Source organism: Frieseomelitta varia, unplaced genomic scaffold (genome assembly GCF_011392965.1).
Source record: "Frieseomelitta varia isolate USP_RPSP 00005682 unplaced genomic scaffold, Fvar_1.2 scaffold_368, whole genome shotgun sequence".
Taxonomy (NCBI): Eukaryota; Metazoa; Arthropoda; class Insecta; order Hymenoptera; family Apidae; genus Frieseomelitta; species Frieseomelitta varia.
This window is the reverse complement of record NW_025110110.1, coordinates 94-72,182: the sequence shown is the minus strand read 5'-3', so window position 1 is coordinate 72,182 and position 72,089 is coordinate 94. Positions and strand designations below refer to the sequence as shown.

The window sequence follows — 72,089 nt, the reverse complement described above, 5'->3', positions numbered from 1 at the left end:
GAAATTACTGTAGATGCTCTCTATAGATGATGTTTATTACATTATTAAATACGAAGATCAATTTCGATTCTTTCGTTTGTCTTCTTACTTTGCAGTTGATGATGATATAGGAATAATTAAAAATTCCGTATAAATAATTGTAATCGAACAATAGCAAATATACACATATTTAAAAGATACAAATAAAAATATAAAATAACGCAGGAAGGAAAATAATGATAAATAAGCGACATTTGACATTTGACAGTATTAATAATAAAGAATTTCAAGCTCGATTAATTGATACGAAGTAAAAATGTAAAATATAAAATAAATAAGAATGAAAATAGCTGTCTATGCTACTTCTATAATTATACTACTTCTATAGTTATACTACTTGTATAATTATACTACTTCTATAATTATACTATAATATAGTATAAAATAAATAAGAATGAAAATAGCTGTCTATACTACTTCTATAATTATACTACTTCTATAGTTATACTACTTCTATAATTATACTATAATAGTATAAAATAAATAAGAATGAAAATAGCTGTCTATACTACTTCTATAATTATACTACTTCTATAGTTATACTACTTCTATAATTATACTATAATAGTATAAAATAAATAAGAATGAAAATAGCTGTCTATACTACTTCTATAATTATACTACTTCTATAGTTATACTACTTCTATAATTATACTATAATAGTATAAAATAAATAAGAATGAAAATAGCTGTCTATACTTCTATAATTATACTACTTCTATAATTTTTGTCAAAAATTTTATAGAGATGAAACACATAAATAAAAGCTTTTTCTACTTTTCTCTACTTTGGTGGTAATTTCATGCTGTAGCTGTCAGAAATATTATATTTATCTTCCAATATATTTCAAATAATTATACAATAATTTCGTATTAATCTGCTTACAACATTTATAAATTATGTATCTTTGGAAAAATTTTAAAATCCACAATAATGTATCTGACTTTACGTAACGTCTTTCCAATCGTGTTATAAAAAATTCACGAATTTGCTTGAAAATCCACGAAAAAAAAAAAAAAAAATAAGAAGAAGAAGAAGAAGAAGAGAGTAGAGGAAAACACGTGATTACGAGAATGGGCCGGGCAAATCTGTATCAGGCTGGAAAGAAGGGGTGGCATGGCTGCGATTTTGATTAAATCAGCATTAAGGGCAGTTGCGCCGGGTCGCGACAATCACACCAAATGTCGAATCGAACGTTGGGACCCTATGATGCTCGTTGACGAAACGAGTTCGGCGTTCGAGAGGAGGGGGATTGCAACCCGGACAGAGAGAGGTTTAATCACGATCCTGTAGGAGTGGGCCGGGGTCGCAGCGAAACCCCCGTGAACGCTGAAGCAGGTGCTTCACGACGCACCCTCGGCCTCGATTTCCATCTGGAACATGTTGCACTTTGCGCTCGATTGCCGGGTTCCACGATGGGAACTCCAACGACTCGCCATCTCGGACTTGAACGCCTCGCGAGGAATGTTCATTTGCACGGCGCCAGCACGGGGATATGGTTTCTCTCTTTCTTTCTAACGTTGTTGAGGAAAATTTCGACGCGATTGCTTTTAAACCCTTTGCCCACGACTAAACTTTCTCTCTGTGTCATCTACTAGAAATTTATTTACGAAGCATTCATTTCGTATATATTGGAAATAATCGTTGAAATGACGTTGATAGTATAACGCGAAATTTTATTGATTGTATCTTTCTAATATGTAATATAGAACTTAATATACGTTGAACGTAAACTCTTGCGCTGGAATAACGTGCCACGAGAAATTTTTTTAAGTATAATATAATGATAATAATTTATAAGTGTATAAATGATATATAAGTATAATATAATGAGAATAATTTTTTTTATCATTATATTATACTTATATACATACTTATATTATACTTATATATAAGTATAATATAATGATAATAATATTTTTTATCATATAATGATAATAATTTATAAGTATATAATAATAATTTTTTTTTACTTATATATATACTTATATTATATATATATATATATATATATATATATATATATATATATATATATATACTTATATTATACTTATATGTAAGTATAATATAATGATAATAATTTATAAGTATATAATAATAATAATTTTTTTTATTTATATATATCCTTATATTATACTTATATATATATATATATATATATATTTATATATACTTATATTATACATATATATAGATATAATATAATGATAATAATTTATAAGTATATAATAATATATAAGTATAATATAATGATAATAATTTATATATATTATGTATAATTATTATAATATAATAGTAATAATTCAATAAAGTATAATATATTTATTTAAGTATAACCCAGGCAAAACAAATAATAAATTTATTGCTTCTCAATAATTTCACATCCAGCGGCATACCGACGAGCATATAGGTTCAAAATGAAAGCGACGAATTATTTCATACGGCTCGGTCACTCGTTATGGTCCGCAATCCAGTTGCCAGCGCAAGTGGTTAAAGCAATCATCAACGTGCATTGCGGATTTGCTAGAACGAGTATAACACGCAAGAGTCAATGACACGTGGTTTCAATCTCTGGAAAAATAATATTTTAAACTTCTGCAAGAAGCAGCAAAAAGTCTAGTTTATGTGAATGTATATTCCGAATTATATGAACTCACTCAGGGCTGTCTTTCGAAATTTTTTTGTCCCTCTTGTTCGTCGTCGTTATAGCTTTCGCTCTAAGTGTCTGTTCAAACATAACACAACACCAAATTGTATAATTATCAGCAAATTATAAAAAAGAGGAAGCCCGATTAGAAGGGACAGTCGAGTTGCAAAAGGTTAAACGTTGAATTAATCCAACGCTCGTTAATCCCCGTTGCCTCACATTTTCACGCTTTAGATTTCCTTGACACGATATTTTTGTTACGCGAAAATGTTAAAAATACAGAGGCTCGCCTCTCTTCCAACGTGCCGCTGAATAACGCAACGTTTTAAAAACTAGAGAAACGTATTAAAGAGACAAATAATGTGAAACACGTGAAAATCTTATCGCGACACTTTTTTGATATAAAAATATGACAATTTGGCAAACTCGCACGCGTTGCTTTTTTTTCCCCCTCCTCCCTCCGCCTCCCCAGTCGAATGATACTCTCGAATCCATTAATGTAACGTTTATTTTTTTTACGGTAACTTCGCGATAATATACGTGCCATAAAATGTTCGGACAAAAGCAGTGTTCTGCGTTCGTTTTATATTATTCGTTATTTTTTTTTCCGTTCTTTTTTTTTTTTTTATCGCGAATGAAAACACTTTATTTGACGTAAAATGTTGTTTCGCCCGGCCGGGAAACTCGTCTAAAATGTCGCATCGCGATTTCCCCCGTGAAATATGAAAAAAAAAAAAGAAATAAATAATAACGCGTCTTTTAATGTAATTCGTAAACAAGGGATTGCATTTTACGAGGAAATTTTAATTGAAAGCAATAGTGTAATCTCGCGATTGGAGCGAAAGGAAAATCGTTGAAAGCGTTTCCTGCGGCGTGCGTTTCTATGGCATTCTAATTACTGTAACTCTACAGAGAGTGTTTATAAAAAGAAAAATTCTCAGGGCAATATAATACTCATTAAAAAAGAGGAGATGTCTCGATAAGTATGGTGATCCAAGAACCATCAATTTCGGAGTTATGACACGTATACATTTACAGTGTATGCTCAATGTGAAATGATTCACGGGAAAAAGGGGAGAAGTATACTAAGTTTCAGCGTTTCTCAAAAAGACGAAAATTTATTTTTCAATATACATATAATGTCGCCACTTTGTATATTCTCATATATCGAAATAAATATTCGTGTAAAATTTGGAAAATTTTAAATTGCTTCAATTTGCTGAAATTTTAATTCAAAGTTTATTAAAAAAAATAAATCCTGTGTCCTTCGTATATCCCCATTGTTCGTTTCTACATATGGAAGATGGACGCACATTTCCTCGTTTACGAATTACATTAAAATTTCAATGTTTGAACGCGAACGAATTATTTTGATTGAAGCTGAGGAATAAAACCACAAAACAGACTATTACTCTCATTAGAAAACCACAAACTTGAATCTGTTTAAAAACATTGGAATCTTCCACATAAGAGAATCAAATCACTAATTCTAGCTCTCCGCACATGTTAAACAAATGTAACAATATTTTATACTTAAAAGTATTAATTAAACGTTTCTAAATACTTTCGAATACTTGCGTTTTTGACCGAAAACATTTTGTCAGACGTATTATCCATCTATGGTGACACATTATAATATATATAAACTATAAATTATAAAACATATATAAACTATAAAAACACAATACATAAACTATAAAACAACAATAATACAGTAGAACTTCGTTTATGTGAACTTTGAAAGACAGATAACTTAAATTAGGAGTTCGATAGAAAGATTCTCTCTTTTACCAGCGACTTTTTGTTCGCATAATACGCGTTTAGGTTAAATGGAATTCATTTAACTCGACGATTAAAATTAATAAAATGGAGTCTATATTCATTTTTACAGAGTATGATACAATTAAGTTTGCATTTCTTTGGATTGGTTTCAAATACAGGTGGAACAGAATCTATTATTATTATTTCGTTGCAGGTTTAAAGTAAATTAATTTTGATTCTTAAATCCATGGTTTATTGAGATATTTTTGCTCTCTACTTTTATAAAACACCCTGTACAACTCGGTTCTGTGTTATTCTACGCATTTCGAGACGATATTCACAGTCGATATCTCTCTCCATACGTATATTTTGGTCTAAATATCTAGCACTGCAAATATTCATTTTAAAAAGACAGCCATAATCTATAATGGTGTCGTAAAATAATTAATTTACCACTCGAACTTTTGTACATGTAAATCTGAAAAATTTCAACAGACTTCTATGCCATGTCGTATTTTATCAATCGATTAACGTTGATACATAAAGAGATATTATAACTATGAAACTGTGATACAGCCTTTTCCTTTTTTCTTTTTTTTTTTTTTGCAACAAGTACAATTTATGACGTGGATTTTTACAAATGGGACAAGCTTTGCGTGTAAACTAGATATTGGATATATGGCCGGAAAATAATGTTGGAGTCTTATTTATCTTACTTATTTTTGATATAAAACATTTCACTCGAAAATGTATCGACCCTTTTGATTTACAACCATTTCCGGATTTTGGCATATATCTCCTGAATTTATTGCAATTTATTATTATTATTATTCAGGTCCTCATATTATAAATTTTCATTATTAAACAAATTGTTCCTATATAATGTAACATGACATCTATTAATTATAAAAAGTTCTATCGTTAAAGAAATTTTAATTTGATCCTAAATATTTCTTTCGCGATTTTTTCTTTTTTTTTAATCTCGAGATGACTCGAAATTAAATTACTTACGAAAGTAACATTAATTAAACTTGTATTAAATTTTAATAATTTATTCGAAACCTAAGTCAAGGTAACATAAATTAAGCTTGTAATTAAAAATTAATTAAATGATGTCGTTGGATCATTAAGGACCAGAATTGAATAGAGTTATATTTTTCATTCAATTGAATTTTATTACTAATCTCTATTGCGAATAATGTAAAGTAGAAAGTAAAATCAAATAGAAATGATTCTCGTAATATAATTTAATATATATAACACTTTTCTTGTAAAATATATAATAGACAATATTTTTGATACTTTTGATGAGCCAAATATATCGTTTCATAGCCAACACGTTGTCTTCTAATTACTATTACATCGTACTACAATTATCATCTCTTTTCGAAGATACGTGTAAATGTTTATAGTTTTGAAACGCAATTATAAATTATTTTTAGACGAAACTAGAGAGAATAAGATCATATGATGAAATTAAGTTATATGTATCGTGAGAGTTTATGCGAATTTTACACACAATTGAGCAATAAATAAAAATTTAGTCTATTTATCGTTAATAAAATCTGCAAATTTGACAATTTATTTTTCCACTGTAGATTATTAATTTGTCATCATTGTACCAAAGAACAAATGAGAAATAGGTGTCGGTTCATATATCTACTTAGGATGTTTGAGAAAGTTGGTATCAAATTTTGGAAGCGTATACTGTTCATAGAAACAAACAAAATAAAACTGTCTTAATAAAACTGTTATTACTGAGATATTACCTTTACAATTATGTTAATATGTCTCTCGTTTATCTCGATACACTTCTGCCGTGTTAATACAATTAATTTTACATTTCTTTCGACTTGTTCTAGATATCAATGGAATATTTTAATTAGCAGTATTATACATAGAATTTTAATACAGGTTATGCTGTTAGGGCAGATTTGAAATAGATAAAGAAAAATCGATTAGTTCCGAAATTAACAATTCTTTGGCCCCATTTCCTTTATTAAGAATATTTTGCTTGTTTCGACGGATAGAGCGCCAACTTTTCTAAACTAATCTCGTTCAATCACGTAACATTTAACCTTTACAAACACGTGATTTTTAAACTTCTTGTTATTTTATTTGAAAATATAATTAATTATTAAAAATATTATTAATAGATTTTTAAATATTAATTATAAAATTATTAAAATTAAAATTATTAAGATTATTAAGATTATAGAATTATTAAGATTAAAATTATTAAAATTATAAAATTATTAAGATTAAACATTGAAAATATCATTAATAGATTTTCGAATATTAATTATCAAACTATAAAATTATTAAGATTAAATCTTAGAAATATTATTAATGGATTTCTTTCAGTATTATGCGCGAAAACCTACAAAAGAATGAACAAGTATGTTGCTTCTCCAAACCCTTCAGTTTCTCAGTGGTCCTGAACCTATCCGCTGGAAAACAGACAATTGCTGGCCACAGCACTAAATTGACTGAAAGAAGACAGAGAAGGAAAGCTGAACCGATAAACCACGGGAGACCGAAACAGTTTCTCAGGTGTCGAAAGTGTGTACATATCTGGCGCAAGTAGACCAAAGCCAACCCCCTATATGGTTGCGACACGGGGGCTTTCCCTTCTTGGCGGTGCTCTCTCCCTAGTCGTAGCAGGAGCTGGTCGGTCGAGTTGTCGCCTTAATGCGAGGCCGTTTCTCTCTCTCTCTCTCTCTCTCTCTCTCTCTCTCTCGGTGTGCGTCGATGCGTATATATACGCGGCATAGCCGGCCGGAAGACGCGTGCGCTCGGAAACGCGCAGCGTTCCATCCCCTTGGCTCCCTGCTAAAAGCATATCTGTGTCGTCTTGCGAGTACATACGAGAGGGTACAAGCGGCCCGGGGAGGGACTCTCCGCCGGTATATAAAACATTTACTAGTTTAGCAACAAAAGGGTATCGAAAGCGAACGCGTTAAAGAAGATGTATGAGTGCAGGCGCGGGAGGGCTTAAATAGAGGAAAGGGAAAGCCGAAGGTTGCGCGCGGCCGATGCCGAAGTGAATATTCAGAGAATCTGGGATAGAGTCGAGCTGGTAGGTAGGCATTTCTTAGGCCCGCGGACTCGAGATAGGCTAATCGACGATGGCCCTCGCTTGGATATGCGGTTTCGCTTCTTGTTGATATTAGCAAGGGGGTACACGAACTCGTGTCTTTAGTTGTACTGAGTAATATTAAACGTAATGCGTAATATTAATTGTAATTAGCAATATGATGAGAAGTATAAAAAGAATGCAGTTTGAATATAATTGAATATAATTTGAATATAATTGAATATAAAAAGAATATAATTTGAATGTAATTGAATATAAAACGAATATAATTTGAATGTAATTGAATACAAAAAAAAAAAAAATTTGAATGTAATTAAATATAAAAAGAATATAATTTGAATATAATTGAATACAAAAAGAAAATAATTTGAATGTAATTGAATATAAAAAGAAGATAATTTGAATGTAATTGAATACAAAAAAAAAAATTTGAATGTAATTAAATATAAAAAGAATATAATTTGAATATAATTGAATACAAAAAGAATATAATTTGAATGTAATTAAATATGAAAAGAACATAAAAAGAATATAATTTAAATATAATTGAATATAAAAAGAATATAATTTGAATATAATTGAATATAAAAAGAATATAATTGAATACAAAAACAATATAATTTGAATGTAATTAAATATAAAAAGAATATAATTTGAATATAATTGAATACAAAAACAATATAATTTGAATGTAATTAAATATAAAAAGAATATAATTTAAATATAATTGAACATAAAAAGAATATAATTTGAATATAATTAAATATAAAAAGAACATAAAAAGAATATAATTTGAATATAATTAAATATAAAAAGAGTATAATTTGAATATAATTGAATATAAAAAGAATATAATTTGAACATAATTGAATATAAGAATATAATTTGAATATAATCATAATAAGTAATATTAATCATTGATAATATAATGAGAAGTATAAAAAGAATATAATTTTTTTGTTTTAAAAGAATATAACTGTTTTGTTTTTAAACGATAGTTTTTGTTTTAATGAATGAGTATTCTTGCGTTTTTATGAAAAAAATATAGGATTTTCTTGATTTTACATGCATAATATAAGTTTTGTTGTTAAAAAAAAGTATATGACTATTTTTGGAAAATAAATTCACATTACTCTTTCCTATTATAAAACAGATCTTTCTTGACTGTCGAATATTATTCAATTCAGTTTAAATGTGACTAGATTATTATTATTATATTCCATGATCCCTTTGCAACTACATGACGAAATGCTAAATGACGAAAATTCAAAAAAAAATCCCAAGACTTTCTCTAATTCTCATATTCAAAATTACTATAATCGTAACATCGAAAGATCGTTACAGCAAGTTTCAAGGGATTTCAATCTTCAAGGCCACAAGTGGACGCAGTCGCGAAAAAAATTTACAGAATTTTCAAAGTCGTTCGAACTTTTTCCTTCAAAGACAAAAAACATTTCTCCACTCTCCCAAAATATCTTTAAAAAAAAAAAAAAAAAAAACCCAATTTAACAGAGACTCTCCGCTCTCTTCAAAATAAAACCAAGTAGAACATTCTCCTCTACACATCTTTTTCCCATTTTTCCAAACGAAACAGTTTTCAATTGTTATTAAATTTTCCTTCGTCGTTGGCCAAGATCTTTTCAATTCTCTGAGAAACACGCAGGACGTAAAACGTTGGTCCATCTTGGCGTTACGCGCGCGGCACGGATCGAGGCGAATCAATCAACGAAGAGAAATCCCGCACGAGCGGAAGTCAAACAAAGTCCTTGGAGAGGAGAGGTCGCGGCGAAACGAGTCTTCTCCAGCGCCGCGGCCACCACCGCTATCATATTATAAATATTGACCGCGGTTCTCTCCGGTATCCATTGAGAGAGAGAGAGCGTATCCAGCATCCGCCCTTGGATCTCGGTCATAAATATTGATCAGGAATAACGTGCGCTCTCTCCTTACGCGTACATCCCGCGCTCGGTCAATGACGTCCCACGGGGGAACGCGGGGCAACGTGTGTTTGCCGTCGATGATTGCGGTTAATTACAACACTGGCCGTCTGTTTGTATATGTCAACTGCGCGCGTGCAGATCTAACGATGCCCCGTGGGAGGGGTAGGTTCCACGGGACCGCGAGGAACCGCTTCTTCGCTCAGCTGCCTAAAGTTCCACCAACCACGGAGTCAGTCACTCACCGGTCTATCATTATCATTCATTTTTATAATGAATGACGGTTCGATTGGAAGCGAAATAGAATCTGGAGATTGATTTGAAATATCACAGTGCGAAGTCTTGAAGAATTGTTGCCCGCTTTAGCCTGGAAGTCGATTTGTACGACAACATATTGTTTAATTAATTAAATTAAGTTTCAACGTCTCGGTGAAGAGATTGAAATAATGATGCACACACGTCATGATAATTCAACGCTACTTTATAGATTGGTTTATTTATTTACTTGTGCTGTATCGTATACAGACCAACGTGTTATTTTATTCTTATGTACAATATATTCTTGTCAAAGACCATTCTAGACGGATATTATTATAAACTATTATTATTATTTTACTATTATTATTATTATCATACTATTATTATTATTGCTATTATTATTATTATTATTATCATACTATTATTATTATTGCTATTATTATTATTATCATACTATTAGTATTATTGCTATTATTATTATTATTATATTATAATAATATTGTTATTAATCATATATAAAGACGATAATTATTTTATGTAAGGAGTCGATTGCTATTAATTCTAGCGTAACTGGAAAAATATAGCACAATCTTTCCAAAGTGTGGACCAGTATTAACTTCTTGTGCTGGAATGACGTGCTGTGCACGTTGAGAATTTTTTTTTTGTTCCAAAATTGCAATATTTTCTCAGTTTACTTAAGTAATAATATAATAATAATAATAATATATATAATATATATAATATATAATTAATATATAATTTATAATATATATAATTATACATAAATATTATATATTGTATATAATTATACACATATTATAATATAATAGTAATAATTTAATAAAGTATAATATATTTAGTTAAGTATAAGTATATAATATACTTCTAAGTATATTTAAGTATATATAATAGTAATAATTTAATAAAGTATAATATATTTAGTTAAGTATAAGTATATAAATATTTCTACGTATATTTAAGTATAACCAGGCGAACCAAATTCTAAATTTATATGTATATAAGTATATAAGTGTATAAGTATATAAATACTTCTAAGCATATTTAAGTATAACCCAGACGAAACAAATAATAAATTCATTGCTTCTCAATAATTTCTATCCCATTGACATCACAACGAATTCAAACAAGAACGCGACGAATTATTGTATACGGCCTGGTCGCTCGTTATGGTCCGCAATCAGCTGCCAGCGCAACTGGTTAACAGACGAACGTTCCGTGTAATTTTCCACCAGAGCGTACGTCCAGAGTGTTCGTTCCATCCGACAAACGCCCAATTTCCATCAATCGGGACAACATAATTTTCATCGGACGCGATGTCTGATTGATATCGAGCACCCTCCAGCGGAACGAAATCTCTCGGCTGTTTCTACTTAAAGGAGAAAAAAATGGCACCACAGGAAGAAGAAGAACAACAACGACGAGGCACGATGGGAGGAAACACGGAACCGGGACCGAACGACCGACGATCTACCGTCGAAAATCGCAGATGCGCCAATCCATTCATAGCTACATACGTGTTATTTTATTTCATAGGCTCGCGCCCCCATCTAGCCGTCCATGACGTCTATTCGCCGATCTGGCGTGTTGCGCGTAAAGCACAGCGAAAAAGAAGACCGAGCCGAGAGAAAGAGATTCACGCCCATTATTGCGAGACACGACAGAGAAGAAGAGAGAGAGAGAGAGAGAGGAGGATGCGTAGAAAGCGCAATGTGGACACAGTCAAGGTCCACTGACCAGCTGATTGATTATCTCGATGGGGGTTGCTATTTAGGGGGTATCATCGTGAGTGGGATGACAGACGCGCTCTACTGGAGACACCAACCATGAGAGGATGAATTCGACGTGGGATTTCCCCGTCGTGGACACCTGTCGACCAATTTCCAATGGGCTGCAAACCCCGTTTCTGATTCGCGTACACGTTAATCATCGCGCGCTGATTCTACGTTATGTGCACTTGAACCGCGTTTAAATAATAACATCGTTGGATGTTGTTGAATTCGAGGGAAACGCCGTGGAAAACGTCGCAAGTGTCGAAATTGGAAAGCGAGTTTTAAGGGAATTTTTGGCGCAGAAAAATTTTCGCAAAAGCGCCTTTCCTCCAGGAATATGTATATACATGTTGTCTGTGATTTAAAATTAAACTTGCGGGTGAATTTTAAATTATTATTTAATTTTTGGGTAAAATGATGATTCTACTGATTTAATAATTTATGCATTTTCTAGGCTTTGCTCCAGAAATATGCAAAGAAATAATTCTAATAATCAGTTTAAAGTTAAACTAGTTTGGGAGTAAATTGATCGTTTGATTTTTTTTTTTACTAATGGATAAAATGATATTAATTTAATGCGTTTTCAGGCTTTATATATTTTTTATCTTATCTTGGCTTTCATTTCAATTATGCACGCTGTGCACACGATGTTTTTTTATTGCTAAAAAATATTAATAAAGAAATAAAAGTTCCAATAAAATAATGAAATCGTGAAATTATTCTATACAGAGTTTCTACAATGATAGTTCTACATAAATAATATTTAAGTTGGTGGAGATTACAAAAACCAGAGGAAATATAAACTATTAATTTTTTAAAGATGTTCATTATGAAATGAGGTGTGTATCGACCAATTTGTTAGTTCCTCAAATTAGTTCATTCGTTGTTTCAAAATACTCTGTTTCTTAATTAAAACAAAAAATTGTAACAATTAACTGGCGCGATACTGTTAGTTCTGTTTTCATACTACATTTTCATACTTAATAAGCAGAAAATTTTCACATACATCTTATTCTCGCGTATAAGTATCCAGTTCCATAGAATGATAGCTATTATCTTGTGTTACTATATCTTCAAACAGATGGTAGAATTAAGTGCATAATTGTGGCGTAATAATTATAAGCACACCGCGCATTTTTATGCATTTTTACGAAACAGAACGCGAACAGAAATTTGTTCCATCTACCAGACTCCGCCTTGCATATTTTTATATATATTCGCATTCGTTACACGCATCGTGCGTGTTTTTGCACCTTTAAACATCTCTCTTAATCCGCGACAATGCACTGTCAAATACTCTGAAAACGACTGTTACTTGCTACTCTGGCGACGTATGTATTTTGTCATCAAAAGTGTTGAAAATACAGAGCCTCGCCGCAGAATAACGTAACATTTTACCAAAAAAAAAAAAAAAAAATGTATCAAATTGACACAAGAGAACAAACAATGTGAAACGCTATATAAAAATGTAACAATTTGTGAAGTTAATGCGACGTCTATCTTCTTTTCCTTTTTTCTCAACGATAATTTCCGAGTCCTCCGTACAAAGATGTTACAAGGAACGAGAGAAGCTCGAAAACAGATCGCCCGATTATCGATTAAGCGATTGCTCGAGGAAGTGCAGGCCTCTTCGACGTTTAAATCAGGTCACCGGATATGTACTCGAAGGAGTCTCTATAATGGAGATGGAACGACGAAGGACCGGCGATGGTGAAGGAAGGGCGAGGCGAACGCTTCTCTCCGTTAGAAATTAACGCAAGGGTGACAGGCGGGCGCTGGCTTTCCCATTGTCCTCCGACCTACCCCCTTCGAATGGGACGTCTGGTGAAAAAAAAATTCAGATGTGAAATTTTCATTTCCGCTCCGGACCACCGGCTCGGAAGAAATACTTCCTGCCTGGGGAAACTGACTTCTTCTCGAAAGCCGAGAAACTTGCCGATTGAGACCGTTCCATTGTTGGCTTGGCTGCTTCTCTTTCAGGCTGCACCTGATTTCTTTGAGGCCAGGCTGATTCACGAGACGGTGGAGGAGACGGTGATCCTTTTTTTTTTGATCCAAGCTTAAGGACCAAGCAATAATTTATTTCAATTGTTTCTGAAGACTTCGTCGAGTTTTGTTAGAAATTGTGGAATTTCAGTGGGAGATATAACGATGGAGAAATGTTGAATTAATTAACACCGACGTGCAGTCAGAACGAGATTATAATAGAATTTGATTTAATGGAAGAATTTATGTACGTTGGTGAAATTTTAAAATTTCATTAGCATCGAGAGTGAGACACGACTGTCACGGTATCTACTTGATTAAATGTATATCAAAGATTTTAGAGAAATATTAGTAGAAAGCACAAACAGTTAAACATTCTAGAATTATATACTTTGTTAGATGATTAAATACTTTTGTGATATCGGTAAAATGTACATTTAAGTCAAATATGTCGTATTGTTTCTGTAGATTTCAGTGTTAATGAAATTTTAAAATATTTCATAATTCTATATTTTTGGCAATGTGAATTTATATGATCTGAATCTTCGATATTTCAAACGTCAATAGGTAAAATTTTCTATTTAAAATAGAATGAATTTTTGTACTCAAATTGTAAATTGCTTTAATCCTCGATTATACTCAGAAATTTTAAAATGTGTTAATGAAATTTTATATAATATACGTAATATATATTATATAATAATATAATATACGAAATTTTATATAATATACGTAATATATATTATATAATAATATAATATACGAAATTTTATATAATATACGTAATATATATTATATAATAATATAATATACGAAATTTTATATAATATACGTAATATATATTATATAATAATATAATATACGAAATTTTATATAATATACGTAATATATATTATATATATTATATAAAATTATATATATATTAATTATATATATATATTAAATGTTTTATATAATATACGTAATATATTCGTAAAAGTATTCTATATTTGCGACAATGTGAATTTATATGATGTGAATCTTCGATATTCCAAACGTCAATAGGTAAAATTTTCTATTTAAAATAGAATTTTGAACTGTACTCATTCATAAATTGCTTTAATCCTCGATTATACTCAGAAATTTTAAAATGTGTTAATGAAATTTTAAAATGTTTCATATAATATACGTAATATATTCGTAAAAGTATTCTATATTTTTGGCAGTGTGAATTTATATGATCTAAATCTTCGATATTCCAAACGTCAGTAGGTAAAACTTTCCATTTAAAATGGAACAAATTTTTGTTCAGAACTTCGTTTGTATTTTACACTCACAAATATCTGTTTAGAATCGATTTCTATAATCGTCATTCAGAAAAAAAAGCTCTCCTTGTCACGAAAAGTCGCCAACGCAATTTACAAGCGTAAAATATCGCGAAATGGCGAAACGACACCCTCGCTTGAGGACGAAATTAAATTCGTAATAAAGGAAACCACCGAGCCGGAAGAATAGCTCTTGTCGAGCAACGATTCGTGTCCCACGAATCGTTGATGATCGAGCGGAGCGAGCGAACGTTGGAGAGTGAAAAAATTCAGATCCGCGAACCTGTACGCTGTCGTCCTGGTCCACTGACTCGGAAGAAATACTTCCTGAACAGGACGAGGACCGAAAGGAAGGGTGAACGCGCCCTCTTGTTTCTTTTTTAGCTTACCACGGTGTTCATAATGGAAACATCGCATGCGCGAATCGTTCATCGGTGATTAAAAAACGAAGGAAAAAGAAAAAAAAAGAAGTTCGTTAATCTTCCGCGTCTCGGCACTCCGTGCTATTCATACGTCGAATGAAACGTAAATACGAGGGGAAACAGATATCATTTTATGCGCGCAATATGGATGAAATACGTATTTTGGAAAAGAAGATTCTTCTGATGTTCGAATTTAGGTATAGATGTTTGATTTTGCATCACGATCTTATAGGCACATTTTATGAGAAACATTGAGACACAGTTGAAGAGTGTAAGAAGAAAATTTCATTTCCTGGCCCGCGTTTGTTGCCAATTATTTCAGTTTGTTAACTACAACTTACAATCGAAACGTTACCAGTGAATTTCTAGCAAAAATCAGGTAAATCCAGTATATTTTAACCCTCGTGCTTATTACTCATTGTTGAATCTTTGCCTGTACTGCTAAATACAAACAGCTTATCACAATGAACTTGACTAATTTTATTATTATATTTTATTATATTATTATATTATTATATTTTATATATATTATATTATTATATTATTATATTTTATATATATTATATTATTATATTATTATATTTTATATATATTATATTATTTTATTATTATATTTTTATTAAATACAATCACAACAGCTTTTCACAATGAACATGACTAATTTTATTGTTATATTTTATTATATTACTGTATTTTATTATATTATTATATTATTATATTTTATTATATTATTAATTATATTATTATATTTTATTACATTATTATATTATTATATTTTATTATATTATTATATTATTATATTTTTATTAAATACAATCATAACAGCTTATCACAAAGAACTTGACTAATTTTATTATTATATTTTTATTAAATACAATCATAACAGCTTATCACAATGAACTTGACTAATTTTATTATTATATTTTTATTAAATACAATCATAACAGCTTTTCACAATGAACATGACTAATTTTATTGTTATATTTTATTATATTACTGTATTTTATTATATTATTATATTTTATTATATTATTATATTATTATATTTTATTATTATATTTTTATTAAATACAATCATAACAGCTTATCACAATGAACATGACTAATTTTATTATTATCAATCATAATTAACAACATTAGCCCATCATATAATAATATTGTTTATATTATTGTTAATTATAATTAATAATAGCAATCATATTACAATTTCATTAAACATCTGCCAATTGTACCTATTTAATCTCTCAAATGAGAAGATTCGACTTTACTCCAAGTAAATGGCAAAAGATGTTCCGAAAATTGGAAATTTGCGAATGTTGCGTTGCCCCAGCAGGGAAAAGAAATTCCAGCGGACGAATGCCAGTGAAATTTCTCGAGGATATCCATCTCGCGTAACGCGTCGCGACGAGAAACTGACAATTTTCAGTGGGAGAGCGTGGGAGCTGGGAAAGTAAAGGGTGGCCCGTCGATTCCACTTTTTCTCCTTGCCCCGCCGCAGGCCGCTGGTCGAAATCGGATCGGTTTTGCTAACTGCGGAGGATGCTCTTTCCTCGGTACGAGCCGGATACAGGATCCATCGTGCGGTGGAAAGTCTAGGCAGAGAAGGACGAGATCGAAGAGGAAACCCAATCGTTGTTTACCCAGTGCGTCGTTCCCTGCGTAAGCAAAGCACCCATCCGTCCATCCATCCATCCATCCATCCATCCATCCATCCATCCGTCGGACCGGGCAAACACACCACCCACCGACCCCGTTACAACAAGCGCCGTAAAATCCTTCCTTCAGTTTCCAAAGCGTTTCTCCTCTTTGTATTTTCGTTTCCACGCTACGAAACAAGGCTACTTTTATTTCTGTTGAAGCTGATCTCGCGATCGTGCGTGCTTAAGATGTGAAATTGCACGACCTCTGCAATGTTAATTGTTGGTAAACGCGAATTGTCCTGCGAATGAACGTTAATCCTCTTTTGGGAGGATTTTCTGGACTGGTTCAGTTTTTAAACGCTCTTCGTTCGCAGTCATTGGGAACGGACTTGTATACTTTTGTACAATTTTTTCTCAAGTGAGCGCTATTAAATTATTTTAACGACAAATGTATATTTATAAATGGTAAAGATATAAGAAGGACATTAGAAAAAGACAAAGTAACTTATTCTAAAAAATAATACTAATAATATCTTATTCTAATAAATATCTCTAGAAAATAATAACTCTAAAAAGTAATTCATAATATCTCTAAAAAATAATAATACTAATAGTAATAATAATTCTTATTCTAATCTTACTCTTACTCTACGCTCTGCTCTATATACATTTATTTTGTATTGTGAGCGCTACTAAATTATTCTAACAACAAATGCATGTTTATAAATAGTAAAGATATAAAAAGGACATTAGGAAAAGACAAAGTAACTTACTCTAATAGAATAATAACAATAATAATAATATCTTATTCTAATAAATATGTCTAGAAAATAATAACTCTAAAAAATAATAACAGTAATAATAATAATTCTTATTCTAATCTTACTCTTACTCTACGCTCTGTTCTATACACATTTATTTTGTATTACAAGGTACAAAATTAAGATGGAGATAAAATACAAATATTCAGAATTATCTTAATCCTTTATGTAACACTATATCTATAAAAGTAATACTTGAAATAGCTTTGCTAAACATGTATAAAATAATAACTCTAAAAAATAATTCATAATATCTCTAAAAAAATAATAACAGTAATAATAATTCTTATTCTAATCTTACTCTTACTCTACGCTCTACTCTATATACATTTATTTTGTATTACAAGATACAAAATTAAGTTAGAGAAAAAAAAAAGACAAATATTCAGAATTATCTTAATCCTTTATGTAACACTATATCTATAAAAGTAATACTTGAAATAGTTTTGCTAAACATATATTCAAATTACATATGTCAGTGTAACAAATATAAACGTTATTCCTGCAAGAAGGCGTTTTATGTAATAAAAAAATGATCAACTATTTCAGTTACCACAGGCAATATCTTCTCTACATTCTTCTTTTACACAGATTTAATCTCACGTTAACCTCTTGTTAAACTACTTAGATTATGTGTGCATAAGCTGAAATATACTTTAACCAACGAAATCATAAAAATCTATACTCATTTCAACTTAATGTCTCAGTGAATGACCTGACAACAGTTTTCACTAATACTACACAGCTGAATATAGCAATTATACTCTGCTCTGTACTAGAAATCATGAGAACGATTGGCTGCACGAGGTTCCACAATTTCTCGAATTTCCAGGTTCCCCAAATTCCCTCGACCAAAATGACCGACCGTCCCCCTCCATTACAAAATATGTATTCCTCGTCCGGCCTCCTTCAGCAATCTCTTATCCCAACGTAGACTCGTGAAATCACCCAAGCTCCCGCTGCGAAACGAGGCAAAAGGAGAGAGAGAGAGAGAGAGAGAAAGAGAGAGAGAGAGAGAGAGATCCGTTATCTGCCCATTCCACGCTGTTTGTCCCATTGAGCAACGTGTTCCACGGAGCTCCGAATGAAAAGAGGAGAGAAACAAATATCGTGGAACAGAGAAGAAAAGGCGAAAAAAAAACGAAAAAAAAAAAAGAAAAAAAGGGGGGGCGAAGAAGAAGAAGGAGAGAAAGCGAGAGGTGATAGAGAGGGAGCGAGGCAGAGAGAATCCCGCTGACAGGGGCGCGACTCCTGATTGCTGTCGCATTGTGCATCGCCTTGTCCCGCAACGAGGACGACGCATTGTCGCGCACCAGCGTTGAATACGTCTGGCAAGACTCCCGATGACGTGGGAGGAACCGAAACACAGAGAAGAACGACCGGGTGCAGGGGCCAGAAATTAAACCCCTGAGACAATGGGTCAAGCGTCCATAGAAACGGAAACACCAAACACGCCCTCTGGCTTTATTTCTTTCGCGGGACGTGGAACAGAGAGAACGGAGGCGAATCAATCGATCCTTCCTCTTTCACGTTCGCCGCGCGAACGCTTTGCGAAACGTTCAAAGCGAAAGCTCGATGAATTACTCGCGTATCTGAAAGCTGATTTCTCTCTCTTTTTTCTTTTTTTATCTTTGGTCCCGAGTGTGCGTGTGCCATGTACATTTTGGTATCGAAGGTCTACTATCGAAGCATCGGGCGTATAATTTCGATTGGCTAGCCGTACGGATGGTCGAGACGAAATCTGATGGATAATATCCGTGTGAGTTTCAAATTTTTAGCTTCGGACAGATTCGTCAACGAGGAACAAACGTGTTCAGGATGTTTTAACCTTTTGCGCTGGAATCACGTGCTATGTTGAGAATTTCTTTGTTCCAAAATTGCAATATTTTCTCAGTTTATTCAAGTATAATATAATAATTTATATATATATATATATAAATTATTATATATAACTATTATAATATAATAGTAATAATTTATATATATATAAATTATTATATATAACTATTATAATATAATAGTAATAATATATATATAAATTATTATATATAATTATTATCATATAACAGTAATAATTTAATAAAGTATAATATATTTATTTAAGTATATATAAGTATATTATTATTATTATTTATATAATATATTACTATATATTAAGTATAGTATAGTTTAAGTATATTAAGTATAATATATTTATTTAAGTATATATAAGTATATTATTTTTATTATTTATATAATATATTAGTATATATTAAGTATAGTATAATTATAAGTATAATATATTTATTTAAGTATATATAAGTATATTATTATTATTATTTATATAGTATATTATTATTATTATTTATATAGTATATTATTATTATTATTATTATTATTATTATTATTATTTATATAAGTACATAAATATTTCTAAGTATAACCCAGGCGAAACAAATAATAAATTTATTACTTCTCAACAATTTCTATCCAGTGACATACCGACGAGTTCAAAGAGAAAGCGACGAATTATTATATACAGTTCGGTCACTCGTTACGGTCCGCAATCAGTTGCCAGCGCGGGTGGTTAAAACTAAAATGAGTCTCTAACCGGGTATCGTTGAGCATTAAGGAATTATAACAACCTCGGGTCAAATTACATTACCTTGAAACTTTATATTAACTTGCGATTACTTAGTTAACATTGAGCTCAGTAATGTATGAAAAAGTGAAATTAAATTTCGGTAATCTGATATAATCGATCGATGCCGTTATTATATAATTCAATGGTTTTAATTATTAACGCACTAGAGAATCGTACAGATAGTCAGAGACGCTTGAAATAATTAATTTTCTCATCAGAGATGCGAATTACAACATAGTACACCGAATGAACGTATCAAAAGGTAAATGTTCAAAGATGAATGTATTCTCAATTTGTTACAGGCTGCTCGTTCAATGTTAAATTTCCCGGCTTTTCTGTAATTTCAGTAGGCACTCGAAGGTTTAACCTCTTGCGCTGGAATGACGTGCCACGCACGTCGAGAACACTTTTTGTCCCAAATTTTGTAATATTTTCATCTAGTTTCAAGTGTATTTCAGTGGAACGAAATAGGCAAAAACAAATGATAAATAAATTCACTACTTCTCAATAAATTTCTAACACCAGCGATATCATAAACGACGAGTTTCAAAAAGAAAGCGACGAATTATTGTATACGGTTTGGTCACTCGTTATGGTCCGCAATCCAGTTGCCAGCGGAACGTGGTCATCGCGTAACAATTCGATTCATCGTTGCATCTTGTGTGCTTTCTGCGCGAATGAAATCACACGATTTAATGAAACTCTCTTCTCCATTCACCGGGGAGGGAATTAAAATTTTACCGTGCGCCCCGTCAAACGTCGTTTTAGACGCCATCGATCGCCGGAACCGCTTTGGTCTCTCACGAGCGTGCGATCGAACGACAAAGTGGTCATCCCTGATAACCGGTGGCAACGAAGCGGAACCGTCTTTAAGGAAACCGTGCCGGCCTCTTCGGCAATCGAATTACCGACAGGGTCGGTCAGCCCCGCCGCGGTAAACTTGTAAAACAATAAAAGCTTCCGGTGACCCAGCGAACCGGTACATCGAGTTAGCCAACTCCAACTTTTCACCGGAAACCGCCGCAAACTCGAACCGTGTAGCAACCGAGGATGTCCAAGCCCCGGATGGCTTTTTCCTGCCTCTTGTCGACGAAAATCAAAGGCAACTAAAAGTCACCGGAGTGATTGTCGCGATTGTCTGAACCAAGCGTTGAATTCCAACTGAGCGTTTGATGCTTGATAGTACACGCGCGCAAATGAGACTGATAAGGCGAACCGAAATAGTTATGTTGAGTTTTAAGAATACTTGAACTTGCGATTGATCGCTTTTGCGTCTTGTTTACTATTTCTTATCGTTTAATAAGTAAATATAGGATATGGTCTGTTATTTGAACTTCTTTGATCCGGAGAAACGAAGTTTTGCTGTGTATAAAAGTGTGTTTTATCAGTACGATTGCGATTAATTCAAACGTTAATTTAAACGAAGATTTTTCTGGATTAACATTTTGCTTGTATATGTATATAATTTAAATGCGTATGCAATTTTATTCAATATATAGTTTTACACTTCTACAATTTAAATTGGTAATGTCAAAGAATGAATATTTCTCGTTTATAACTTGCATATAATTATTTTTATATATTACATGTGTATTTTTATACATTTATTATTATCTAATTCAATTAAATATTCAATTTTTATAGTGGTAAATGATAATTTCGCAAGAGCAGGCCTATTAATTATATCTGACGTGTAAAAGAAATTATATAAGAAAATTATATTATATATATATTATAAGAATTATATTTGTACTAAAAAAGAAAGATTAGGTTCTGCTAATTTAAACTAAAAGTTCAATTTTAAAATTAATACATTGAAATTTACTTGAAAGAAACTGTATTTGATAAATTGTATAAAAATTGTAACTTCCTGAAATTTATTTTGAAACAGAATATTTATTTAGCTGCTCAATAATTGCGTAATAATTTTTAGAGATTTGCGTAATCGTTAGAACAAAAATCGATATTGAATTAAATTTCTTAAATTGCCGTTTTCTTCCACATATTTGATTTCTTTTGATTTCTCTTTGGAGAGAAAGTTACTAATATTCAAATGTTACGAATAATATGAATGAAATTAGTTATTTTTCAAAGACCTAACTCTACCATATCATTATAATTGAATTGAATTTCACAACAAGTATGCTTAACTTGTGCATGTCTGCGTTATGTTAGCTTTCTTTTTATTTACAAAAGCTATTTATTTACAAAACTATTTTATTTACAAAATATATGAAAGATCGTAAAATGGTATCGAACATTATCATAATATCCAGTTTGTGTCACACAGACTCAAAAAAAAGAAAAAACTTAACAGATTAAACGACAAGAATGATATATAAATCCTTCTGCTTCCCTCATTTTCTATGAAACTTCGATCGTTTAACAAATTATTGTACACGGTGTTCAAAACTTTAGCCAACTTCCCTGCAAACTACATCCACATCATTAACCATCATTATAACGATATTCATTATATCTATCGATCCTCGCTAATCCATCACTAGTCACATGAATATCTTTGATTTTCCATTATTTTCAGCACACTCTATTTAATATTCCTTCATCCTAAAACACGTGTCCCCGTAAGTCGCTGAATCGGTTAATCATGCGACAGGTCAAACTATCGATTGTCAATAAAAAATTATATCCTATATCAATTTCTATTGCGATCGTTATAAAGGAGAAATCTTCGATCTTCAACTTTGTGATGATTTAAACCGCGAAAAGATCAAACCCAGTTTTCGTTTCTTTCATCAAATGATAGTATTAATTTTATATGGGCAAATAGGTATCGCAATTTCGTGTCACGTAGTTAGGATTTTATTTAGTTGTTTTTGACGTTTCAATGGATCGTTCAGACGATTTATTGGAGGAAGAGGAGTATACTTGAAACTTTTAATAAAGACACAAGTAATTATAAATGAATTATTTGTAAAACATGTTCTTCGATACGATGCAAACTAGAATAAATAAGAGTTTCAATCTGACAAACAATCTTCTCTTTTCGAGTAGACATCTACGTAACTTTCTGAGCCGCCTTAACATGCATATACGGTAAAATAATATAGAATAATAGAAATGGAATAATATAGAATATATAACATAGAATAATAGAATATATAATAGATATATAGAATAATAGAAATATAATATAATAATATAGAATATTATTTAATTTAATATTAAAATAAATTAATAATGAATATGGATTATTTAACTTTTAAATTATATAATATAGAATAATAGAAATATAATATAATAACATAGAATATTATTTAATTTAATATTAAAATAAATTAATAATAAATATGGATTATTTAACTTTTAAATTATATAATATAGAATAGTAGAAATATAATATAATAATATAGAATATTATTTAATTTAATATTAAAATAAATTAATAATGAATATGAATTATTTAACTTTATTAATTATATAATATAGAATAATAGAAATATAATATAATAACATAGAATATTATTTAATTTAATATTAAAATAAATTAATAATAAATATGGATTATTTAACTTTTAAATTATATAATATAGAATAGTAGAAATATAATATAATAATATGGAATATTATTTAATTTAATATTAAAATAAATTAATAATGAATATGAATTATTTAACTTTATTAATTATATAATATAGAATAATAGAAATATAATATAATAATATAGAATATTATTTAATTTAATATTAAAATAAATTAATAATCAATATGAATTATTTAACTTTATTAATTATATAATATAGAATAATAGAAATATAATATAATAATACAGAATATTATTTAATTTAATATTAAAATAAATTAATAATGAATATGGATTATTTAATTTTATTAATTATATAATATAGAATAATAGAAATATAATATAATAATATAGAATATTATTTAATTTAATATTAAAATAAATGAANAACTTTATTAATTATATAATATAGAATAGTAGAAATATAATATAATAACATAGAATATTATTTAATTTAATATTAAAATAAATTAATAATAAATAAATAATAATAAATAAATATGGATTATTTAACTTTTAAATTATATAATATAGAATAGTAGAAATATAATATAATAACATAGAATATTATTTAATTTAATATTAAAATAAATTAATAATAAATATAGATTATTCAACTTTATTAATTATATAATGTAGGATAGTAGAAATATAATACAATAATATATGATAATATAGAATTTTTTTATAAGAGAAATGTGTCAAATTGACATAGGTAACGCTAAAACGGTTGAGCAAAACTAACAAAGAAAATTTGCCAAAATTTGAATGACTACTCGAGATGCCGCGAGAACGCGCTCTCGCCACACCGTGCATTTCAGATCGGAATAAAACGGGAGGAAATAATGAAAATAACGGCGCGTCGCCGGACACCGGCGGAAAGGGATGAAGCCGCGCGCGAGGGACAGAGGCGCTGGAAAGTAGCGGAAAGAAGAGGCGAGGGAGGGAGGAAGGGTGGCGGTGGGCGTTCTCACGATTATACCGAGCAACCCTTTGCTGCGTGAACACGCCGCGCTGGTCGTCGCGAGGCGAGGGCATGCGTGCAGGCCTGCTATATCCATTACGCTTATTACAACCCCGACCGCCGCCACTATCCTTTAACCATCCGCTCCCTCGTACCACCGCCCACCCTTTTACGTGGATGAACATCGATCGACACCCGACCTGGAACAGTCCCCGGCCGCCAGGTAACCAAATTGCCCCCATTCTACGGCATTCTCTCTCTTCAGGAACGAGCCTGTCCGAGTCGCTTCTTCTTCGTCCTCGATTTTTCTTTCCGCCCTCCCTCGTCATTACGACCCGCTACGCCAACACTCCCTCCTCGCCACCCTCGCTCGTTACTCCTTCTTCGACGTACATACAGTCCGTTTCGAGCAACGCGAAACGATTACGCGAAACGCTGTTCACCGGTCGCGATCGATTCTGGCCTGGATTGATAATTGCTTTTTCCTTTTTTTCTTTTTTTTTTTTGCTATTGAGAGAGAGAGAGAGAGAGAGAGAGAGAGATATCTTTCTCTTTTTGTATTTTTATGGATGCGGAGCATCGAATGACTCTGATGATTTTGGTAAGATGGAGAAGTTATAATTTTTGACAATATAAATATAATTTTAAATGTATCTCATACACTTAATTGTATTGTAATTTTTGACAATATAAATATAATTTTAAATGTATTCGATACATTTGTATGTATCATGATTTCTGGGATCCACTATGAGAGAAGTGGACAATGAGAAAAATTGGGGTGTGACCGTTTTTTTGTATTTCTGGAGTCATTTGAACAGAATTGAGTATTCAACATATTGGATATCAGTATTAAAGGACGTATCATGTAATAAGGCTAACAGATTCGATTTACATTTGAAATTTTTGAAAAATCGCCAAGTTCCTTGATACGACAACTGCAAAGCTGCATACAGACCGAGAATAAACACTTGATGAAGAGTATCTTTTATGAAGATAAGCAGTTGTGGGTTGTTGGAACTTTGGAACAAGGTTATAAATCGTACGGATTTTTTTTTTTTTTAGTGTCTTCTTTCGATTCCCGAAGCAAATCTCAAATATTATGATACACCTAGTATACGTTGAAAGTTTATCACTAGACTTTTAACATTTTATCACTAGATATTTATGCTTTTCAGGGAAATATAGAATTTTAGTTCGAACACAGATAATATGCAAAAATAAATAAAACATCCAAAATACTCGTTATAATTACGCTGCGAATTCTTGTGTGTCCACTGAAAATCTAAAGATATCAAAATATGCAATTACATTTGTTCCGAAATATCTTATCGAAATGTATATATATATTACGTTCTCGAAGAAATGTCACAAATCCAAAAATAAATAACTCATACACGAATAAATAATCCAATGTCTCTTTCTCTCCAGATATACGACAAAGTTAAAACAATAATACGAACATTAAATTATCACGAACGCTCTGAGATACAAAATATAACGTTCTGAATATTAATGAGTGCTAAAAGTGTCTACAGATTACACGGTAATTTCAATCACTCAAGGGCGAATATCTCTCTTAATCACTCGAATTAATTCGTGTTCAATTTTATGTAAATTGTTTTCTATTGCGAGTTAACCCGATCTTGATTGACTTTGTACGAAATCGATTATATTTACACCTTTCTTTCTCGTTTTTCCGACCAAAGTCGAACTTCAATTTATTGTTTTGTCTTAAATTAAGAAATCTTCTATTAAGAACTAGGAAAATTCTTATCGTGACGTGTATTGTATTGTCGGACAAAAAGTTTGCAGTTAATTAGTAATTCTAATATTTAAAACACTAAAGTCTTCAAATATTATATATAATATGCTATATAATATATACCATGTAATAGACTATAATATAAAATTGCATTTATCATACATGACGAAATAAAATTCAACTCTATTTTTATGTTTCTGATTACCTTCGAATATTTACATTTGATCGAAGACTTTTTGCTACGGGTAGTATTCTCTTGCTAGACCAATGATTAAAATTATTAAATTATATTAAATACATTAATTATATAATTATATAATTATATTAAATATAATTTACACAATTGTTAATAATTTTAATAAAAAAATTTACATAAATAAACAATTTATATTAAATTATATTAAAATATATTAATTATACAATTATATTAAATATAATTTACACAATTGTAAATAATTTTAATAAAAAAATTTACATAAATAAACAATTTATATTAAATTTATATTAAAATATATCAATTGTACAATTATATTAAATATAATTTACACAATTGTAAATAATTTTAATCAAAAAATTTACATAAATAAACAATTTATATTAAATTTATATTAAAATATATCAATTGTACAATTATATTAAATATAATTTACACAATTGTAAATAATTTTAATCAAAAAATTTACATAAATAAACAATTTATATTAAATTTATATTAAAATATATCAATTGTACAATTATATTAAATATAATTTACACAATTGTAAATAATTTTAATAAAAAAATTTACATAAATAAACAATTTATATTAAATTATATTAAAATATATCAATTATATAATTATATTAAATATAATTTACACAATTGTTAATAATTTTAATAAAAAAATTTTAATAATTTTAATAATTTTAAAAAAATTATATTAAAATATATTAATTATACAATTATATTAAATATAATTTACACAATTGTAAATAATTTTAATAAAAAAAAATTTACATAAATAAACAATTTATATTAAATTTATATTAAAATATATCAATTATACAATTATATTAAATATAATTTACACACAATTGTAAATAATTTCAATAAAAAAATTTATACAAATACATGATTTATATTAAATTTATATTAGAAAAACAGATTCCGTGCAGAGTTTGTTTGCTTCTTTAAAATTGCGTGCCCCTAAAGATTAAGGGTTAACCAACGTAGAATCTCTCGAACCCTCTTGCGCGCGCTCGTTCCTCCAACTACCGAGGAAAGAAGCGTCTTCCTCGGTAGCGACAAAAGCATCATTGCTGCACGTGGTCGGTGTGCGCGAAACGCGGTTCCACAATTTACAGGGTAAAAGCGAGCGAGAGTGATATATATCGTACGGTCCCGCTAAGTGGAGGCTGACGCTCTCTCTCTCTCTCTCTCTCTTTCTCTTTTTCCCTCGCCTGTCTGTTTTTCTCTTCTTCTTTTTCCGCCACTCGGAGAGAGACACAGGCGAATGAAGGAAACGCGAGGACGCGACTCGACGAAAGGAAAAAGAGGCGTCGAGGGGGAGGAAGTCGCTTGGACGTAGCAGCTGTATTAAGTGCGTCTATAGATTACGCTCGGGGGAAAAAAAACGGAGATCCCCGAAAGGCGCGCTAAAACGCTCGGGAAAAAAGATTACCCTATGCACTCCATACGTCATTCGTGCACGGCCCGTTTTCGATGAACACGCGTGTGCGCCCCTTACCCCTTTTTTTTTTTTTTTTTTTTTTTTTTTTTTTTACGTTCGCCACGTTCAACAAACACTACACACTTGCGATATTGCAAGTTTGGCATTTGGTTATTTTGTCAGTGTCCTACGAACGAAAGCAAGACTTGGAGGTCCATAAATTTTTCGCTGAAGAAACGATCTGCGCGTTGAATGAAGCGCAGCGATGAAAGTGTATTTTGCAAGACATATGAAATTAAAAATGTTTGAATGTAACTATAAAAATTTTTTCTTATATTGAAAATATAATGCTTTAAACAAACTACATATTTAGAAATAAAGATATTTTTATATTGTAAACTTCAACTTTTTTATTTCAATAAATTAGAATTTTATTCAATAATTTTATTAACAATAAAATGCCTCTTTTTGACTTTAATTTAATTACATATGAAGTAATAAATACATTTAATTTCGACTTTAATCATTATAATGATTCTTATTTAAATTAATATATTCAATACAGATATCCTATTGTTTATTCTAACATTAATATTATAATCTAGATAATATTATAAATATAAATAATAAAATTATATTAATTATAATAATATTATAAAATATAAATAATAAAATTATATTAATTATACAATAAAAATTTTAATATTTTAAATAAAAAATTATTGGAATTAATAAAGTAATTTCAATATCAAACATTAAAAATAATAATCTAATTTTTAAAAAAAGGCATAGAAAATGATAATGTAAATTTTGAAATTGGATTAAATCTGCATTCAAATGGAATTTTTTTTTCTAAACTAATTTTTTTATTATTGACAAAAATTTATTTAAATTAAAAATAATTATTGAAATTATTATAACAAATGTAATAAATAATAAATAAATAATTATTATATATATTATAATTAAATAAATTTTTAAATTGGAAATTAAATGTAATATATATCATATATTCATTTTGTACATATATATCTCGTATTGTACGAATGAGATTGATGCTTTGTCTTGCAATCTCCTTTTTGATCCTACTGTAATTGTAACGTTATTTTATAATGGATGTCAAATACTGGAACGTTATTTGCAATTTGTACTTAATATTCAATTGAAAGAAATTAAATTTAATATTTCGAATTGAAGCTTCATAGGGTAGTAATTTGCTGTTTTCTTTCAGACCAAAACTGTAACTTCGTGTAACTATATTTTCAGATAAGATTAAAAAATTAGATATTTTAACACAAGGTTAAATGATTAGAAAGATGGACAAATGGGTAAAGGGTAACTATGCTGATGCTTCCTTTATTTCTTATTTATTTTATTATTTGAACAATCCTTGACACGAAGTACGAAAAATCAAGGTTCTCCTTGGGGAAAGTATCTCTACTTCTAAGATCGAGGAATACTAGATGAATCGATGAAACAGGGAATTAAAAAACTAAGAAAACTAGGAAAACGGACGAATCGGGATGTATTGTGGCAAAGAGTGGCTACGTTGGAAACTGAATTTGATTCTCACCAAAGACAAAGATGCTCGCTTTATTTATTTCTGTCCTTGCAGTGCGAAAAATCAAGGTTCTTTTCGGAAGAGTATTTTTACTCCCAGGATCGATAAAAGAGGAAAGGAAACACCAGGTTATTGAAGAACAAACGACAAAGCTTCCTCGTCGAAATTTATTAGCTTCAGTTTTTCTTTTTCGTCCCTACCTCTAGCGAAACGTACAAAGCGTATGTTCGATTTTCGTTTCCTCGATCGATCCTCGACCAAAACTACGTAACCGCGTTGACTACTCTCTCAGGACGAACAGCTCTGGAAATCGTGGACGATCGATCGCGAAACTTTCGAACGTGTGCGCCGCATCATGCGGCAAAGTACACATTCCTGCATTACGTACAATCGAAGACTTGTTTTTCCCCCTTTTTTTTTTCTTTCTTTTTTTTCTTTTCTCGTTAAGTTTGTATGTCGCAGCATAGATTTACAAAGATTGAAAAGTCGCTTACAGGAGAGAGTATTACGCAGGACGATCGAGCTAAGTTACATCTAAAAAATAAACAGATCACTCTGATTAGAGTAACTTCCCCTTAAACGTTAGCTCCTTCGAGATGATAAAATAATGTTCGCTTTATTCTTTCTTTTTTTCTTTTTTTTTTTTTTTTTCGTTTAATTCAATTTACTAGAGCAACGTGCGACATCTATGACGAATAATCATCGGTATTTCCGACTGAAAACGATTGAATTTGTTATACAAACAAATGATTTCTATCACTCTGCATTGTATAATTTATAATAGTAGGTACGCGCCTCACGGAAGTATCCGAACATTTATCGTAGAACAATGCATTGTATTTTATGTACACATTTTGAAATTTTATCGACACCGTGGTGAGAGACAGATCGTTACAATTATATTGGTAAAATTTGAAAGTTACATGATATTTATCGCAATTGTGTATTTAGTGAAAAAAGAGACGACACGTAATGTTGACTGATTTAGAGTTTTTAATCATGTTATTAGGTTTAATAGTGATTTTTATAGCTTTTAAATGGTTTCATATACGAAGTTTAGTACTGTTGATTAGTTTCTGGTCGTATGGAAGTTAGCATGGTGCACAAATGTAGTCGCTGCACAGTTTGAATAGTATAATACGTGCTGAAGGCAAATATCGATATTTATTTATATTTAATGGATTGCGACTTAAGCTTAATTACTTTTGCGACTTTTGCGGAATACATATCAAATGTCTTGTAATTTAGCTTTAATATAGTTTTTATATATAAACTATATATATATATATATTATATATGCTTCTAGATTTATTTCAAACTCGACTAGTAATGGTGTTAGATCGTGATGGTGTCAATGAAATGACAACGTGTTTCATATGATGCGTGTAATGTATTTACGTAAAGTTTCTAATAATTAATAATGAATAATTAGTTAATTAATTATTTAACCCTTTAACTGCGTATAACGTCAATAGACGTCAAAGCGAAATTTGCATAAAACGCAGGTAACATCAATAAGCGATTTCAATGGCTTGGTCACTTTGTAGGCAAGTGTAATATACTGAAACCACGTAGAAATATAAATTTAATATTAAATTAATTTATCGACTAGTTTCTTTTTTTTTCTTTTTTTGGTATTTTGTAATTTCTTAAAATATACTCGTAATTAAAAGGTTAAATACTTTTGTGATGTATACGAAATATAGAATTTCTTGTAATGTCAACAATTTTAACATAGTACATATCTGTCTCTAAAAATGGTTGTCCAAATGCTTTTGTGATGTATATGAAATAGATTAAATGTCTTTGAAATTTCACAATTTCAAACTTGATACGATCATGATAGTGTCATTGCAATGTTAATGAAATTTCAAAAAGCTTTATACAACGCCCAACAACAAAAAATGTTCCACGAGTGTTCGAATACCGTATGTGAGCAACTGTATGTACACAAGAACGACGAATATTGACGAATATTTGTCATACAAATATATACAAGTATGTATGTACGATCGAAAAGACAAACAGAAAAAAAAAAAATACTACAAAGTATATTTGTTAATTTTATTGTCAATAGCGTGCGAGATAAATTGCGCGAAGCATCCGTAACAATTTTCAGTCGCAAATAACGTGTTCATTCCTTTCTGAAACAAAACGGCGACCAAAAAATGATCCTATCCCTAACTTCTCAAGCTTGTACAATTTATTGCGAGATTTATTATTCGTACGTCGAACTCGTATAAAACTTTTGTCGTTTTCCGTGCGATTCGAGCTCTCACGTCTGACACTACGCAAACCTAATCTAACCCTCCTCTTGTAACAACTTACCTACTTACACTGATTCATTTAAATGAATTAGAACAGATCTTCGTGACAGAAATTAAATTAAATGTTATTCAAAATTAAAATTAAAATGAAACGTCGCCTTTTGTCTATCTTAATCGACGTGGTAAATTAACAGAGTTAACAAAAAAAAAAAAGAAAAGAAAATAAATAGAGGGAATAATATGTGTTTTCACATTTTCTCCCCATGGTTTAGCTGTCGAACGACAAAATTTTTACAGAATGATTATATTATAGCGTGTTAATCTACGCGGTTCTTGCTCTCTTTAATACAATGTTAAATATTCGCTAAATATATGTATACAATATTTTTATATATATATTTATTTTTTTTTTAATACTTGAATGTTAATTGCATTGGCAGGACATTGCACAAGTGCGTTCGCTATGTCCACGAAAACACGTACCTTTTTATAAGTACTCACTCTGGTCCTCCTTCCGTTAATAAATAATAAAGAATTATGTTGCTGCACGATAAATCCGATGAACGTTTTAATGCCAACTCATTCAGCGTTACAACATCATACACTCGGCGTTAAGTGATATTATTTATGAATGACGACTCTTGGCTGTCGAGTTTCGCTCTGTCGTTTTTGAGACATTTCATCTCGCTTGTTCCACGAAGTACGAAGGTGAAATTGCATCGACAACTTTTACTTTGTAACAGATATTTTTGTACGAATATTGAATAATTTTAGAGATTTTTGCGTGAATATTTAATAACTTGCCTATTACCAGTTTATGGATTTTCCTGCATTTTCGTACTTTTACGAGTGTTGAAGAAATTGAAGAAATGGACCTTAAATGGCAATTTGTTTCACAAATTAAATACTAAATATTGTACTTTGGACAGTTTATATATTTTCAAATGTCATACGAGTTGTGTGTCTGGCAGTTTGAAATCCCCTGTAACTACACAAAAATCCACAATCTGGTGATTAAAACTGGTGTCAAAAGTTTGCTTCGTATTTTTCCAAAGTTTCTCGTAATTGTTATTAGAAATAAAATAATATGCAAAATAAATAAACGAAAGATAAACGAAAACAGAAAGTCGTGTAACACTGAATGCGTCGATCATACATATTTTAATTGAAAGATATCTCTGATTTCTTGTAAATAAACTGTTGTTAATTTACCCTAATTAAATACTTGCTCACCTTAATTAAACACTGCTGCTCAGAACTTTGGAGCATCCTGAATATAATCAATTATAATTGAACTTTTAAAAACTATGAAACGTGCTTCCAAATTTCGAGCGACAGTTTATTAGACGCAATTGCAAAATGTTCAATTCTCTGTTGAAGAATTATTACAAATTCCTTGGAGAAACAATTCTCAATTGAGTGAGTGATTTGCAAGAGAATTGTTTTAATAGAAAATCGAGTATCTTCATCGTGTAACAAACAAAATCTTCACGAAGTAGGAAAAAGGACGCGCGTATTAACCCATCAAGGACCAACGTTTCGTCAACATAAAATTTCAATTATACTTGTACCATCAAATTTAAAATTATATTTACATTGTCAAAATCTAATTGAGAAGAAATTTCGGAATTTCGTTTAACCCTGGAGAGATGAATCGTTGCGTAAAAAAAGACCAAGACTAAATTTGTAAGTTTATTTATCGGACTGCGGATTTTGAATGCGAATTCATATTTTCTTTTTGCGAATATAATTTAAAGAGATGATATCTCGATAGACGATTGTTTTGTTTATTAAATCGTTACAACGAGTAGCTATATTTTGTTGCTTATTTATTTGTTTTTATATATTATATAGTTTACGTATTTTACATAATATATAAATTACGGTTTTACGTATTTTACATAATTTTACATAACTGTATGTAATGCACTTTTGCAACTTCGTATAACTGCACGAAAGTTCGCAGGCTGTTTATCATATTTTTGGTCGGAGGATATCTTTTGAAAAATATCGATACTTGTATATTATCTGTATATTAGGGAATATTAAATTCGTATGTATTCATTAACATATAAGCGACAATAAATGGAATTTTTCGGAACGAGAAAAGTAACGTATTTTCCATATTTTTCGTTTAGAAAAATGTATCTCTCACTCAGTATTTTCTCGTCGACGTGTCTTGGATCTAAATTCTATGATTTTCTGAAAATTCGAAAGAATTTATAATTATTGCCCGGTCCTCAATGGGTTAAGCAGAGAAATTTCTGCACTTTTACACTGTAAACTGCGTCAAAATAATTTTTAACATTACAACTTCAGTGTCCATTTCTTCTAACTAGTGTCGTTGAACCATTCTGAATATAATAACTCGTAACTGCAATTTTATAAGGTTCCGGCGCGAAATCGATATTGAATACAACACGAGTGTGTCCTTTTTATACGGTTCAACAGCCAAGATTCTTGTAAACCTCGAGACGAAGAAAAATTAAAAAATTACAGAATTAAAAACTCAATCCTAGTCTGAATCCAATCGGAACGTAAATTTATTATAGTCGTTCCGTGGACCATTTTTTCGCTGTATTTTTGACGCATCTTTCACAAAATAAAACCAGCAGAAACTCGCACTGTCTCGGTACGGTTCACGTGGCCTCAGGCACACACGCACAGAAATATTACAATACGTTATAATAATCTATATCCTAAATAGTCGATCAACTCGATCGCTGCACGACGGCTAAAAACGTTTCGAAAGGCCCGTTCAAAAGACACGTTCGTTCGCACGAATTTTATTGGCACGCGTGAAAACGAGAGAGAGAAATGAGAAATACGCTAACGTACAAATATACCATAATTGTACCATCGTAAAGGTTTTATAAAGCTTGCGAGTCGCCGAGCGGGAGACTAGATTCAAAAACGGGCAAGTCCGGTTCTCTATTTTCGCCATTTTGGCCATTTCGTTTTCATTCTTTGCCAGTTTCTCGAAGCTCTGGCAATCAATGCTGTGTTTGACACGTGAAAATTCACGGACCAGTGTAATTAGGCACGTGGAAATAAAAGTGCTTTCGACATTTGAAAGTGAAAATGTTTCGAGCTGAAACTTCAACTCAACTCCGGCTCAAAAATTTAAGATACTCGAGGTAACTGCAAGGTAACTGATAGATAAGCATTTTATTTATAACGTTTATAAGGTAAATGAAATGGTGAAATTCTTGAAATGATGAAAATTCGAATAACATTTCGTTTCAACAGATTTGGTAAATTTTTACTGCAAAACGATTTCATAATTATTAGATGCAATTGACACCCTTTAGTCGATCATTTTTTTGGTCCAGTTTTAATCGAATTTTTAATATAAAATAATATAATAATTATGAATAATATAAATAATAATATATATTATAAGAATATAATAATTATTAATAAAATAGCGATCATGCTGTGTTAGCTTTAAGCTTTAAACAGACGTTTAGAGTAAATTTTGAATGATTATACACGCACGTGATAAAAGTTGTAATTCCAGTTAGGCGAAAAATGTGACTTTTGTAAAATTGAGTTATTGTAAAATTAATTTAGTCGAGAAAAGTATATAGTACATATACTGAAGCAATTGATACTAATTGTTTCTAGTTTTTTATCTAATCATGATTAATCAAATGCTCTGAAACTAATCTTTAATTTTATTAGAGGCCTTTAATTATAGTTTATCAATAAGAACATTGTGTTTAAATGATTTGGCTATTTTTACTTCTTTTGCTTTTTAGAAATAATCAATATATAAATATTTGGTTGTAACTTCTATTTCCATAATAAAATATAAATAGTGTTTTAATATATAATGTTATAACACGATACACTATGAAATTGTTATAAATATATAAAATATAATACACATAGTGAAGTGTCGTGAAGCGATAAATTCTACAATAATTGTTTATAAAATTTGCCATTTATGATAATAATGTAAAGCAATATAAGTTTCGCAGAAAAATGTTTGCTCGTGATATTATCTTTATGAACTGAAATTTCAATTAATTATGCTCCAAGATCAAAATTATAATTACGATATTCCCGTTCTGTACAAGTACAAGAGGAAGTTTCTAACATATCACCGAAATTTTAATTAACCGCACTTCAAAATCAAAGTTACAACTATAATACTTTTAGAGAAACGTACGAGAAACGTTCATTCTATCAAAAAAGTCCCAAAACTTTCGAGCTGGAGTGTAGCAATAGCATACGAAATCGAATTTCGATTGCCTGACCATCGAGTATTTTCCCAGGGAATCGAAACAAGCACAGCGAATTCGTATTTCATCGAATGCACTTGCCCGATTATTGTTATAAGCGAAACGGACTTGTCGAGTTTTGTATCTTCGGCGAATCAATAGCGAGAGATTACACGGTGAAACAACGATCAGAAGTAATCTGTCGCTTCAACAGATAATTCTAATTCGCGACTGTACACTTAACGTTAATTACGTTTACCAAGTAAGTGGTAATGTCAACGAAGCATGCGTGAAAATTGTCCCCTTACGTGCGTCCATCACAAGGTTCGAAAGAGAATCGAAGGGTTTTTTTTTTCTTTTTTTTTTTTCTACGAAAACAAACTGATTTTTCCCCCGCTACATTTAACGAGATATTTTCTATATAAAGCTAGAAATTGATCGATTAATTTTTTTTCCAGTAACTTCCACGTAAAATACAATTAATACGTTGTGGAAGATCAAAGATGTAAACGAAACTAAAAGGGTTCCTCGACAAGAGAGTCCTAGATATAAATTTCTAAAACAATGTTACATTTTTTTTCTTTATTAGCGTAATTTTATCGAAGATCAATTACTTATTATTTTAATTATTATCTTATCATACTGTATCGAAGTTTTTATCACCTCGCAGCGGTTGTTTTGACAATTTTTTTTCTTTTTTACAAAAATAGAGAATTTTTGGAAACGTTGGCAAACAAGGCAACTTTCTCTTAATACTTTCAAAATTCTTGTGCCTTCGTAAAGTGTAACACCTTGTCACACGTAATTAGACGCTACTTTCGGTGTTCTCTATTTTTTTTTTTTTTTTCTTCCTCGTGAAAATTACGTTCTACAAAAACAAATGTTTGAATATCTTTCAAGAATTCCTACCAAATTCGCACAAACTTTTAAAATTCGTAGCAACGATCAAAATTCAATTTTTTGTATCTGTTTTTCTCTTGATAATATAGAAAGCAATCGAATGATATAAAACAAAAACAAAAAATTCATTCTTTTTATGTTATATTTATATATTTTATATATTTCAACGAATGTAATACAGCGATATAAACTAATACTGGTACTATCAGTATCTATCAATAAAATGCTTTAAATATTTATCCGAATTGTCGTTGAATCTTATCGTACATATTTTAGAGATAATTCGTGCTCAAGAAGCAACTGAAATAAATATCTCAGGACCAACAACTGAAAACCCATAGAAGGAAAGAAAACAATATAAATAAACGTCGTGTGATATTTTCATAGCGAACTCACGCTGAGAGAAACGTAATCAATAAATTAAACAGAAAAGAATTTATACAAAATGTGATTCCATTGTAAATAATATTCTTGAAAAGAATCCTAAGACTAGAAAAAAGTCATCCTCGAATGACTAGAAGGTCGAAATAATTCTAAAAACGAAAGAAAAAGAAAACAATTTATTAAATTATTCACTGATATAAAGCTCGTGGTAACTCGTGGTAATTACGTAGAGAAAAATTAATTAATTAATTACAACTCGTACGCGGCGTAGAAAAATATCCTCGAACGCGTTTCCATTGGTATTTACATTTCATTTAATTTCGTAGAAAAATGGGAAGCTCGTCAATCGTTCGTGTTGGAAGTGCTGCTAGAAATTATCGGCGAGTTTTCATAAAATAATAGAGGGGAGCGTTAAATGCAACGATAGTGTTTCAGAGAACGATGATCTCTTCCTTTCGTCTCTTAAAATCTTGTAACTTGCGCTACATACCACGTTGTAAATTTTTGACGAGGATATGTAGAGACAAGGAACTATCACAGACGCGAGCGCAGGGTCCGAAGAAACGTTTAGAAGTGATTTCAACGCGTGGCGTAATGCACCAACTCGGTAACAGGCACATACAGTGAAGGGTATAACTGTAATCAACAATTATAGATTTCATTAAATTGTTCCTCATTGTCATTGATAAATACATATTGTTTTGCACGTTGACATAAAGTTTTTCTTGCTTGTGCAACAAACACTTGCCCCCATATAAATTGAAATTTTGTTTCATATAAAGTTGTTGTATATACATCGAATGTAAATATTATAAAAGTATGGAAAATATGGTAAATATAGTATTTATAATACTTACATTCATGTGTATAAGTACATACATGAATGTAAGTATTATAAAAGTATGGAAAATATCAAAAAAATATTAATAAATAGTAAGTATTATTGTTTTTAAATAATAGTCGAAATCTGTCCTCTTTCTATGTAATTACAATAATTGTAATAATTACAAGTAATTGTAATAAAATTATCAGTAGCTCAAACACGTCAATGTTTTCGAATATTTCCGTTTGCACGAAAATCAGAATAAGAAATGCGTAAAATTCACTTAACGTCTTGCCAACATTATATTTTATACTTTATGGAATTTCAAGAAATTGAAGTGTTTGTAATATTATGATATAAATCATTGTTTGGATTACATTAATGGGATAATGTACATCAAAATTAATAAGAAAGTTTTTATATAAAACCTGTAGTTGCTAATTATGCTCTTCACTGTTATGTTTTCTTTTTTTTGTATAAAATTTTGCGTTTATATAAACGTTATATATGTAATTATACTTTATATATATATATATATTCTGTGATATCATAGCTTTATGACCTTAACACGTTAACTATCACGATAGTTACTAGTGGAAATAATATTAAATCTAAATATACCCATTTATAAATATTTTGAGACATAAAATATTTAGATCAAAACATTTTAAATCCAAAAATATTTCAGAACGATTAATCATACACGTTCTAAAAAATATATAAAGTATAAAGCGTCTTATTGGGAAATAAATATCAAATTGCCAAAAAACACGGAAATGTTTTTAAATTCAAGAAACTGCGCGCCAAATTCCGAAAACTAATCAAACACAGCAAAAGACGTATCGTGGAATACATACACCTTAACCGTAACCAAGCAAACCCCAACGGACGAAGTATGGAAAAAAGAACATCGACGGCAAAACATACAATTCAACAATCCAATTCCTCGACCTGGGTGACAATAAATACGCAACCAAACCAAAAGATATAGCAGAAGACCTTCCAAAAAAATTCCAACACCATCCACGACCCAACATTCGCCACGAATATCCCACACACTGCAACAATACCTAACAATAACACACAAACAGACCAACATACCACCACGGAACCCGCGATAAACACACCAGTATCCTGAAAAGAACTCACGTCCACGCTACAATTGAAAAACTCATCCCCTGGACCAGACAACATACCTTTTAAAAATGTACAACTGCATATGGACCCAACAAGCATTCCCAGACGCGTGGAGAAAAATGATCGTAATAAGTGATTCCTAAACCAAACAAAGACAAACACATACCGGAAAATTACAGACCAATAGCCCTAACCAACTGCCTATGCAAAATCTTAGAGAAAATCGTCAACAAACGATTCAGATGTCATCTAGAATCCAATAATATGCTCACACCCAACCAGTATGGCTTTGGACAATATCGATCAACCACAGACATCTTAATAAACATAGAAACAAGCGTAAGCGAAGCGTTCCTAAACAACGAATACCTGACTAAAGTTTGCCTAGACATTGAAAAGGCATACGATACGATACAAAGAACCAAAATCATAAACATCCTGATCTCGTTGGGAATAAAAGAAAATATGTTAGCCTTCATTGAAAACTTTCTAAAAAACAGACACATCCAGGTTAGAATCAACGGACACCTCTCCAATCCAACCATAATACAAAACGGAGTGGACCACAAGGATTGGCAATCAGCGCCACTCTATTTCTAATAGGCATTAATGATATAATCAGAAGTATAAAACCTTCGGTTCAAGGAAACCTGTTCGCAGACGACCTCACATGCAGTGGAAAAAACATTAATACGACAATCGAGCTACTACAAACAAGCCTGAACGAACTAATAATATGGTCAAAAACTTCAGGACTCAGCTTTCCCCACAAAACTAAATTTAGAGCCTTTTCCAAAAAAACGAAAATTGCACCAAAATATACCGAAATTATATATGGAAAATGTCGAGATAAACAGAGGCAATAACATAAAACTACTCGGACTTACTTTTGACCAAAAACTGACCCACTTAAAAGCTCTCAAACAGGCATGTTCTCAACGAATCAACATAAAAGCCCTACAGCTGGGGAGCAGATCAAGAAATTCTTATAAAGACCTACCAAGCACTAATAAGAAGCATTGGACTATGGATCAATAGTATACAGCCAAACCTAACATAATCAAAATAATCGAACCCATCCAAAACACAGCACTCAGACTAGCCACAGGAAGCTACTGCACAAGTCCAATAGCCGGCATACTATTTGAACCCAAAGAAATGCCCCTCGAACAAAAAAGAAAACTACTCAGTTTAAGATATACGCAATAAAAATAGCATCAACACCACATAACCCAGCATACAACAATGCTTTTGCCGACAGATTAACAAACCAACAGAACAGAAATTCAAGATTCCCGGCACCATTGTGCACAAGACTAAGAGGATATCCCAATACAAGAGAAATTACTTCAACACCAATTATCGAACGCAACCACAAAAAAATAGCCCCATGGACATTAAAAACACCAAAAACAAACATCGACCTGGCTAGTCACAAAAAAAAAAAAAAAATGAAAAAAGCAACATAGAACACAAACAGGATTTCCAGAAATTAAACAACACTTATAAGAATTACCACAAGATCTACACAGACGCTTCCAAAACCAAACACGGAATCGGATTCGCAATTGTCATAGAAGACACTACTAAAAAACAACGGCTCTCCAACCACACATTCATCCTGACTGCTGAAACATACGCTATTATACTAGAAGCACGACACATCCAAGAAAACAAATACCAATCAGCGCAGTAATCTACACAGACTCCTTGACTTTGATAAACGCGATATCAAACACCAATACTACCAAAAAGCATAAAGTCATACAAATGGTTCAGGAAACATACACCGAACTTACCAACGACCATAAACAAATAATAATCACCTGGATCTCGTCACATCGAGGAATTGAAGGAAACGACACCTTAGCCAAAGAAGTAACAACAGACCGAACAAAAGAAGCCAACATCCCAATCCCACACCAAGACCTACTAGCTTCCACGACCGAAGAATGAGAAGAATGGAACAGAATTTGAATTGCGACAAATAGAACCAAAATACACAATACAGCACACCATTTCTACCAAAAAATACCAAACAATAATATAAGCAGAAAAGAAAGGATAGTTATGACTAGACTTCGAATCGGACACTCCAACATCACACACGAATACCTCCTAACTAAAACAGAATCACCTTTCTGCAACACCTGCTACATGAATGCAGAAAATACCGAAACCTAAAAAGTAAATACGGATTAAACCAAAACACCGCTCTAACCTGCCAGAAAAAAAAAACAAAAAAAAAACGTTATCAATTACCTAAAGGAGACCCAACTGCTAGACCAGATATAAAGAGAAAATTCCAGCACGTCGCTAAAGACCTCGCAGTCGACTCTAAACCCCCATATAAAAAAAAAAAGTATTAAATTCTATTCAACCAAAGTTCCATTAACGTTGAAAAATCATATGACATAGTTTGTTATAACTTTTTACTGTTTTAAATTTTTTCAATTCCATGATGAGTTACAAAATTTCCAGGTATGTAAATGTTCCTAAAACACTATATTAACTTTAAATTAATAATTATGTTAAATTAATTATTATTTGAAGATCAATGTAATCCTCTGCTGTCTCGTTACATTTCCAACGCTGTAAAAACAAAAAATTTATTTCTTTTTATGAATTTGATAGAAATTAAATATAAATCCCAAGTATTTAAGTAAAATTGAAAGTTCATTTAAGCGATAAAATAATATAAAGTAAAATTCCAGTGACATATTGATATCTTGAATAACCAAAGCCCACCAAAAAGTATATGGACAATGTAACTTAACTTGTTCTAATACATTTAAATATGTGAATCTTATTTCATTTCCTACATTGGAATTTTTTAAAATTGTTCTTTCTCAAAATATTTAAAAAAACCACAATTTCCCACGTACATGTATTTTCTATAAGTACATGTATAAAATGAGAGAGATACTTGAAGATTGAATCGCTTGAACAAAAATCAAAAACTAGGATTGCAACTAAGTTAAACTAAGATGAATAACAGAAAAAGAAATTTTAAATAACATAAATAATTAAATACATACTGTATATACTATAAACTGAAAATTGCACTTTCGTTGTAATATAATATTTAACAAAAAAAATTAATTGTTCATTAAACAAAACATATACGTATGTAAATCTCGGGTGATGGTCAACGTGTTGAGGAAAACTCGAGATAATCGTTAGCAGCACTATTAATTTAATAATGTCTCAAAGAGGAAAAACTTGCATTCTCTGCAGCTATTGTTTCCTGTAAAAAAAAAAAACCCTTCGATTGTTAAAAGTGACGAATTCTAGGCAAAAATTGTTGCCCCCCCCCCCCCTAGTTTCTTCTTCGTCAATTAGATCTAACTTCTTAGGATTGTTCAATGGATGTGTTCGATATAAATAGGTGGACGTCGAGTGCCAGCCTCGAGACAGGTGAAACAACCTTTTCAACGATGGACGTACCAAGCAACAATTTTCTCGAAACTGTTCGTCGAACTTTCGCGCAATAGAAATAATGGTCCTGCAGTTAACTACGTCCGTGAAGTGTTTGTCGCGTGCAAACACAGAGAAACTTAAAAGAGATACACGTATAAACGGACTAATCGTATCCTAACTGGGGACGATTACGGACCGACCGAGTCCTTCAGCAAACGAACCAATGGATTTAGCTTACCGTCGTCGGAATTTCTGTACTCCTCCAGCAACTGTGAAACATAGAACATCGTGTTGACTTGCTTGAATTTTCTTTCCCTATCCTGTTTTTTTTTTTTTTTTCTTTTTTGAACGTTAGCGATAGAAGGTACGAACATGCTGCTAGGTATATTTACCACTCGTTATGTATAGATTGATGTATTACTTTATTCTTTTTATTGCAATCGTTCTTACTATTTTTTGCTTATATAGATATAAGTATTATTTTTTACTAAAGATCTTTTTGTAGGCATTCGATTGTAGCGAACGATTTTCGATGAGTTTTTGAAAAATCATCGTAGAACTCAAAGGAGATAGATTTTTCCTTGGACTGTTTTATAAAAGGTTAAGGTGAAGCATTCGAATGAAATAACGAAGAATTTTGTTTACGTGAAAAAATTTTACTGAATTTTAGGAGAGATGGAAATAAATATTTTGGTAATTATTTAGAATAGGGTGTACTATCGTCGATTTCGATGATGTTCAAATATATGCTGTCAATGTTACAATTCTGAATAACCTTTTTCTGTAGAGCAATTTGTGTAAAACAACTTGTGTTCTGTATCTTGTAAATAATAATAAAACGTAAATTGTATTCGGTGTATTTTGTATATCATCACGTATAATCTGGTATACAAGTATACCATTACATATAATTTATATACATGGTAAAAATATATAGTAGAAAGTTTAAAATATAGATGACATGAGATGATCCAGAATTTTATAAAGAGAGTGAGATATTATGTTATATAAATAAATAGAACTAATGAATTTTAAATTTTCTTTTTTTCATACTGCATATATTCAATAATATGTGTTTTGATTAATTTAAATTAGATTTAAGTTTTTCAATGGCAACATCTAAATTTATTAAATTTATTTTTTTATTGTTTACTAAATTTATCTAAATTTACTAAATTTATTTTTATATTAATCTAAATTTCTAAATTTATTTTTATATTATTTTACATTAATTACGTTATATTAATTGATTCATCGACAATTATTTCTCACTAGTGTTGCCGATCACATAACAGACCGATATTAATCTAAAATTCAGAGATTCTTCTTTATTTATGTTAAAAATAATTGAAGTGCTCATATAACGATGTAATATAATTTTAATCTAAATTTAACTAAAGTTCTTTTTGTAAATATCTCAAAAACTACGAGTTATATCTGGATTGCCGATTTTTACAAATTTATAGAGAATTTGAAGATCACAGAAACAACACATAGGATGCAGGTAATGTGGAAAGATATACAAAATATCTAAAGTGTCTAACATAACATACAATTAATAAGATACAACTAATAGAAATAAATTTCTATTTAGATTCTTTATATTCATAAAAGTTTGTCTTTTAATGATAGTCTAGACAAGAATTACTTAAAACGTTGACCTTGACAATTCATCATGGACGAAATGGACGAAATGTACTCTAAATAATTACCAAATCGCGAGAAAATTAAACTCGTCGAAAAAAAAGAGTGACAAGAAACAGAATTGTTTATAAAATGATCGACTTACCTGGTAAGATAATTCGCAAGACAGAATCGCTGTAGCCTCTGGATTTTGATGCGTGGCTGCCAAGAGCGTCGGGAAAATATACGACATTAGCCCTGGAGCCCCATAAAACGGAAACGGAAGAGTACATAGTTGCTGAAGAACGCTCGGTCCTGCCCCAGCCGATTGAAGTACCAACTGGAACAAACATTAAAATGGAACATTAAAATCAACTAACTACAATCCCTCGAATTGAGAATCACTCGCGACTTTTTTCACATTTTACAAGTTTTCAGTAAAATTGACAGATATGAAATAATGAATTTTGTTAAATTTAAATTTTGTTAAATAATTATAAAGTACTGCGCACGTATACACATTACTGTGTTTCTTTCTTTTTGTCTCAGAGCTGTTTTTCTATCGCTTGCAGAATTAGAATGTAAAATCGTAAAATTTCTGGAGAGACAATTTTCTTGAAGTAAATTTTGACAGGAGAAAAATTAAAATTTGGCGTATGTTTTACATACTAAATTTTTGTAATTTTCTGAATTTCCGAATTAGGAATCATTTCTTGTTAGTACTATAGTAAATACTTAATGAATCTATATATATAAGTCTAATAATATAATATATTACTATATATTATTATATTGTAATATGTAAGTATTTTATATATATATAAATACAAGTCTAGTAACATGATTTATTAATATGCACAATATTCTAATATTTAATAAATTTGTAATTCAATTCAACAATTCTTCAATTTTACCAAAAAAAAAAAAAAAAAAGAAAATGTAAAACATTGAAAATTATGAGGAACATTAAATTAAATTAAATGTGTTTTATATATATATTTTTTATTTTTTTTTGGTAAAACTGAAGAATTGTTGAATTGAATTACAAATTTATTAAATATTAGAATATTGTACATATTAATAATTCATGTTACTAGACTTGTGTATATATATATATATAAAATATAAAACATATAAAAATGTAAAACATTGAAAATTATGAGAATTCACATTAAATTAAATGTGAATACTGGAGCAATAAATTTTTCCATGCTAAACAGATCATTTCTAATTTCAAGTAATACAAAGTTCAAGACTTTACATAATCTCGATTTCTTTTATATATTTGCAAGCGATCTGAATTCAATGACTAGTCAATTCTTTCAAATATATCTGCCGAACGCCTAGATTCTTATCTCGAAATATATCTGTCCGCACGATGATTAACTTTCCATTGCAAAACACCCACATGGGAGCAGCAAAGCGAGTAGTCTTGCGGCTCGCCGTTGCGGAACGAAGATGGTTAATTAAAACGAGTTAAACGCGCCGCGATGTCGTTAATTTTCTCAAACGTCGTGGGAAACGACGCACCTATAATCCAGGTGTTGGAAACGCGACAAGCTCGAGGAACAAGAAAACGTCCCGGTACATCTGCGGTTCAACAAGTGTCCTCGGGCCAGCTTTGTGCACCTGTGGAAATGTCTCCTGCAGGAAGTACCCACATTACGAAATTTTTATTTCTTCACCTACATCCCTCGTTACATGCCGCGTGTATATTGCCTCTGGCGTGCAATGCCTCAACGATCAAAAACTGCAAGTGTGCATTTCGATCGGACGAACTCGTTAATAATTCAAGATCGTGCTGCAACGTTCCGAAGAAGAGAAGACGAAACGATGGAAAATATCCGCGAACAATATACTATTGCTAGCTTCGTAATTTATTTGTTTCCCAGTTTTTTTTTTTTTTTTTCTTAGTTTATTTATACCGCCGAACGGTTATGTTTGACCGACATCGTTTGAAACCGTATCGATTAAAAATTAATTTATTATTAATTTATTATTCAAATCAGATTTATATTTATGTGAATTTGTCTATTTTGCGTGACATAACAGTAGAACTGCAATATTTGAACGTCCCATATAAATAAATAAATGAATAAATAAGGCGCTGGATGTTGCAATAGTATTCTTTCACTCAACGCGTAAAAAGTCTCGGGATATTTTCTATTCACAATTTTACTTTTATTTTGTTTAATATTGTGTTTCATTATAACGTTTAAATTTACATTTTATTATTACAATTTTGTTTTTAATATTTAATATTTCTTGCAAAAATATAAAATCTTTTAATTATAATAAAATAGAAAAATAAAATCTTTTAATTGCACGTATATTTTATTGCATCTGATATTTCTTTTTAATATTTAACACATATTGTAGATAATGAAAAACTATAAACTACATATATGTTTTATAAACTATAACATTTTGTAGATTTTTTTCGTACAAAGTACTTTATTTTTAATATTAACTATTATTATACTATTAATAATATTAATATTAATTATATAATAATATATATCATATAATATTAATATTAATTATAACTATATTGATATTATTATTAAGTACTTTATTTTTAATATTAACTATTAATTATATTAATATTATTTTTCACAATACAAATTTATTTATTAACATTTAGATAGTTTTTTTTATTGCATAAAACATCATTTGAATTTTTCCCAATTTTAAAACAGATACATACATGCTTGTTCGAGGAGTTGAACAGGAATGCAAGTACCCAACTACCTCAGTCTTTAATTCTACATTATGTTAAGCGAAGGACACATTGTACCGATAAATTACGCGGTACACCATGGCAAACCTTTTCCCTCGGCGTATCATTTTCTGCGTTATTTTAAGATCATTTTTACGCCGCGTAAAACCGCCTACTAGATTTACGACAATCGTGGATCCTATGTATTTTTATCGTATTTAAAACGCTTCCCAGCAGATTAACTACTCGAGTAACATGCACAGAACGCTTCGCTGAACGATTCGCGCTAGTACAAAGGGATTCGCGTATGCGATTCATCCACAAACCTATCCTGAAACCAGCCATCGTTCAAACGATATATATTACAAACATAACGAATCGAATAATATATTATTTTACTTTATTTAGCTAGACGCGTTAACATCTAACAAGTATTATATCATTTCTAGCTAGATTAATTTATTTCAACGCGAAAATAATTTCTCTCTTTGAATTATTTCATTGTTTGGCTAATTTTGAGTTTCATTCAATTCATTTCACTCAAACGATTCAGATAGGTATATTTTCTATCGATATCAAGTCAAGATTAGTTGAGAAAGATTGAAGAAAAATACAATGAAACACATTTCGATTATTGTATCTCGCGAAGAAAATAAATACGTAAATGTAAAATGTGTTTGCCAACGCTGAGAAAACTACTGTGCAAAACAGTTATTGTACAATTAATTTTTTAATTAATAACTTCTGTTTTATAATAAATTTTTTTTCTTTTGTAATCATAATTAATTTTAATTGATAATTTAATTTTAAATAGTTATTGTATAATAACATTATAGTGGAAACTGCCACTGTGCACGTTAACTTTTATATACGTAATAAACTAAATTATGGAGATTATTAGATTTTGCTAATCCATCATTCACGTTTTCACAAAAATATAAAAATACTTCTTCTTTCTGTTTCTTTAAGCCTGTACTCCGAGCGTTCATTTTAATTCTCTGTTATACTGAAAAAGTGTATAATATACCATATATGTAATAAAATAAATGTTATTAAAGCAATTATATATTAAACTAGATTAGTTCGCCACATCAAATTGTTGTTTCCCATTTCCCATTTTCCAAATGAACTGTGCGGAGGCCTGCTGTAAAAATCCTGGCGCATTTTTACCTGATACCTCGACTAAGGCGACTAAAGATAAAGGGAAAGGAAATTCTCCTAAGCAGAACAATTAGATAGGAGAAGGCTGATCCCGATATCTCGAAAAATAGAGCTCGATAGTCGCTAGTAGTAGAAGGCGTCGCGACGTTTCTCTCCGAGGCGCCAGACTGTCACATATTTTCACGGTATAGTCGGTTCCGTGACTGGAAATATCCGAACGAATACCAGGGGAAAATGTTCAGCCGGTAATCTCTCCTCTGGACATACCTGCTTTTTTTCTTCTGTGGAATTTTCGTTATCGAACCACTTTTTGTTCCTGTCTAGAATATTTTTCCTTTCTTCTTTTTTTTTTTTTTTTTTTGTATCTTAACCTTTTACCTTCAGAATCAAGTTCCTCGTGATCTTTTTGCTTTAGAAATTGTTGTGTTGATGCATGTCGTCACGAACTATCGAACTGTTTATTTAAATGTAAATTTTAGAATAATTTAATACATCAAGTTTGAGATAATTCACTTGCTAAACTAACTAAAGTATATTTTACTAATATTGCAGTGAAACGTGACTATCACGATTGTATGTTGTTTAAAACAAATCCAAAAAAACGCATCTGTATAGAGATTACAAGATATTAAGTTTGCAAAGTAATAATAATTATTATAATTAATAATTACATATATAAATATCGATTAAGTTTGCAAAGTAATAATAATTAATGATTATTATAATTAATAATTACATATATAAATATCGATTATTTGTAATACTAATTATGTATAAATATTAATAATTATTGATAATTAAGTAAAATAATTATTTACTAGTTTGCAACCTTGTAATCTCTAAATACATTTTCAGATTGGTTTCAAATTTTGCAAATATAACCGCAATAATCATCTCTCATTACAGTGTTAACGAAATTTCAATATGTTTTATATAACACATATAATACACTATTCAAGTTTCATGAATCACTGTACTTGCATTAAATATCTCGTAATTCTAAGTTTGTTTCAAATTTGATATAATCATGACAATTATGTCTCGTTACAGTGTTAATGAAATTCCAAAATATTTTATCTAACACGCAGAATGCATGTACTATAATAAGCGTTCCAACATGAATGAAAAAATTGATGCCATTTCGAAGTAACACAAGCGCTCAAAGTACAAAGGATTTAGAAACGATCGTGGAATATTTAAAATAATAATATCGACGAGATTGACTTTCAAAATAATCGGAGGGAAAATATTCGTTGTCGCGAAAGCGAAGAGTCGCCATTTTGGCTTGATAACCACTCGAATAATTATAGAAGCTATGCTGAACCAGTCTTGAAAGTTACATACGCGTGTTTGTCGCGTGTCCGCGAACTTGGCAATAAAGTTACTGAAACAGGCAGAAATAAATTGCCCCAGCAAACAAGAATATTCGAGAGGAATTCGAGGAGGAAGACTTCCCGAATTGATACACCGCGGCCAAACACGACAGTGTTTTGCTTTTCCAATAAAGATTATCAATGAATTTTGTTCTCTTGAAATTTGCAACTCTGAATTTTGTAACTTAAGTTCTGAGAAACTAAAAATCTTAAAATTTGGGGAGCTGTAATTATCTTTGCGTTTCGTGTTGGCGCAATTGAGTATTAATTGAGATATAATAATAATAATAATAATAATAAATGATAACACAGAGATAATGATTAATATTAATGTTTAGCTACAATATTAAGCTGTGATTAATATTAATTTTAATATTATCAATTATAATAATTATTAATATAATTATTAAATAAATAATATTATTATTAATGATAAATTTAATTTTAATTAAATATTTAGCAAAAAAACCAGTTTAAATTCAAAATGACGCGAAAATGGCGAGAAGATTGATCGAACATTGGAAAACAGAGAGGAGCAATCCTAACTTAGAAGCCCATTCAAGAAATACTCCGTTCAAAGTAATGATATATACATATATATTTTATTAACATTAAAACGACCAATCTCCAATACCTATCATTACGATTAAATAATAATAATTAAAATAAACAGATCTATGCAATCACTTGTCAATATTAATTTTCATAAAAATACCTGTGTTTTCCCTGAAATTGTAAAAGAAAAAAGACCTAAAATCTATCATATCGACGTAGATATGCAACTTTTTCCAATAATAAATCAAAATATTATGATAATATTATTCTTCAAACATCTACGTCATTCGACGCAAACGAAAAGAACATACTATTATAATTCTTTATATCATGAGTCATTGGTTTTCGTACATCAAGTAAAAATGAAAAATAATTTCTTAGCAATCTGTGGATGGATGGATTGTGAATTATTTTTCTGAAAGTGATGAGAAAAGAGGAATCTGGACAGATGTTTGCATCAACAGGTACTGTATTTTTGATATTTTATATATTCTTGTGCATTACGTGCATTCTATGTAACTTTAAATTTTTTACACACCCACAATTCCCAATACACCTACTGATGGATTTCCTCTTATATTTGTACTGTGTTATCTTTTCCTATCACGTTTGTTACTCCAATTTTTATTTCTGTCTTTTCCCGCTGTTTCGAACTATTGTTTCAGACTTAACACTTTGCAATAATTTGGAATACTTTTGGTATGTACCAACACTGATCTCTCAAAAATTGAAACTTTATTTTCAATCGTAAAATGCTATAAACATATACCATCCAATCTTTCAAGATATACATAATGTTACATCCGACTGATCCATTTTTCAAGATTAATTTGGATTAATTAATTTATCATTTAGTGCGACAATTTACTATTATTTAAAAATATATAAATTTTAAAATATATAAAATATTTATATAATACATATTTTAAAATTTACTATTTATTAAAAACTCCTTTCCAAAGGATCAACTCTAAAAAAAAAGAAAACAAAAAACCGCTATCAACACTCGAAAAACATTACTCGCGAGACAACTCGATATTTAAAACCCCGAAAATCCCCAGGGGCCGCGATTTATCGACGAAAATTCATCGATTTATCGGCGACACGTGGAATATTTATCCGCGATCGAACGAGGGACCCGCGGGCCATCGATCCTCGGAACGGACGATCGAGTCACCCGGTAGATTCGCGTGAAATGCAGCCCGTAACACGCAACGAAGAAGGAAGAAGCTGTTAGACACAACACACTCAGCGGACCTCCCATCAATATACGGCCGAATGCAGTTAAGATATATTTACACGGTTCCATTCCATACGTCAGCCCCGGTGCAGCCGTGGCCTGCGAGGAGGGTGCATCAATCCAGCGCGTGCTGGATGCAACGGATCGGGGGGAGATCTGTTGCGTTGAGTGCACCGACGACGTCGCGCATTCGTCTTTCGCCGCCTTTTTTAAGGAGAGCCGCCACCACCACCATCACCACTCGCTGGCTGCGCTTGCCTGCCGAAAGTGCATCCGATACGGGACGGGGAAACTAGCGGAAAAACGCTTTTAACCTTTAACTACCCGGTCGATTCGGCCGGTGAATTGTGTGAGGGGGCCATTAGGGGGACAACGACGACGACGACGACGACGATTTATGCGTGTTGCCCGGCTTTGCTTTTCCTTGGGGAACTTTCCGGTGTGGACATGATTTCGGAAATTTTCTCAGAATCGTACTAGAAATTGTAGTAACTTGCTTGCTGATTTGGAGGAGTTTCATTCCCATCGTTGCGACAGACGACTGTATATACTGTGTCTCTCTGTCTCTCAGTTTTCATAGAAGTAATGACTATGGAGATAGCTTCGAATTGGATTTTTTTTCTGTAACTCTTGGAGATTTCTTTCAGAATCGTATTAGAAATTGTAGTAAACTCGTTTGATGTTCAACTTGCTTGCTAATTTGGAGGAGTTTCATTCCCATCGTTGCGACTGTATATACTGTGTCTCTCTGTCTCTCAGTTTTCATAGAAGTAATGATTATGGAGATAGCTTCGAACTGGATTTTTTTTCTGTAACTCCTGGAGATTTTTTCAGAATCGTATTCTGGAGATTGTAGCGAACTCGTTAGGTGTTTATTTCGTTGTTTGCTAACTTGGAGAGTTTGCTTCTGTCGATTATAGTTTGAAGAACTATATTTGCAGGTTTTCAAAGAAATCCGTTAATAGAATAGGAAATACTGAGCAATTTAGAATTTATTTTTCTATATCTTTGATCTATATCCTTGATTTCTACATCATGGGGGGACGTAATTTTGAAAATTTTCTTAGAATCGTGTTGGAGATTGTAATAAATTCGTTTGTAAATTAGTATTTGCCTATGCGTACCTACATATGTACACGATAATTAATAATCTTTTTATTATAAATTTTATTAAAAATTAAGATTAAGAATTGTAATATCGTTGTATTTTAATTCAATTTCACAAGTATATCTATAATCTTTTAATTTCAATTAACCAGTTAAAATGCTTATCATAATTAGTAGAGATATGAATTTTACTTACTTATCTATACTAATATGTATAATTTTTTTCATAATAAGTAATAAATTAAATAATGACCGAATTTAATATTGCAAAAACGTTAGTGTGTAAATTGCATTAATTACACAGACGACGTATAGATACATGTATTTAGAAGTAATATAAATTTGATATTACTTGCTAGTTACACGAATATTTTAAATTTTCGTCGATATTTAGTTCCGCTTGCTGCATGAAATATGTATTAAAAAAAAAAACAATCAACCGAATAAAAATATTTCAGACCGATGTATAGAGTAACAATCTCTCAAACATCGTAGTATCAATCCGAGTATCAATGAAAGTCATTATACGTAGATATTTCCAAGCTAGAGAATGACATTTCACTCGACATACTTCGTGCGAGCATCTTCGTTGAAGAATAATTATTCAAATGAATTTTAAAATAAACCGTGGTCACTGAGGTCAAGCATGTCTAAAAATTCAATATTCAAGAGCTATGTTTTAAGTAATAACTTGGCCACGATCGATTCTGACAGACCATCGCGTTTCCTGCGTTACACTTTGGGAAACATATCGTGGAAATGACACGGAATAACGATGATTTTAATTCGTAGAACGATTCCTCGAAGGATGCCGCTTACCTGATTTTCCGGGTTGTTAACTGCAAAATATCCCAGAACCTGGAACAGTTCTGACAGGATGTAAGTACCACTAGTGTTCTGCGCAGATCCAATTTCCGGCTTGTGCGATATTGGATCTCGTGATAATCGAGTTATCACATGACTAGCTATCAGTCGCCATTGCAAGCTGGTACCTTCGGCTCCTAAGAGATTCTGAAATCAAAAGGAATTCGAATTTCCATAAACTAATAGTTTATAAGTCTAGTTTTGTAGACAGCACGTAAGTTTCTGCATATTTCATATTTTTATACATCTAATGATAAAAATGAAATTTAAACTTTATTTCGTTCATCGACCCTTAATACGATGATTTAAAATTAAATAATTTTTTTAATATTATTATTAATTTCGAAGGAGAGATCTCGACAACGCAGCGATTTACTCTGCATTAATAAAATTTTATTCTGTGTTTTAAATTGTCCGCGATAAAGATTGAAAGTAAAATTCAATTAATGGTGTTACGATATTAAAATTAAATTATTGATCGCAATACTATTTGAGATTTAAATATTGCAATGGCAAGCATTATGTTCTGAATACTTTATGTATTTTGATTTAATTTCATTTTACTTCAATTTTATTTTATTGTTAGATTCATATTTATAATGTCACAACATATTTATGTTGCAATACATTTGTTATATCATCTTCAATTTTTGTAATCTAACATAAGTTATTATCATCATCTAATAATGATACTATTTGCAAATTATTACGACAATTGCATATTATGTGAATTAAGTTACTTAACTTTGAAATCTTTATTTCAATTCAATTGTATTACTAAAATGTAAAATACAAAATAGAATCAAGTGATGAATAATCTGAGGATTAAACCATTATATTTTATATAATTTTGGAAATCATATGCATTCAAAAATAATTACACAGTCAGATCCAAAATGTGTAAAATCACAATACACAGTTGAACATTTCAGAGTTATACGTAATTTACTTAAATAAGTATTTTACGTTAATAAAAAAGAAACTTTCCAATCGTTCGATCATTTATCGTTTCAATTTTCTACCAGTGTGTCAATTTGACACCAAACGGATAAGTTGAATGATGGATATAGTTCTTCAACTTATTGTCTCTAATATTCAACGAGCAAGTCTCTTTGAAACGCAACGAGAGACAGACACCTCTCCCCCCCCCCCCCCCCGGCGGTGATTAAAGAACACAGCCGGATATCGTTGTCAGAAAGTCAAAGAGAATAGATAATAAACGTTGGTTTTTCGGCAAACGCCGGCTGTACGGTACCGCAAGGATAATCGGAGCTGTGCCCCATGAGACTCAGCAGGCTCTCTCCGATGGGACACCGGATAGCCCTTATGGCTTTTGCGGACGGGGGCGCGAGCCTTCGATTCAATTCGTGGTTTGATCATTGCGTACCACACGAGAGGGCTTTCTATCTTGACAGGCGAACCCCCCTACGATATACGATATATCTTTGTCGCGTTATCTACGATAGTAGATACGATTCGATCTAATAAGGAATTGACTAGCGACTCTAGCTGTCCAGGCAATGAGAACCGAATCAAAATTTCAATTTCAACCGGAAGTCGCGCTAGTATATCGCTTCTCGCTGATTTGTTTTCACAGTTTGCGGTTTAATAAGATGAAGAACTGTCGCTGTAAAGATTGGGACAAGGTGAAGGAGTTAACCCTTTGTCCTTTCCCTTTACCTCATTTAGGCTTGTTAATTGATCGAACGTCGCGTTCTATTGGTTAGGGAAACGAATCGTTGCCCGATCCTTTCTGTCGCATTTGTTCCTTTTCAGGACAACGAAAGGACTCTCGTTTACTGTATTACGTAAAACGACACGACGAATTTGATTGAAATGTCAAAACAAAATAGAAATTTAACGTAAAATGTTAAAAATGTTACGGTACTGAGAACTTTTGTGAAAAACCTGCTCTGTTTTGGTTCTTCGGTCCGTGAACTGAATTTGATAACTTACAAAACATCATACACTTGAGTAAACTATTATTTTTATTTATATATAATTAATTACGATATATAGTACAATAATATATTAATTTATTTAATTTATTATTAAGTCATAGTACAGTATATATTAATATATATACACAAGTGCAGTATATATTAATTTATTTAATTTATTATTAATATATAGTACTTAAATATTATAAATCCATAGTACTGTAGTATTATTAATTTATAGTACTTTAGGTACAGTATTAATATATTAATTTTATTTTAATTAATATATTAACTTATTTAATTTATTATTAATTTATAATACAGTATATATTAATATATATATACATAAGTACAGTATATATTAATTTATTTAATTTATTATTAATATATAGTACTTAAGTATTATAAATCCATAATCTTACAGTATTATTAATTTATAGTACTTAAGGTATAGCATTAATATATTAATTTTATTTTAATTAATATATTAACTTATTTAATTTATTATTAATTTATAGTACAGTATATATTAATATATATATATATACATAAGTACAGTATATATTAATTTATTTAATTTATTATTAATATATAGTACTTAAGTATTATAAATCCATAATATTACAGTATTATTAATTTATAGTACTTAACGTATAGTATTAATATATTAATTTTATTTTAATTAATATGTTATAATATATTAACTTTTATTTAATTTATTATTAATATATAGTACAAGTATTATAAATCCACAGTACTATAGCATTATTAATTTATAATACTTAAAGTATAGTATTAATATATTAATTTATTTCATTATTAATTTATAGTACAACAATATATTAATTTATATATTAATTATTTAATTATATATTAATTTATTTAAATTCTGAGCCTGAAATTCATTCCAGAATCAATGATTGACTCAGCTTGAAAATTTGCCACGATCAGTAAATCTCGTCGCTCTATCCACTCTTGCCACGCGACTGTCTTTCAAAATCGAGGAATCGAACAACAACAAAAAATCGATTAAAAGAAGAAACTACTTCTGACTACTCACCTGTAATTTCTGGATGTTCAATCCAGCGGTCGATTTAAGTAGCCTAAGGCTGCGAACGATGAGAATCCTCATTGATTGGGAGACGGTGATCTGATTGGGGGTCGGTGAGGATCCTTTCTGATTTTGCGGCGTGAGCGCGACCGCGGCGTAAAGCGCGCCGATCGCGCCCGCAGCTTCGGTCGAGGCCAGCGTCGAGAGGATGTGCGACTCGACGTTCGTCTGCTCGACGTTGTTGTTGTTGCCTTCGTGAACAGATCCCGCCTCTTGATCCGTTGACTTCTTTAAGTGGCAACAGATGCGACAGAGCAAATCGTACGAGGACAGAAGAACTGGCGACTCGTGGTCCTGATCCATGAAGAAGTCGGCTTCGATCAACGCTCGACTGTGACGGAACACTCGATCTATTAGCCCTCCCGTTACCAAGTATCTGAAACACGATTATTGACGATGAGATTAACCAAAAATTCATTTTTCAGAGTCTCTTTTCGTACAATTTGCTGATCTCTGATTTAACCTCTTGCGCTGGAATGACGTGCCACGCACGCCGAAAAGTTTTTGTTTCAAAATTACACTAATTATACTATTTTCTCAGTTTTATGTACATTGAGGTATAACCGAGGCAAAACAAATAATAAATTTATTACCTCCTAATAATTTCTATCCAGTGATATACCGGTTCAATTTAAAAAAAGAAGACGAGTTATTGTGTACGATTTGGTCACTCGTTATGGTCCGTGAACCAGTTACTAGCGCAAGAGGTTAAAAACCAGTCAACGTGTCTATCAATCGATGTAAAATTAACAAAAACCTTCGGCGTTGATGTTCAGTATTGGTTGTAGTTGTATTTGTATTAGTTTGTACGATCATTTCGTTTCTTAAAGTTCTTAAAATTGTATATAGATCAAGGTAACATTCGGTATTTTTTACAATTGTTTAACTTCATCATGTATATTTGAAGAAAACGAAGAAATTTTTGAGACGATTGTGTGGAATCAATTAGTTAATAAAAGATCTTTAGTGTTAGTTGTTTAGTTTAATATTAGATTTGTAATAGTTGATGTATTGCTTGATCATTTTGTTGTATTATCCTTATTTTCTCAAAGTACGCAGGTACTCATAGGTAGTATTTAGTATTTAGTATTTATTCAAAGCTACTATAAATAATAACAATATTACACTAAAATAATTATCCTTATCCAAACTTGCATCATTTGAATGTTTTAATATCCAAATGTTATATTGCAAGAACAATATATTTTCTAATAACTAGAAAATTATCTGTTACTAGTAGATTAAACGTCCAGAACAGTATGTTTTCTAATAACTAGAAAATTATCTGTTATTAGTAAATTAAACGTTCAGACATAAGAAAATACAAAAAAAAAATGAGGATTTGAATAAAAAATTGATTTACTAAATGTAAAGTGCGTCCTTAATTACGACTAATATACATTGCAGAATTTTAAGAAGCATTTAATCTCTAAGAATCTGTACATAATCTACGTAAATTTTTGATCTATAAGAATTTACACAAATAAGAATATTGCAATTATATTCTAATTGCAGTTTCAACACTTTGAAATAAAATGTTAATTTTCTTCTTAATAAAAATCCTAAATTTTTTAATGCTTTAAGCTAAAAACATTCATGTGGTCATTTGCTTATTATGGAGGATGACAGTTCATTAAAGAAGTTCATTAAGTCGGCAGAAGAAGCAAATAAAAATCCCAAATATTTTCATGCTTTTTAATATTAATTTTCTCCTTTTATAATACTTTTAACCTCTTGCGCTAAAATGACGTGCCACACACGCCGAGAATTTTTTCTTCCCAAAATTGCAATATTTTCTCAGCTTTAAGTATATTTAAGTAAAACAAAATTAGGCAAAACCCATAAAATAATAAACAAATAATAAATAACAAATAATAAATTTATTGCCAAAACAAATAATAAATTTATTGCTTCTCAATAATTTCTATCCAGTGATATACCGATAAATTCAATTATTGTATACGGTTTGGTCGCTCGTTGTGGTTCGCAATCAATTGCCAGCGCAAGTCGATATATAATAATACTCCAAAATCTAGCGCGTGTACATGCCTCGATTCTACTTTCTCTGAAGACAAAAAGGAACCGATAGAAAGTACAACGCCGAGTTCGAGAACGACCGAAGAACGCGTTAAAACCCTCGGCCTGAAACGATCCTGAAACAAAGCTGCGAGGCCAGCTGTCACCTCCGTTGCCGGACACTTGTCAAAACCTGTTTCAAATTCTCCGGCAGCGTGCGCTCACGCCAACGTCAATCGTTCGTTAATTCCGGCTGTCCCGACTCGACAAAGAAACTGTCCCAGTCGGCGAACGGATCGCTGTGCAACAGAACAGACGACACCTCTCTCGTGCCTCTCGTTCACGGCGGCAAAGTGTGCATATGGGTACCGATAGGCGACCTCGCGTCGTAAAGCAAGCGTTGGGGGGATGTAGGCACCACGCGCGTACACGAAAGAGAAAAGAGAAGAGAGAGAGAGAGAGAGAGAGAAAAGAAAACAATGTATTGCTTACAGGACAGCATGTGCGACGGCGTAACACGAGAGGATTATAACATCAGTGGGTAATTCTGCGCGCGGAACCCAGGACGAGAAAGAGGGAACGAACACGAGCAAGCGTCGGCGCATGCGATGCTCATTCTATCGGGTTGTATATGTTTTTCTTTTCTCGTACGGCACCCATCCGCCCTTCCTTTTCACTCGGTGACCCCCCCCGACATGAGCGACCGGGGGTTGCCGAGGGTGCGCGGCTGTCAGTGCGTATTATCGCCGCCCCCCTTTCCACCGAAACACCGACATGCTTCGGCTGACGCTCGCCTCCCTGCCCCCGATCGGTATTCGAATATGAAGTAGTCCGGCTCGAGGGCCAACTGTCTCCTCTAATCATAACTAGCTGGAAGCTAATCCGACGCCAGTGAACCCGACGCGCACGCTTTTCGCCGATAGAAGGAAAGAGCAACCCTTGCCGCTGCGAACTGGTTGATGGAACTACTCGCGTATGGCCCCGGCCGTCGCCATAGTCGCTCGATTGATATGTCAAACGACATACTCGGGTCGTTTGGGGGGGAGGGGGCTAGCCAGCAACAGCTATTAATTACAAGCGATTGAAGGTGCGTCTGTTTGAAAAGTGACGTTTTCGCGAGGCATCTTCAAGGATTATATTTAATTTTTGGTGTGTCGGTATATATCGAGTCGAAGAACGAAAGGTGTGTTTCTGACTTTCATGTGTGCTCAAGGTGAATACGTACTTTGAATATTTCGTGATTGACAAATAGATCTGGACGTTTAATTTTAAATTAATGATTTTATTGTGTGCTGATGTCATTATTTGCAGATTTATTTTGATTATCTAATGTAACCATGATTATATTTTATTTATAGTATTAATATCTTATATTTATAATTAAAATTTAATATATAATTTACGTTAAATATGATTAAATATTATTGAAATTATTTTTTTTTTTTATTTATATAATATAATAATTTAAATATTCAGTCAGTTTAACCCTCGAGTGGATCGTTGGGGTAACTTTAAATAATTTTATATAAATACTATAAACTAATAAATAATTTTTATAAATACTATAAACTATAATAAATAATTTTTATAAATATTCAGTCAGTTTAACCCTCAAGTGGGTCGTTGGAGTAACTTAAATAATTTTATAATAAATAAGTTATTTATAATTAAATAAAGTAATTTTAAATTAATTTGATTACGTCAGTGTGTCATTATGTTGATGTTAAATGTACATTAATATCGTAAAATTATTTCTACCTACTAATTTGATACAAATATTAAATTAAAGTTAAAACTGAAAACTCACTTCAGGGTGGGAAAAGACCGTTTTACAGGAATTATAATTAATAATAAAAACGAATGTACGATAGAATATAATTATCGGATATATATCTGGCAGATATTGTGCAAATGAAGAGTAGATCAACCATTTCATAATTTTGTTCAACCAATGCATTACACTAATAATTAATAATTTTATTAATTATTAATGATACACGTATTATTACACAATATTTTGTCATTTTTCACAATTGAGTGTAACAGCGATAAAATTTCCGTAATCAGCGATTGAAGACCGAAGTGAATTTTTGTACTAGAACAAGTAATTAAATAAATGCATCGTTTATTTTAAGCAATAAATCAAGATCGTCCAAAAATAAAACAGTAAATACACACGAGAAGAAATATTTACCTTAATAATTAATAAATACAAGTTAATAAAAATTATTATCAAATCGCATTGAACCTTTTGAATTAAGAATGCAAAAGACATTGAAAATCGTAAGTGGACCCTAATTTTTTGGATCAGAGATTGTACATTGATAATTACGAGGACTAAATTTCATTTGCCTTTAGAAAGTACATAGCGGGTATTAATAAAGTGGAGAAGAAGGTATCGGAGAGTGGAACTCTCCGGCGAGATGAGAGAGTAGAAACACTGATTCACCTCTCGTTGTTGCATAATTCATCGATACGTATAAAAGCAAAGGCGCTTAAGCTCTGTCACTTCGATGATAGAAGCGACGAATGTAATGGACGAACACGAACAGCCGATAATACCGATACTTTTGCCAGTACTCCGAGGGATTCGGTAAATACGCTAATAAAATGCAGCGGGATGCGCGCGTGGATTAGAATCGCTCGAATCGTCGTAGCAACAACCCCCTTAACCTATAATAACATGAATGATTGCCGGCAAAGGGGACGGCAGTCCTTCCTTGCTGTAGCATGTAATAATTCTGCTCGGGCAGAGTTGATCCGCCTCCGATTCGTACCGTTTCGGATTCCGCAAAGTCAATATAGAATCAATGGACACGACCATCCTCCGAGCCAGATATTTTTCTCTCTAATTGTTTCTTAATGGCTTCTTTCGATCGTTAAATACTATTAAATATATCGCTGGTACATAATATTATTAATAATTATATTATATTTATTATATTATATTATATTATATTATATTATATTTATATCATTTATATTACATTATATTATTTTTATATAATTTATATTAAAATTTATATTATATTTATTATATTATATTATATTCATATCATTTATATTACATTATATTATTTTTATATAATTTGTATTATATTGTATTTATATTATTATTTATAATATTAATATATAAAATTATTAATATTATTAATATTATTATTAACGTAAATATTCACGCAATTGTAACGAGATATCTCTCTCTCTCTTTTTTTTTTTTTTGGTTGAAGTTGGAGAAAGAAAACGATAGACTGTACATCGATATTTTTGAATGAAAGTATTTTTTTTTCACATACATTGAATTTTCTCGTAAAAGACATTCTAATTTTAATTTTATAAAGCTTACTTTGTGAAAGACAAAGAAACGAGTTTATTTCACTTGTTTTTCACATGACAATTTAAAGTATCTTTTAAATTGATCAATTTTCGATTAATCTGTAATATATTTTTCTATTTTCAATAAAAAGAAATAGTTTGTTATATAGCAGTACGAAAACTTGTACACATTGTGTACTGTACTAGGAGAAATTTTTGACGATAACAATTGGATTGCAGGTGTTTATAATTTTATGAACATAACTAAAGAAATAGATTCTAAAATGAATGGAATTAGAAATAGAAAATAGAAATAGATTGTGAATATCGTGCATCTATCAGACAGACTTTTGAAATTTCAAAATTTACAAAATACATCCACTGTCTACCAATAACAATGATTTCTGTGAAAGATGGAGACTGAGCAATTCGTAATTAGCAAAATTATAAAATCTATTTGCACAACAGAAATCTACGGTCAATAATTTATAACTATATACCTATCGGTCCATCGATGTTATTAATTAATAGATTCATTAATTGAATCACAAAGTTTATACAAAAAGATTTCTATTCTAGAAATTCTTAACCTCTTGCGCTGGAATGACGTGCCACGGACGTCGAGAATCTTTTGCCCCAAATTCCAACATTTTCTCAATTTTAAGTATTATTTAAATGCAATCCAGGCGAAACAAATGATAAGTTTCTCACTTTTTAATAATTTCTGTCCAGTGATATCGTACCGACGAGTTCAAAAGGAAAAGAGAACGACGAACTATCGTATACGGTTCGGTCACTCGTTACGGTCCGCGAACCAGTTGCCAGCGCAGAAGGTGAAACACGCAATAACATAGCGACATTAAATCAATCATAGTGATAATGTGAACGAAGATTTCTGTGATTTTCCTTAACAGTTAGAATATCGTCCATATAATTTCATAATTAATTGAGAATTACGTTACGCCGGAAATTGAAAAATGCAAAGATGCAGCACAAAATGCACGTGATATGTCCGCTTCATACATTTATCAAAAAAACCGCGATGTAAGCCGTGTTGCCAATAAATGAATGAAAATTATCAGCCAGGCTGAGGTGCGCGATAGCCAGACAATTTGGAAGAAACGCGGAAAGATCGGATCTAGCGATCTTCACGCACGTCTGGCCATTACCACGTCCCTGGCCCATGCATCATCGCTCTCCCTCTCTTCAGATTCCGATCTATCATTGAATGTTTGCGGAGGGGTTGCGAGCAAATACATTGAATTTATTTATTATTCCCCCCCCCCTCTCTCTCATCGAATGCCTTATGGAGGTCGCCGCAGCAGCCGAGCAATTGCTACTACCCCACCGTTGCCATTAGCTAACCATATGATTATTTCATAGCGAGAGCACAGGGGTGCATATCTTTAGAGAGACTGGTGCTCGCCTCCGATGCACCAGCTTACGTAATTCTGGCGAGCGAGATGTTTAACGCACAGGCGAGGATCTCGAATTGGCTAATAGGACAAATTAATTTACATATTCATGAAAAGGAGCTAGCTTTTTCCGGGAATCGTCGCGATCGAATGGATCGAACGGCTCGATGAGCTTTCGGGATGGACAACGTTTTGTGGATTTATGGGTTTACGTAGTGGGTGGTTTGCGTGCGTTTGTTGTCTAGGTATGTATGTACAGGGTGTGGTCGAAAGTTACGCTACTGCTCGAAAGTGTGTGTGCGTGTGTGTGTGTGTGCGTCCTTGCTGAGACGCCTTAGGGCAAATGTTATATTTGTTGAAACTGTAAACAACAGTTTCAACAAATCTAACATTAAACAATTAATGTAATATATTAACAAATTAATGTACAATGTAATGCGCAATATATTAACAAGCAAGTTGATATACAATGTAATGCGCATTAGAAAATTCACATGCAATGAACAAATTATTATCTATGACAAATGATGAATATTTAAAACTGTCCTAAGACTGCAGAGTGTATATATCATGTATTTTAACAGTAGATATACTAAATTGGACAATTTAATTATTCGAATCTTCTAAATAAATAAATATCCTAAATCAAATCTCCTAAATAAATAATAATGTTTGTCTAGCGTATCTAACACCATCGAGAAGCTGATGAAAATTAAATGACAATTGCGTGATGCCTACTATTAAACATGGAGATTATGTATAACATATTATGTATAACACATGGAGTGATAACAACATGACAAGAGATTTATTGAAAATAAATAAAAGTTTAAGAAAGTATCGTATAATAATAAGGAAATAATGATACCAGAAATCACAATTCACGCAACCTGTAATTACTTTCCTTTCCCAATAATGAAAAAGACCACGAAAGGATAAAGATTCGTGATCTTTTGTGTTAAAAACAAAAAAAAAAAAAAATAAAAAATTTAAAAATTGAAAAGAAACATTAACATAAGTGTCTCGTAACTAAGAGGGATCACTTTGGAGAAAACAAAATAAAGACTGTATACTTTTGAGCATTTGTAGAAAATTTTTAAATGCAAAATTGCACAGAGTATGAATAATATGAAAAATTATGTAAACTATCCAAAATAGGCTTTCTATACTATTAGATTTTGTACAGAAAAAAATTTTCTACCGTTAAGTTTCATTTTTTAAAATTATGAACATAATGAACTTGAACATACGTAGTCCTCTGATGAAATCAAGACTTTCAAAATTTCTTTTTTAAACGAATAAAAATTATACATTCCTGATCAAAGCTCGTATAATAATTATATATATATACACACACACACACACATGGAACATATTCAATTAGTAGAATGGAAAATTCTGTAAAGACGAGAAACTATTTTTTTAAATATTCGCGAGAGCACTTATTTCGTTCGTCAGATTGTGGTTCGATGCGAAGGACCCACTCGAGCCAAGTCCTTTTCTACAAGCGGCAAATGTGCCTGGCAGAAGTATCATTCACTGCATCCACAATGGACGATGTTTGCGCAACGAAATGGCGAAAGTGTGAAAACGACAACCGTGTATCGACGAGCTGAGAAAATCAACAGAGAAACGATGAAGAACGGCCACTTGGCCGTATTTTCCATCAACGCAACGTCTGAATTGTTCTCGATTGTCTCGCAAACGATACATGCCGCGATACATAACGATCGCAATAATAATATAATAATAATTCTCGCGATTTCACGATATGTGAAACATACATATATTTTAAATATATACGTTCAATTATGATAAGAAAATGAATGAATTTTAATTAATACTGAAACCATCGCCAATATGACCAATTTTCAAATTTTTCATAAAAATTTTGCAGGCTCATATATATATATATATATATATATATATATATATATATATATATATATATATATATATATATATATGCGACGTAAGTTTTATAATTTAATCGACCATTAAAACAAAACTACAATTAGTCTGATATTCGCAGGCATCGCGATGAACAAAAATATTTTATCGATTAAAACATAAAAATTTTCGGCGAACCAATCGATTAACCAAGCACATCAATGCCACGTGTGGCAACGATGGCACACTTGTTACAATATTTACAGAGTCGTCGTCTAGATCTACCCCTGAAACCGACCCCCTGCCTGCCATTGACAAGTGTCTCCAGCTACCGAACTTCAGCATCCCCTTTTCACCCCTCACCTTTTATTCTCTACCAACAACGGCCTGCGCGATACATACAACGTGCACATAGCTGTACATACATTTTATATACGTTTGGAAAAGTTCACGATAAAACATTGTAAAGTAATACGATTTACAAACACGATAAAATCGATGTTTAATTGATATTAATTGATCGATAACAGATTTGAGCCTCGAGTTATGAACGATTACAATAATTTACGTCAAATCCGAGTTATCAACTTTACTTTGTTTATAATTTAACATTATCAGAGATTAATAATAAAATTCCAATAATGAAAAATCAAGTAATTTCATTCTGTCAAAATCAGATTTAGAAAATTTGATTTCATTTTGTACTTTACATTGTCTGCGATCAAATTGAATATTTCAATATTAAATAATTTAATTTGCATGATGTAAATGTACAAAATATCCAAAGTAATGATATTTAATCCAGAAATAACGATAGTAATTTATGTTGGACAAAATTTTTGTATTTTATATTCAATATAAAATTACTTTGTACGTTATATTATTTTTATTATTTTATTATTATTATTCTTTTTATATTACTTTGTATATTATATGTACATTTAATATTGCTTAATATTTCACATCCTCCTAAAACTATATAAATAATTTATATCGTACATAAATTTAGGATACTTGCTACTTCCTATTTTACATTTCTCACGATGCAGATCAAATGATTCGTCTTCGGGTTATTATGTTTCCTAACGAGCTGCAACAATACCAGTTAATTCTGTTGCGCCAGTTTTATAAAGGGGCTCGATAAAAAATTCAATAAAAATCGAATTCGTTACGCGCTCGTGCACCGTCGAGCGATAAAACGTTGAAATCCAATGTACGAGACAGACACGCGAAATAAAGTCTGAAACAAGGTCAAATGGCCGAGACGTTCGTCGAATTGGTAATGTATTATAATCCCCGTACTCTAACATCCAGCAACTCAGGATATTGCTACTCCGAGTTCGTTGACGCGTAATGCATTCACGCCGGGATTTCGGTAGCCCGAGGGAAGAGGCGAATCCTGCTACTCTATACACACAATCGAGTCCTACCACAGCTCGCAGCCAGAAGGATGCGAGTCTACAGGGTGATTCAAAAGTTCGCCGTCGATTTGTCAGATTTATTACACCGCTTTAATGCTTTTTCACTGAACGAATGTACCTTCAAATTTATTAAAAATAAGTATCGACGTTTATAGCTTAAGAAAACTATAGGTAATATAGTTGTAAAATTATGTTGTATATTATATGTATATACTATATTACGTCTAGTACAGTATTGTATATTACATGCATTATAGTGTAGTATTGTATATTATTGCATTATTATTTATTATATTACGTATAGTATGGTATATTATATGCATTATAGTATAGTATGGTATATTATATGCATTATTATTTATTATATTACGTATAGTATAGTACATATATTATATGTATATACTATATTACGTATAGTATAGAATTGTATATTATTGCATTATTATTTATTATATTACGTATAGTACAGTACATATATTATATGTATATACTATATTACGTATAGTATAGTATTGTATATTATATGCATTATTATATTAAATATAATACTATATAATATTATTTAATATTATAATATATTGTAATTTTTTAATATTATAATTATATATATATAATATTATAAATATATTATATATAATACTAGATACATATACGAGTACCTATATTATGCTAGTATATAACATATAATATGTATAATATATAATATAATTGTAATATAGATACACACACAAATGTTATTCAATCAAATTTTGATACATCAGATTTGATATAGGCTGAACATTGTAAAAATAATATTAATATTAGTAATAAAACAATATTGATGAATATTAATATTAAGTTTAGTAAATATTAAGTAACATCCAACATAAAATAAAACTAATATTAATATTAGTTAAAATATTATTAAAACTATACTAACAGAATATTATACTCCTAATAGTTTATTCGCGTTATATACATTTTTCAAATTTCTTATAAACATAAAAATTATAATCACAGTATTATAAGTACTTCAACTTTTTGAAATTTCAATCCAAATGAAATTTACAATGATGAAAAGACATTAAGCGAAATTTGAAACTTTCTTTCGTAGTTTATATCAACTTGATAACATAAATTGATTTGATACAATTGCAAATAAAATGTTACACTGGCTAACCAAAATAATAATTATTATTATAATATACTTTAGGAACAAGAAACATCGAAATCGTCGTTTCAAAATCTGTCTTCGTCAACAAGCAGCGTTATGAAAGGATACTAGAGAACAGTGAAATTTGGCACTGAGAGTAGAATGGGAACAAGAACAGCCGTGCCGCCTATTTCTACACGCGACCCTAACCAACCTGATCAAATACTGCTTGAATCCGGCAGTTCCCATTACTGTTGTCATTACTATCATTGACTACTCTCATCGAACATCTCTATCGTGTACTTCTTCGCTCGTCGATTATGAAATTGCTCGATCAAACCCGAACGAAAATTAATTTGTTATTTATAAGCGGTTGAACAATTCGCTTCCTAAAAAAAAAAAAAAAAGAAATTTGTTATCCTTCCTCTGAAAGTACGAACAAATTTAATTGATTCTCTATTTGAAACGACAAGCAACTTCTCCTCTCGGGCTCGACTCGTTTCTCTCTTATTGAATAAAGTCAATAAACGTTAATATGAGACGTATTCTGTAAAGAAATCAGATCTCTCAACTAAGAGCACTTTTATCGAAAGTCGATACACGTTTGAAATGTAAAATATGTATTCTACTAGAAAATAGGCCAGTAAATGAAACAAAATAAGACTGAGAATTGTACGAGTACAGAGATAAAAGAAATTCTAGAATTTCTAACACGAAAGCTAGGTTCTTTCTTTCTGAAACGTATTTTATATGCCACTTTTCGTTACGAACATAATAGGAAATTTATTTCTGATCTTTGTTTCGCTTCGTCTTTTGGCGAAAATTGGAATTTTGAAAGAATTAAAATTTATTTGGACTAAATTACATATATATAAGATTTATTTTGTAAATATTTTCTTAAATAAACTACCAAAGATCGTTGAAAGAAACTTAGTTTTTAAACTCCTCCGTTGGATTATACAACATTTGTAATCTAATCGAATCGCTTTAAAAACTTTCTGCAATGTATATTGATATATAAATACTTGCTCAAACACGTAATTGTTCTTAAATTACAAGTCTCGATGAGAATAGCTAAATAAACGTTCTTAAAGATAAAAAAAAACAGAATGGAATTTAATAAAATATAAAAATAAAAGTTTTCCGAGGAAAATAATTGTATAATTTGTTCATCAATATTAAAAAAAAAAGGTTGTCGATATTCGTAGCAAACAGTGACACTGAATGTTATTCAATGAATCGTAAATGGAATATAAAAACAGATTTTTAATTAAATGTTTTAAAATAACTTGTTCCCATAAAACTTTTATTGGACAGATTTTAAAATATCTAGTTCCATGAGAATAACATTCAAAGGTACTCCCATGTGTATTCACTTCTTTCTATAAAAATTAAATTTGTTTCTATAAAAATAGATGTTCTTCTTGTACAAAATATATACGCTCGAACGAAGTATCTTTAAAACGAAAAGAACCTATTAATTTCATTAATAAAAATTCAAATTCAATATTAAAAATATTGCAAAAGAACTAAATGTGCCAACTATACTTTTGGTCCACTATATGCGAGTGTACGCGTGAAATGAAATGACACTTTACCAAATATATTTATTTATTTCTATTTCTGTTATTCCGAAAGTAATCTCGGATAAAACCTGACAGAAAAAAATTGCGCAAAGAATACTAATTTGGCGTGTCCTTAGTTCGAAGGTGATTTCGCCGCTTTATCAAACATTCAAACATTTGCAGTGTCTGTAAATAAGAAATGGGATATTTTCTAGCCAAGGTTAAAATAGATATTTTTATTCCAACGAACGAAAGCGGTTTGTTCATCGTTAATGAAGCCGATGTTTGCATTATTCCCAGTGAAATTAAAGTAAATTATATCGACACGGCCGGTAATTGCAGAGCTGTTAGTTTTGCAGCGCAAATCAGTTTGGAGAGGTGAAAATAGAAACGATTTCTCGAGCTATTATTTACAAATTGCTGCATTAGCGACCTGTTCAAATATTGAAACGGTGCTTACTGAAAACGTAAAAATATCTACGTTATCAAAGATAAATTTCACATAAACCAGCAGAAACCAGGTTAATGCGGAGTTATACGGATAATGGGAAAGAGTGATTTTGTTTCACAATTGTAACTAGTAATATCAAGAAATGATGAAAGAAAACAGACGAATAACTGCATTCTTAGGAAATGCGAATTTTTATCCATTTATGAGAAATCTGAAGATGCAGGAATGCGCACGATGCAAATAATATGGATAAAAAAAAATGTAAAACATTTAACGAATAACTTTCCTATCCAAGGATCAAATGAAAGAAACATAAAGTGAAAAAGTATCGTTGGTTATTAAGGTCAGGTTTTCTTTCAAAATTCGTCGATCTCGACTGTGTTACATTCACGTTACCATAGTTAACTCTTTTCCTGCGTAATGAGAAAATTATGCACTCTATGCAAAAATGCATTCACATTCTTTGAATGCTTCGTTGCATTTATTATTCTAACTGCATTAGTCACCCGGTATGTTATTCGTTAATTAAGTCAACTTCTACTCAAAACAGAAAATAGACACTAGTAAATCATTAGGATCGCATGATCGTGCATGCGGAATAGAAATTTAAACGTTTCGGTTAGAAATTACACGGCAGATGCATTACTAGCATCAGCTGGCTTTACTCGGCCCGGTGTTAGTGAGTCACCCGTCAATTGCCAATCGCCTTGAAATCTGTTTGAAATTCGAAACAGGACAGTGTCCGCGGTTATTTCACAGAACACATGATTTGTGTTCTTATTTAACCCTCCAACTGTGATTATCGTGATTTCGCATATCACTTTCCATTTTCTCGCATTTATTCCTTTAACTGGAGACAGTGAGTTAAATGTTGGATCATTGAAAAATTAGGAAATCCTTACTTACTAACGAACAATTCGTATATCCAATTTATCCAATTTTTCTTTCACTTGTAATAATATGAATATGTATAGTATGTAGTGTATGACAATATCAATAGTTACGTACATCTAAATTTTAGATATCTATGACAGAACCTAATCTCACTATTTCTTATTTATACATACATCGTCAGTCGTATCAACTTTAAAAAACGAAACAAATGCTCGCTCTAAAATATCTAGATAAAGTGGTTTCGTTATACACACCACGTACATTTAACCGTAAAAGTAGAATTAGCACGAATATTACAAATCTGGAAACATTTCTCAAGTATTATAAATGACTCGTATAATATCTACCCGTTTTTCTTTTTTCAGATATATGCGAAAAAAGCTAAATCAGGGTCGAATGATTTGCTACTGCATTTTATTTTGAGAAACAAAATGAACATACAAACTAGCACAAGTTCCATGTCATAGTTCGTAAATTATTACATTAACCTCTTGCACTGGCAACTGGTTAACGCGGACCATAACGAGTGACCGAACCCCCGTATACAATAATTCGTCGCTTTCTTTTTCTTTTGAACTCGTCGGTGTGACATCACTGGATAGAAATTATAAAGAAGTAACAAACTCATCATTTGTTTTGCCTGAGTTAAAATTACACTTGAATATATACTTGGAACTGAGAAAATGTGGCAATTTGGGACAAAAAATTCTCGACGTGCGTGGCAGTGAAAGAGGTCAACTGTCGATGATCTCCATTGACCGATTTCAGAAGAAACGCAACAAAACGTGCGAAAATCAGAACTGTAAAAACACACAAAATTTACGCAAAAAAGATAAAACCGAAAAAGTGGTTGCAAGGGAGAACCATGCAAAAATCACTGCTCGTCCCACGACCCTCCTACATATCTCCAAACATCATTTTACACGGTTTCGACAACGGCAACACGATAAAGGAAAAGGAAAAAAAAAAATAGGGAAAAGAAAGGAAAGAAAAGAAAGAATGCGAAGAGAATCGAAAGATGAGTCGAGTCGAGTCGAGTCGAGTCGAGTCTAGGAGGGTCGAAGGAGGGTTCGAGGCAGCCGTACGCCGAGTGAGGGTGAATTTGGACGACGAAAGAGAAGGAGAGGCAGAAAGGGAGAGAGTCCATTAGCAGATTACGTACCCAACCCGCCTCGCTCATTCACCCCCTCCCCCCTCCCGCGATATTTTTTCTTTCTGCCCCGTTCTCCTTCAACCACTAACGATTTCTCTCTCCTCTGTCTCGCTTTCAAATTCGCCCCGACTAAACTTCTAAGCTTTTCTCCACGGCAGGTGCACCACGCTCGCTATT

The 72,089-nt window shown here is 31.2% G+C and overlaps 1 protein-coding gene across 3 annotated transcripts; it reads right to left on the bottom strand.

Moving 5' to 3' along the window:
* Positions 1-41,915: 41,915 nt before the first annotated feature.
* LOC122530965 (S phase cyclin A-associated protein in the endoplasmic reticulum-like) lies at positions 41,916-57,031 on the bottom strand. 3 transcript variants are annotated; one of them, XM_043658413.1, is made up of 5 exons: positions 56,610-57,031; positions 53,565-53,756; positions 44,757-44,930; positions 43,206-43,236; positions 41,916-42,139 (listed from the first exon to the last, which is right to left on the bottom strand). In XM_043658413.1, the coding sequence occupies exons 1-5, from the start codon at positions 56,961-56,963 to the stop codon at positions 42,126-42,128; spliced, it is 765 nt and encodes a 254-aa protein (XP_043514348.1). In that variant the 5' UTR covers positions 56,964-57,031; the 3' UTR covers positions 41,916-42,125. The 3 variants fall into 3 exon arrangements, with proteins under 3 accessions (XP_043514348.1, XP_043514346.1, XP_043514347.1); XM_043658411.1 differs by lacking the exon at positions 41,916-42,139 and adding an exon at positions 42,199-42,794; XM_043658412.1 differs by lacking the exon at positions 41,916-42,139 and having other exon boundaries at positions 42,694-43,236.
* Between the last annotated feature and the right edge of the window lie 15,058 nt (positions 57,032-72,089).

Coding starts and splice junctions, on each gene's coding strand:
- LOC122530965 (XM_043658411.1), bottom strand. CDS start 56,963: ATGGATCAGGACCACGAGTCGCCAGTTCTTCTGTCCTCGTACGATTTG. Junction 53,757..56,609: donor TGAACATCCAGAAATTACAG/GTGAGTAGTCAG, acceptor TTTTGATTTCAG/AATCTCTTAGGAGCCGAAGG. Junction 43,237..44,756: donor CTTGCGAATTATCTTACCAG/GTAAGTCGATCA, acceptor TATGTTTCACAG/TTGCTGGAGGAGTACAGAAA.